Genomic DNA, 72,089 nt, shown 5'->3' with positions numbered 1-72,089 from the left:
ATACAGACGGAAAAGAAGATTCAAGGTGTTTTCATGTCTATAACGACTATTGACTGTTAGTAACAATAACAATATTGGTAATAATATTTATTCACCCTATGGTCTTGCTTGTCTTGTCTTAACCATGTCATGCGAGTCGTGGCGTGCCAACATTAAATGTTCATTACCACCATCCTATCCTATAGGCTGGGATGGTGGTCCGTACTCGGGAGGATGGTCCGTATACGGACCTTGAGCGACTAGTGTCCTTCACTAGCTGTTCCAAGTTAGATATCAGTTGAAGGTGTGTGTCCTGTGCAAACTGCTACTTGTTCTGTGCGTAGTAGTCTGGACGTTCTTGCATTCTACGTCATCCGGAGCACGAGATGTCTGGTTTGGCTTGGTTTTTTTGGGGTTTAACGTCCTACAGCAACTCAGGCTATGAGGGACGCCGTAGTGAAGGGCTCCGGCGACTTGCGCTTGCAATATATCAATGATGTCCGCCCCAGCTGACTCCGCGATCCTTTTTATTTATTTTATTTATAGATACTGCGGTCTTGAAGATAAGACCATTGCAGGTGGGTTGTACACATAATTGCACAACAACACAAAGAGGACAAAATCAGAGAAAAAATATACAGCAGGCAAGGCGTCAGCAACAACAAAATTATTGCACCATACTACCGTGGTACATAAATATTGCAAAAACGACATCACAGAGGTGCCATCCCGCACAAGCGCCTTATAGTCACTGCAATGGACGGAGTTGCCTCAGCCTTGGCCACATTTCCGTGCGGTTCTGTGCCAAGCAGAAATGGATTCTTCAGCACTTTACCATTATAGGCAGTGAGACTGCACAAGGCTGCTTAACGAGCTTTAACTATTAATGTTCTCGCCGTCTCCACGCTTGCTGTGCTGTAGCTACGGTCGCCACAATAGCCCCGCAGCGACCCTCAATTCAAACACGAACAGCCTACAATGCGAATCAGAAGGAGTCAGTGAGAGGGTGTGCGCTCAGATGGAGAGGGCGTGACTGACAGAGACGAGTTAGTCTCTGACAAGTCGAAAACCGGAAAGAGCCAGAACAACATATGTCCGTGCACTCCATCCATAACAGTATAACCGCTGTATTCTCCCATTCAGAATTATCCTGCGACCCGAAAGACCTGGCGGGACGAAGAGAGGGAGGGGGGAGAAACGGGAGAGGAGGTGCTTACATACCGTTGAGGCGCTCGGATGAAGCCTGAGGCGCACACGTATACGCATTCACATAGCGAGACGAAGAAAGACTTTCACGTCGCTTCGCGCATGGGTACTGAATTCCCATTGTGATCCAGATGCCCGGGAAGTCATTGATATAAGGCCACGGATTGCGCTCAGGCTCAACGCGCAGCGGTGACTCTCGGCCAGCGTCGCCGCGGAAAACCATTGTGTCGCAATCCTCGCTTGACTGCTCGCGCCGGCCGCGTGCTAGAGACAGCGCCCGTGCTGTTTTCTTTTCTTTCTCTTTCCTTTTACTTTCCTTTATTTCCTTTTTTATGAGACAAAGAAGAAAAAAGAAGGTGGCGTTCCGTCGTCCTGGTCGTCCTCTCTCGGGATCCCAGAGAGCGACCGGGCTGGGAAGGCAAGGGGCGTTATAACTAACCCACGGGGCACGGCCGAGGATTCCCCCCTTGCTCCGGGCGCTGTCCCGCGGTGATCCCTACGGGGAAGCCATCTCGCCTGACCGATCAAAGCGCGCCGCCGGCGGCCGACGCGGCAACAATGTGACGCCGGGAGGCTCCACGGGGGAGTGAGCGATTTGAAGAGGGTGGATCTGTCAACCGCGCCATTATAATCGCCCCGCCGCCGGTGCTTGAGTGGCCGTGTGACGTTTCGTTGGCGGCGAACGCCGTCAAAACGCGAGCGCCTGCGATCATTCGCGCGGGTGTGCGGAGCCGACTCTTTCTGTTCGATTTGGTTCGGGTCGCAGTTTGAAGCGTTGATTCTGGCGAAGGTTGGAGCGTATTAAATGAACGCGCATAACATGACTTGGGCAGCGTGTTTTGTTTGTTGGTAGCAGTACCTGTCAACACCGCTTCCTCAAAGTGTTCTTTGTTTTGCTTTTCTCTCGTCTAAGAGACGTTACAAGTATGAAAGGGCTGCTTTCAGCGCAGTAATACTCTTCTCCCTAAGAACACTCACTTCTGCCCCAGAACTCCTTCAGAACACTCAGAAAGGAGAGCGCCTGCGGGCATCTCTCTCGGGATACGTGTTAGTTGCACGTAGTTGCCCCTTGTGTGGCTGCCATGAGAAAGGGAAGAAACAAATGCAAGGAGATACAGCGGTTGAGGAATGGAGGTACAGGGAAAAAAAATCACAGAGAAAAGGAGAACGTGAGAGGCAGGGCGGTCAGCCATGATTGCGACGGTCCTGGGCTATTTATTATATAATGATAGGGAGGGAATAAAGGAGTGGCATTGCACCATGCTGTCACTGGCGGTCGCTCATACGAGCTGACTGTGACAAAGAGCGGTGGAGCTCAAGCTAGCGGCAACACTACATCCAAGTTCCCCCTTAAACGACGTCCCGGGATGAACAATTAAGTCTTTTGGCATAGGCTCATTTCAGCTTAGATTGCCCGCGAGTTTGCATATGCATATGTATTCGGATTAGTGACCCGCCTTGTTTCCTGCCAGCGCCGTTAATGATAATAGCTAAGGGCGCACAGCCCCTGGGACTTTTTAATGCGGCCATAAGATATCCTGCCGTAGTCATCGGCCATACTTGCCGTTTCAGTGCAAGCATGCTAACCCGTAGCAGACTCAAGTGGTGACCCTAGTGAACTATCCAGCTTAGAAACAAAAACATAGTTTCGTATACACACACGTCATTCTGAATTCTGGAACGTTGCTAAATGTCGTATTAATTATAGAAAACAGATGCAAAATTCACCTTGACCACCACCATCAATCAGCTCTTACCAGATCGCATAGACATTACCAGAATATCTGACAAATAGTTGCGGGATTTATTTATTTTGATATACGTGGTTTACTTTCTTTGCATTTGAATCTTTGATTTGAACGCATGCTTGTTTTGTTTCATTACGGGAAAAACATGGTGTAAAGGTGTTTTTTTTATTTTACAAAGACCCGATGTTTTTCCGACCATTCTGTGACAATTTCCACTATACCATGACGACTTCCGGTGGATGTGACGTCACAACGCTCCCATGGCTATATCGACGCCCACGCTGTTTCTGCGCAATTTCGACATTCTTGCCTATAATTAATTAACTAATTGATCTGCAGTCGCCAAACCTAGCTTCAAGGCTTATTTTTTCCTCCTCTGTCTGAAGCAACCGTTGGTTTTCTTCTATCTTTTTTAGTTCCCGAGTTAAACGCGTGTGACACGCTTTGTTAACGGACGGACGACAGTAGGAGCCATTAAAGGGTTTCGCTTTAATACGCCTTGCAAAACACCCACGCCTCTGTGGCGTGCTGTGCGCGGCGACTGAAAACATCGCAAGGGCCCGGTGGCTCCTTCCGGAAACACTTAACCGAATGAAAATAAAAGGCCCACACGAGCCGCACGGTGTTGACGGCCGGCCTGTGAGAGTGCGACCCGTTAACGTCAACTCTCGTTTCATTTTTTCCCTTTCCCCTTCATCCTGGAATCGCATGTAAATTGAATATCGGCGGAGCTCGTAAGCCTCGTTCTTTGCGTCCTCATCCACCTAGGAAGCTGCAGCTGCAACTGCAACTGCACCAATAGTATCCCATCACTCAGAGCCCTGCTCGTGTCATCTCATTCAAACTACGGCACGCGTCCAAGAGGGGAACCAGAATGCAGGCATTGTCGATAAACGCAAACACACACCCACGCCATGGAGGGCTTCAACGTGGGAGACAGGCTTGCTATGCAGATACAAGACGCATGCAGAAGGTTTCAAGAGAGCGCGGCACAAATGGTATACACATCAGAAACACACCGTGGCTCCAATTGCTAAGAGTGGCAAGCGTATCCCCGTCCACGATGAAGTGAGAAAATGTCTGCTATACGCTGAACAGAAACGAAGAATAAAAGAAATAACTCAAGGAAAGAGGAAAATGCAAGGAGTAGCGGGCGCCCGGAAAGGTCACAAAGGAATACATCGGCTGGATCGAGAAAGGAAATAGAAATGAAAATAGAAAGAAACATATCGAGAGCCTGTGTGGGTGCGTGTCGGAGGGTTGTGCAACCATGTGTCGGTTTCAGACCCCGCCGAGAGCGCGTGGTTGAGGTGAAACCGACGGACACACGGAGGGCCACTCACGGCCAGACGAAGAATATAATGCTCCCCGAAAGTGGCTCCCCCTAGAGCGGCTGACAGGAAAACCTGCTCCCGCCTTCTCGCCCTCTTCTCTTTGCGAGGGGCGTTATGCAAGGGGGATCCGGCGATGCCACGTGCTAGGTACCCGCACACGCCGACCATGCATCCCGTGCCGGTGGCCGTGGCTTCATCGTGCGAGCACACGCGGGACTGTGGAGGATTTTCTTCTCGTTCTTGCCTTGCATACGTTGCCGCACGGTCAGGAAAGGTATTATATATATACATATATAGGCTAAGCCTGTCACTTACGGCAAGGAACGGATGAGTGCCGTTTATAAAGCGTGAGGTAGGTGTGCAGGCTTTAAATCCAAAGCTTTCGCTGTATGCTGCAAGCCCTAGCTAACCTAACCTAGCCTCCTAACCTAACCTATCCTGACCTAACCTAACTTCTTAACCTAACCTAACCTAATCCATCCTAACCTCCTAACCTAACCTAAACACTATAATCGCATAGCGTTCGCTGACCTAACCTAACCTAATCCATCCTAACCTCCTAACCTAACCTAAACACTATAATCGCATAGCGTTCGCTGACGTCTGGTTTCTACAACCTTACATAGATATTATACTGTCCATTCAATATTAGTGCGTCAAGAAGAACTCTAGTTTGGGCTAGTTGGTTCATGATTCAACAGGAAAATGGCGCAAAAGACGTGGACAAAAGAGACAAACACGACAGGACCAGCGCCAACTTACAACTGAATTTTATTTCGCACCAAATTTTGGTTTGGTGCGAAATAAAATTCAGTTGTAAGTTGGCGCTGGTCCTGTCGTGTTTGTCTCTTTTGTCCACGTCTTTTGCGCCATTTTCCTGTTGAATTAGTGCATCATTTTGCAAGAAAATGCAGTGTAGGTAAAGAGACACAAGACGCAGTGTTACTGGCAGGTCAACTGAGTAGTTTTGATGCCAGCGGTATGCTTGGATAAACGCTGAGGATTTTAACAAAACGCTCGTTTAAAAATACCAGCACTCTCGAAACAAACAAGGCCTCACGCCGCATGTTTAGAGCCTTAATTAGGCCCTCCACATATGGCTGACGCCGGAACTCAGTTTACCTGCGTTGGCCGACTGTTTTTAGGGGCTTTTAGCATAGCGGAGACATAATAACGGAGACGTATACCGGTTTACCGGACGTCTGGTGCGCACACGCACTGGCCCTTACACGCACCGGTACACCGGTGTATATCTCCGCTATGCTACAAGCCTCTTTTGTCGCTTGTTTTTTGAATGCTCAGTGTGCAGTACGCTTCTGAACGCCGTGATGAAAGCCATCCCGAAAAGGGGACCGAATCAGGGAAAGAAGGCTTCGCCACTGGGAATCCAAGGGAACGGTGATACAAAGCACGTGAACTCAAAGCAGAACCCCCACTGACTGGCAACCGTCTCTATATGCAGTGGAGATCACTTAACCCAACGAGCACTTGTAAGAAGGACCCATCTAACAAAAGGACGAGGGGCTTCATAAAAAAAGTGGATCTGGTATTCAGACGCACACCGGGAAAAGTGGCTGAACGAGAAAGCATAGAAGGAAAAAGTGACATGAAAGACGGGGTCCGCGATGCAAGACGCCGCGACGATTGCATACACAGGGTAGTTTCCGCGTGCGCCATACAGCCGCTCCCGAGGCGAGTCAACCGACCGAATCGATTATCACGCAGCGTCACACGTGGATGAGCCGGCATCTATTACATGGTAAAAAAAAAGAACAAGAACAACAGACTTGCACATCTGTTCCCAGCTTTCATATACGCCCTTCGTGTGACCTACGATGTCCGTACCGTTGAATATATATACCGAGTGTCGAGGAAGGGACAGTGTGACGAGTTTAAACAGGTTTTCCTGCGCAATTCTTCAACGAGAAGTTGTTTATGAACACATTTTTTTTTTTTTGGGGGGGGGGGGGGGGGGGGATATTGTAAGGTCGCACCACGACAATCAATATAGTGTCTGCAGATCCCCCCCTCAGGACACTTGCACTTTTCTTCTACGTATTGCCAAAAACACACCCCAGTGGTTGTCTATGACAGTCTAAACTATTCAATGCGAGTTCAGGACAAACCTTAAGAGCAGTATCTTGCAATACATTGGAATATTAGCCCATTCAAATAAATATGTTCATAGCAGTATCTCAAGATATTTCGCAGTTGTACCACAAATAAAAGTTGTATCCTAGAAAGCTGGGCATGTGGCCTAGCAATCGCACTGCCCTCTGATTATTATACTGCTCAGTACAACACACTTTCACATAAAGCTTTCACGTTGTTGCATGCTGCAGTTAAAACTGCATTAAAATTCTCAACGGCACCTAATTTCAATATGTGTTGGCAATGCGACAGCATTAGTAGCTGTTAATGCCTGTACCGCAGGTGACGTCACTTCAACGCAGCCAATGGGAATACTCCGGTCGGGCGACGTCATTTCTCTCCAGCCAGTGAGAATGCTCCGTTCGGACGACGTCATTTCCCTCCAGCCAATGGGTGAATCTTATGACCGACGACGCATTTTGGCTCCATATAGGTGCTATCACATTAAAATAGAGTTACCTGCCGTGTCAAGAGAGCATAAACTTTGACAGTAACCATAGCTGTACAACGCGACATACAATGAGATACAAGAACCGCGGATATCAAGAATTTGCCCAAGCAGCACAAGTAATTGGTCCTATATCGGAAATGGATAGTTTTACTGTGGTCCTTTGTAGGAGCGGCCGTTGCCAATGCGTTTCCAATATTGGGCCGATTAGCTGTGTTGATGGGGATACCTTCCCATGTGCTGCCAGAACGCTAGCAATAAAGGTATGAACACACGCAGATCGCTGTCCTGCAGACAGTGAATCCGGCAGTAACAACACGAAAAAAACTGCTCGAGGCTTTGTTGGAGGAGAAAATTTATTGGCACGTTTCATTTTGTTTGCGTCCCCCATCCCCCATGTGTTCTCCTATGGCTGCATTTCACATGAACATGCATGCACAATATCTTGTCGCGAAGTGTTCGCGTGGTAAACGTTCGTGCGGCTACCGGGGCTAAGACTTCGCCGCCGGTAGCCTTTCGTTACGCGGAGACTAGACCGGGATAGTGTGTCGTCCGCGGGCCGCGCTACGAGTCCTGCCTCTGTTACAACCGAGGCCTTCAATCCCGTGACTGGAGATTCTCTCTATAAAATGTGGCCGCGCCGTGCGAATAGTTTTCTAGAGATAGCAGGCTTCGATGCTCCTTATAAAAAAACTATTGCCACACATTCAAAAAAGAAGAAAAAGTTTGCACGCAGGTGACACGAGAACCTGCACACTTCCATTGTTTGACCTCCAAGGGCAAGTCAGCGCATCGACTGGATATTCTCTCTATAAAATGTGGCCGCTCTCTGCGAATAGTTTTCTGGACTAGCAGACTTCGATGCTCCTGATAAAAAAAAAAACTATTGCCACGTATTCAAAAAGAAGAAAAAGTTTGCGCGCAGGTGACACGAGAACCTGCACACTTCCATTGTTTGACCTCCAAAAACAAGTCAGCGCACCGGCTATTGAAACACTAGAGTGACATAGTACTCCTGGTACCCTATTAAGACTGATGGCTGGCACCCTGTAGGACTGCTGGTACCTTATAGGGTTGTTTCCTTGTAAGCTTGGTTATATAAGTAATTGTGTTGCATTGACTGCCCCAGCAGCACAAGTAAGCGACCCAGTACTGGAAATGTATTGGAAATATTGGATCCTACAAAGGACCAGAGTTAAACCAACCATTTCAACACTGGACCGATTACCTGCTCTGTTTAGGGATAGACATGGAGACCAGAAAAGCGCGCCTGCTTATATGTCTTGTCTCTGTGTGCAACTTAAGTGCAGCTCAGTGCCTACATAATAATTAATCAACTAGATCAAGCCAAAGCATTATTAAGTAGGCCTCAATTTCCAAGCACCGTGACTGGCTTCTGGGACTTCCCATCCGCTAGGACCAAATTTCAGGCCCGTTCCCATGCATTTCAGGACAGGATGCATTCGACAGGGCCCCCAGAAGAAACTCTGGGATTTTCTCGCCCTCATCAAGAATGACGAACGTTCTCTAAATGGCGAGGCAAGTTCAGCTGTGCTATGAGCCACTACATGAAGTGGACTAACACCGCTAGACTCGTTCCAGACCAAACACATTTCGATTAACGCTTATTGTATGCGTTACGCAGTTCGTTTTCGGGCCTAGAGATAGTTTCATCATTATTAGCTCGACTAAAACACGAAAGACTCTGGGCTAACGACCTATATTGCTCTACAAGAAAGCTCCCTAGTAGAATGTTTCGCAATCAGGTAGCTCAAGCCTTCTCGTACCACAAGGGAGTTCTAGACGCATCGACTCGTTGGTCTCCTCTTAAAACCTTTAAGCGCGCTCTGCGTTGCAAACGTGGAAACCAGGTTCGAGAGGCAGGAAGTTATTGGAGAGCCTGGAAGTCGTTGTTGTATGTTTCCTGTCCACAGAGGCACTATTTCTTTTTATTTAAGCACCAACAGGAAAGTCCGCGCGATGCCGCCCGTAATGATTACGAAAGTAAATCGGAGCAAGCGTGGTTAAATCCAGACGCATAGCAAGCACTTAGTTGGGAAGGATGTGGAGCGCACGAAATAAAAGTATATCGTTTCTTCTGGACGGATGACTGCGTAAGATAGGCCAGGAAATCAACAGGTAGCAGGTTATTTTGACACAAAAGGACTTTTATATGAAGGCCTTTAGAGAGATTGAGATGGGCGAGTGTCTATTTTCTTCTGTTCTCGCCTGTCCTCAACACGGTCTAATATATAACAGATTAACTTCCCTTTTATTAACTGCCCTTTTTACAGCTGTCATGGATGATATATATGGGTATTTTGCTGGTTACTTCAAAATTCACGGCTCTTGTTAAACTGAAAGATTAAGTTCCATTTAGTAAACAATTTCTTGAACAAGACATCAAACAAGGCTGTAGCAAATACCACCCGTAATAAAGCGGCCCTTCGTAGCCTATTCGTAGTTGGCAGTACCTTCGAATACTTGTTTTTTTTTTTTTGCACTTTCTCTGGTGCGTTCGCATACCTCCCGTTAATCTCACCTCTCACCTCGCACAGGCTTTCTGGTTTAACACATTAATCTACTGATTCCTTAACATTGCGCGCTTCAACAATAAAATATCGGCCCGGTTAAAAAAGCGTAATCGCATTACAAAGCTAAGGGCAGCAGTGTTCAAGACCGATGATGGTACCAACTCTTAGAACCGTGTCTTTTTTCTCCAGAAACAACGAGCTATGCTTTGTTGACGATGGTGTTTCACCACTTGACAAGGCTTCACTTTACGCAGTTGTGGACTTAGCTGTAAAGCGTTAAACTTCTAAAAGATATTCGGAGCTTGATAACGCGGTTACTTGATGTTGATGACTCGCGATCGTCCACTGTAGTCTATTATCGGCTGGTAATACTGAGAACTTTACGCCTTGAGCGAACACGGAGTTGCCACTCTCGAACACGCTCACATAGAGCAGTCAGTCAGTTCTGGGCAACTAATTTCACCTTGCAGGCTTTGCGGGACGCTCTTATTCAGAAAGGCTGAGCCATGGATTGGACGGCACAGCCGCATTCAAGTAGTCTCGGCTCTTACAAGCCTTCATAAAGTTTGGAAAGGAAGTCAATGTTTTTCACTGTGGATACGACTCAGCGATAAATTAAAGCGTGCTATTGCCACACCTATCCATGACCTTCGGTGATCACATGAGAAACGCGGTGAACATTTGGGCAAACCGGAGAACTAAACAGAGCCAGGTCCGATAGTTGTGCGTCAGACAGGCTAAATAATTCTCACGAGTTTTCTTTTTAAGCTCAATGCTTTGCAATAAACACTGCTTTCCTGCCAGCATCAAGACTACGCGATCATAATCATGCCGAACAGGTATGCAGTCTAAATGGTCTCGCAAAGGACCTCTCAAGATCGAGCAGAGGTCCTAGACCTTAAATATAGCAGCATGGACAAGAAAAACGTTGCTGAGCTGCTTTTAATCGATGTGTTTGATACTGCCAACATGCACAGTCCGCGGACGACACACTGTCGATCTCGAGGCAGGCTCAGAACATGGCAGGAATTAGGGAAGGAATACTGAAACGGTTGATGTTAAAGTCGTCAGAGAGGCTTAGTGGAGAAGCAGAGAGCGGCATCGAAGTCAGCTGCTAAATTCCTTGCAACGCGTGGTCCACGGACAACACACTATCCTCTGAATGATCAAGGCCGGAGAGCTGTGCGGCTCCGACGTCACGGTGCTTGATAACACTTCCTTGACAACGTTCTTCAACGCATGCAGTAGCCACGTTTACGGCACCGAAATCGCCTTTTGTTTCCCGCTAAGACTGATAGCACATTCACACGCTACTGGGGCTCTGCGTGGCCTCCTTACTGTGACGTCACGACCGAAACCTTCAAGTCTTGCCGCGTCTACGCGCTCCGTTTCGGCTCGAGTAAGCACAAGTGTCGTTCGGTGGTGCCTCTGCTGCGCGTGTGTTCGTGCCCTGGAAGCCACCGTAATAAATGCCTCGATGCGTTCAACGTTTCTGCCGAGTATTGCCTTACCCGAACCGAAACAGGGATTGTGTTTCCATAGGTGCCCTTCGAAGGCTGCTGGTTTCTCTGCATTGTACGCCCAGCGTTCCGATCACTGCTAGCATCGCTCTCAACACAAGGAACCCCTTTAAACGTGGCAAAAACACTCGGTGGCGAAATGTTTAGGGCAATTTGCGTATACACTGAAAAAAAATATCATGGACACCTAATTCCATTAATGTTGGCAATGCGGCAGCATTAACAGTTGGTGATGCCTGCCGGAAGTGACATTATTTCCGGTGCGGTGTCGTAACTTCCCTCCAGCAAATAGGAATTCTCTGGTCTCATGACGTCACTTGCATCCAGCCAATCAGCCAGTGAGAATGTTCCGACCTGCTGACGTCACTTCCATCCAGCCAATAAGCGAATTTAGCTTCCGCAGCCACATTTTCTTCCCAATGTGGCCTCTAATGCTAAATATTTAGGTTCAAGGTGACGTTTGCCAGGTAACAAGTTGAATCATCATTACCAGGCTGTTGCCCTGGGAACAGCGATATGTATTCATGACGTTAATCCCCTTTTGGGAATGCATATGTTTAAGGGAGAACATCTCCGTTAACTTCGGTTTCAATAACAGATGACGACGGTGTAACCAATACTGGAGGAAGTGCTCAGCTATCGAGAGTGTGCCCTACGCTCGCAAGATAGTGTCCGACACTGGACGCGCGCCTCCGATCGCAACTACCAAAACGCACGACGAGCATTGCTGAGAAACCAGGCAGCCAAAAAAAAAGAAGTAAGCGGCCACGGGTTCCGGCAGCTCTGCCCAGCGAAGCGTGCCCGGGGACAAGAGGTGTGGCAATACTGGAGCGGTGGAAGAAGGCCAGTGAGGGCGGGAGGAGTGCTCAGTCTCCGCTCTTGTGGTCGGCCTGCTGCGGCGCCCAGATGCTGGCCAGTCGCTTGGCGTGCTCGGCGGCAGCGGCCGCCGCAGTAGGCGGGGGCGGCGGGAACAGGCCCGGGTAAGCGGGCACGGCACCCAGCAGGGAGGCCGCCGCGGCCGCCGCCGGCGGAGGCAGAGGCGGATGCCGCCGGTAGTCCAGTGGCGGCGGAGGCTCCTGCAGCAGCAGCTGGTCCAGGGCTTGGAGTACGTCGCCACCGCAGCGGTCCAGCACAGCCGCCAGGGACGACTGAGGCTGTGGGAGAGCGGCGAATCAGCGGGCGAAATTAGACACCTTTAGCACGGCCGCTCGATGCAAAGCGCAAAGCGAGGTGCGGCCAGCCACGTCGCGCCGCCGACAATGGGTGAGCATGTCCTGGCGGAGTTTACAGTCGCGGCCGCTGTTTTCGGTGGGGGCGCCACTGTTCGGGGACAGGTCCCGGGAGTGGACTCCCGAAGCGCTCCTTGCTTCGTCGTGTTCGAGCGCGTTTCCCTTATAAAAATGGTCTATAGACTTTCTATAGACTTTTTATAGACTCTATAGCCATCCTATAGACTTTTCCTTTTGTCTATAGACAGTCTATAGAAAATCTATAGACTAAAGTCTATAGCTGCTTCAATTTCCTTTTGTCTATAGACGGTCTATAGACTCTCTATAGACTAAGGTCTATAGCCGCCTCAACTTCCTTTCGTCTATAGACTGTCTATAGACCCTCTATAGACTAAGGTCTATAGCCGCCTCAATGTCCTTTCGTCTATAGACTGTCTATAGACCCTCTATAGACTAAGGTCTATAGCTGCCTGAATTTCCGTTCGTCTATAGACTGTCTATAGACTCTCTATAGACTAAGGTCTATAGCTGCCTCAATTTCCTTTCGTCTATAGACTGTCTATAGACAATTTATAGACTAAAGTCTATAGCTGACTCAATTTCCTTTTGTCTATAGACGGTCTATAGACTCTCTATAGACTGAAGTCTATAACTACCTCTATTTCCTTTGTCTATAGGCGGTCTATAGACTCGCTATAGCCTAGGGTCTATAGCTGCCTCAATTTCCTTTTGTCTATAGACTGTCTACAGACTAAAGTCTATAACTGCTTCAATTTCCTTTCGTCTATAGGCGGTCTATAGACTCGCTATAGCCTAGGGTCTATAGCTGCCTCAATTTCCTTTTGTCTATAGACTGTCTATAGACTAAAGTCTATAACTGCTTCAATTTCCTTTCGTCTATAGACGGTCTATAGACTAAGGTCTATAGCTGTCACAATTTACTTTCGTCTATAGACGTCCTATAGACTCTCTATAGAATACGGTCTATAGCTGCTTCAATTTCCTTTCGTCTATAGACGGTCTATAGACTCTCTATAGACTACGGTCTATAGCGGCTTCAATTTCCTTTCGTCTATAGACGGTCTATAGACTCTCTACAGACTACAGTCTACAACTGCCTCAATTTCCTTTCGTCTATAGACTGTACACTATAGATAGTGAACTGCCTATAGACCAGTCTATAACAATCGTAATTTTATCTAACAATGTTCGATACTCTGAACTTCGACTAAGTCCAGAACAATGTCAATTTCTTTTTGCACTGTATGTTGAGGGGACCTGCATCTAGTGACCGCAACTATGTCGGGATTCCCCCACCTCCTTCGCTATTACGGAAATTAAAATGTATTGCGTAAGGCCATTACAACACCCTCCTGTATATTGTTTTCAGGAGCCTTGACAAGCTCCTTTTCGTTATACCGTGACGTATATTGTCAATACAATTAAATATTTAATGCTAACAAGTAAGCCAAGGAAAAGCAGCCGTTCTTGAAGTAAGGGCGCCCGCAAACAGTACTACATCGAACGAATACGCTGTCCCTTAAAGGAATCTGCTCGACAAAATTTCATTCCATCTTTCAATCGTTACTGTCCAACGTGCTGAAATCAGAAACATTTTATCAACGGATCTACATTTCTCTTTAAAACGTCCTGAAAATAAAGGGGGAAATAGGGGTGTGAGCATTCAAGGAAGCGCCCATCCCTTAGAAACATCTTAGATTAATCTCAAAGAGCCTGGTCCTCTCTGCGATTAACATCTGCCATTTCTACCTTTGCAGTTTGTATTCACGTGACTAAGTGCTGCGACGCAACAATCACAAAGCCAGTATTTTTTCGTTCGTACCCTTGCACCTGTTGCTTCGGAGCCGATGACACGCTGATGTGGCGCATATCAGTTCTCTAAACACGAACACACGCAAAAAAGACGTTATGCTACGTAACCTTATAATTATTATTTGAGAATTGTACCACATACTATTCGGTGGGAGATGCGGCGGGTATACCGACAAGAAGTTAGATTTCGGTTCTGTTTCCACGAAAACAATAAAATTTTTAGAGGGTAAGCGAAGAATTTAAGCTTATAAACCGGTTGCCTTCTGTGGTCTTGGATATCAGATCAAGCTGCGCACGGCAAGAGTGCGAGCGATAAAGATACGACCGTGAAATGGGTTTGTGTTTCACGTTTTACCCATTTTACCGCGAGACGGCGGAAAATCATTCGGGCTGCAAACAACCCTGTGCGTGGCTGCATCAATGGCGTTGGCGTGTTTTTCACGGATTACGTTTTCTTCAAAATCCAGCTTCATCGTCCACTTACGGTAAGTCTACACGTTTATATTTTATTCATTTGGTCTCCTAAACCACTCTAAGCAGAGCTATGTGTGCAGAACAGATTATGTGCGCAGTTACAAACGTCCTATCTTCGTTTCTAAGGCGGAAGCCATCGGGCTCTCGACTAGTGCCGCTTATCTCTGTGCCGCTGTCTACTAACGCGCGGAAAGGCAGTCTGTGCGATGCCCTTGATGATAAGCCGCTCCTCACGAGCTGTCTACTAGATTTTTCGTGTTTCAAGGTAGATGCGCGGCCAGAAATGTCGTTTAACCTGTGAATGACGGCCGAAATGGAACTGTGTGTTAGTTAGCGCCGTGTGAGCTCAATTTACTTTGCACCTCCGAAAACGTACTTACATACAGTCTCGTTCAGTGGTGGATTACATTTGTTTTCTTATCTTTGTGTTATCGCCTCTCTGGACCATGAAGTGCTGTTCTTTTTGAGGTGTGCATTGCTTGCTACGTATGGACGCTCGCTCGGTGCGCGTCGTGGACGCCGACGTTTCAGCAAAGGTGTCTTGTAACGCTATAGACTGGAGCGCGAGACGTTTGTCAAAGTTGTAGTCAAGCGGCGCTGGAGGAATGCTTGTAGTGTGATGGGTGAATACAATTCGTTGCCGGCGCGAATGGCCGGCGTGCTCAAACACCGCGAAGAACCCACGAGCTCCATCCCATCTCCCCTTCGTTGCACACGTATGGATTCGTCCGTGTCTGTCATCAGAGCCGTTGGCCGCCGCCGCTGGCTTGCGGGCACTTCATTTTGAAAGCTGGGTAAAGGTCGGCTCGACAAGAGGTGGCTTGCATTTCGTTCCGAGTGGTTCGTTCATGAATCCTGCTCACGCGTGCACAGATTTCTCGAATACCATTTGCGCTAGAGGCAAAGTATGTGTTTCTGATTTCAGACTGCTACGTAACGAAAGCGCCGATGTGACTCGCCGCTTATTTGCGCCTAAAATTAAATTAAGCTCTCGTGTTATTATAGCTGCGCCTGTAATTGTTTCAATGAAATACTTCCGACTTTGAGCACGTTCAATGCTTTCGCTGATTTTTCTAGCAGCGTTGGGTTAGGCTACCTCCATGCAATAAACACACCTCTTTACTGCGCTGTTGGGGCTGCACTTGAAGGAAAAACTAAGTGAATTTCAGACGGCATTTTATCGTGACAGTAATTTGCTGTCTCAACCTCGCGACTGCTTTTGAAACGGCGCAGCTGCAGCCTCTCTGTGCTGTATTAGTATTCTGAATAATGAGCACGGCATGGAAGCGCTGCAACCCGCTTGTTTCTAAGAGCGCGCGCAGATGTATGAGTATGCTGTTCCGTCTTTGTGCTTCAAGTTATAGGCGCAAATCTGTGGTGAACTGGTTGCTTCTGCCTGCTGGTTTTGTATAGCTTGTGCCTGTTTGAGTATCAGCTTAAGTACACTCGGCCAAATCTTTAACTGGCTCAGGTGTTGCATCGCTAAATGCACCTTGTAAAAAGGTGCCTTTTGGCTACACTGCTGGCATATTCATGTTGTAATTTAACGCGTGAGATGGAATTTCATAGTTTCTTTTTGTTAATATAATGTTTGAGTGGAGTACTTGCGTGTTTAGATCAAAGGTATCAAAATATTCATCGTCTGCCGCTATACGAAGAGCCGAAACAAGCGAAATACGAAGCAATGGTTCTGGTGGCGCATTTGCACTAATCTGGCTAAACGACTTGTCCGCCATGAAAGGAGTGGTACTTTGCCCAGAGAATGAGGCCATATGGACCAGATCCATTTCTGCGTATGCCGCTTGTTTCAGCTGTTCGTAGTGGCAGACGAATGTTTCTGATAATGTTGATCTAAACACGCAAGTACTGCACTCAAACATTATATGAACAAAAAGGAACCACGAAATGACATTTCACTCGTTAAATTACAGCATGAATATGCCAGCAGTGTAGCCGAAAGGCACCTTTTTTACAAGGTGCATTTAGCGATGCAACACCCGAGCCAGTTAAAAATTTGGCCGGGTGTACCAGGCTTCACGCAGGGTATTTTGAAGCGCTTCTTCTATAGCGGTTATAAGAATAAATGCTGCAATATTCTCCTTTTTGGATCTCTGTGTGAGGTGCACTGAATCTGTATTTTATGGAGGTGGCATTCTTAACAGCTCCTTGCGAGTCAATGCAGATATGTGGCACAATTGTTCGAAGTCTTCTGTTACAAATAATGTAAAAGGATTGCCATAAAGAGGTCGGTATTGGCTGTAACAGTATTGCCATACAGAAATCAGTATCAGTACTGGATTCAGAGTAGAGTGCTCCAGGGATTAGGGGTCTTTGTTACAATGTTTTATGACGACGCATATAATCTTTCGTGTATTTACTGATATGATTGAGCCGGCGTGATAGCTCAGTGGATGTCATGTTCGTATGGCGACCTGAAAGATGCAGGTTCGATTCCGGCCTAGGCGGTCGCATTTTAATAGAGGCAAAATGCTAAAGGCCTGTGTACTCTGCACAGGTGGCCGAAATTATTCCCCAGCCTTTCACTTCAGCGTCTCGTAGCCTGTGTCGCCTTGGGTTTTTGAACCCCATAAAACCAAACCAAAAGATCAAGATTGCCTTTCTAGAATGGCATAGCCAGGATATGCCTTCCATTGTAAAGCACATGTGTAGAGATGGAATGGGAATTTTTTTTGTCAGTTCCTCTTATATTATTTTTTTCCTTTGTGCTGTACAGGTAAACATGCCCGGACGATTTACTGCAGACAACAGGCCACAAGAATGCTTCTGAGGATACTAGCCGGACTGTTACTTTCAACTTTTATGTTACTGTGGTGCATTCTTATGGTGCATGTATTGCATATTCCCAGCCTGGATAGCTTGGAAATAAACTAAATTTGTAAGTATATTGATTGTTTCATGTGTGAACTCTGTCTGGTGACCTTTTTCAATTATTGTAGACAGTCTATATGCAGTCTATAGATAATGGTCTACTAATAGCTTAGTAGACAGAGGTCTATAGACTGTCTATAGACGAAGGTCTATAGCACTGCCAGGCCACACACCTATGGAATGTCTATAGACAGTCTATAGACATATGTCTACTGGACCAGTAGACTTTTGTCTGTTGACTGTCTATAGACGGTAATCTACAGGAAGTCTATGGCCATAAGTCTATAGGTCGTCTATAGTCCGTCTATAGACAAGTGTCTATAGACAGCTCTATAGGAAATGTATGACCATAAGTCTATAGATCGTCTATAGACTGTCTATAGACCTGTGTCTATAGACTTCCTATAGACCTATAGACTTTCAGTAGACATTTCTCTATAGACTGTCTATAGACAAAAGTCTACTAAAAGTGTATGGCCATAAATCTATAGACTGTCTATAGACCAGTCTAAAGGATTTGTCTATAGACAGTCTATAGACTTCATAGACTAAAGTCTATAGACAGTCTATGGACTTTCTATAGAAATTTTTATAAGGGTTGCGTCGTGTAAAACCGCGTTTGCCTTCCATATTCAATGCAAAATAAAAACCACTACTACTACTACTGACGTTCCTCATGTCTGCAGTGCTTTATTTGGATTTTCTGCTGTGCGCATGAGTGAGCACGTTTGCCTCGCGTCTGCGGTGCTGGATTTGGACTTTTCGCGTGCGCGTGAATGAATTGTTTGCCTAGTGTCTGCCGTGCACTCTTTGGGATTTTCGTGCATGCGTGTGTGGAGGTCAGGGACGTGTATGGGGCACGATGCCGCGCATCTGCCGTGTGCGCGTTTAGTGGGTATCATTAACTAATTATCATTACTGTTCGTACATCTACTGTTTCGCTCCTGTGCACCGTTAGCAAGGTAATGGAGCACTTTATTTTTAATCATATAAGCAGTTTTCTGGAAAATAATAATTTCTTTTCTGAGAGACAGCACGGTTTTCGACGTGGCCTATCCACGGTTACGCAACTACTACACACTACTAATGATCTCACGGTAGCTTTGGATCAGGGTGGGCAAATTGATATACTGTTCCTCGACTTCGAAAAGGCGTTTGACCGAGTCTGTCACAAAAGGTTATTACTTAAGCTAAAAAGTGTATTGCAAAGTGAACAAATTTTGAATTGGCTTGATTGTTACTTATCCAATCGACAACAGTATGTCTGCATTGAAAACTCACTTTCTTCATCTGCCCCTGCATTATCCGGTGTACCACAAGGTTCTGTCCTTGGACCTCTTCTTTTTCTGATCTATTTAAATGACCTGTCTTTGGATTGCTCTGTACAATGCCGGTTCTTCGCCGATGACTGCATCGTGTACCAGGTCATCGAATCTGTGCAAGATCAAATTGTGCTACGTGATTACCTCTCTGCAATTAACAGTTGGTGTCAATCCTGGCGCATGAACCTAAATGTCTCTAAATGTGCCCACATGATGGTCACAAGAAAGAAAAAACCGTTAATATATACTTACAAATTTAACAATGCTGATGTCAAGCGGGTTCACAACTTCAAATATCTTGGTGTTATAATTGACTCCAAATTAACGTGGAACGCACATGTTGAATATGTTGTGTCGGCGTCACTAAAAAAGCTGTGGTTATTAAAGCACCGCATGAGGCACTGCACTAGTGCAACAAAACTTGCAGCATTCACGACACTCTTTAGGCCAATTCTTGATTATGCTGACACTGTTTGGGACCCTCATACTAAGAAAAACATCAATCACATTGAAGGGGTACAAAAGAAAGCACTTCGATTCATTTTTAACGCTTACCATAGAAGTATCTCTGTTTCAGACCTGAGAACATGAGCTGGGCTCCCGTCGCTAGAAATGCGCTGTAAACTACACCGCCTACACATGATGTACAGTATTGTCAACCACCATGTCAAAATAAATTTTCATACTTACATGCACTTCAACGAATCCAGGAAAACGAGAGGCAAGCACATCAAAACAATTGTAATGCCGCAGGTTAAAACTAACGCCTACCGCTCATCATTCTTTCCTCGAACCACAGCCGAGTGGAACGCCTTACCCTGTGAAGTAGCTGACATGCCCTCAGTTGAATCTTTTGTTACGGCCGTGTCATCTTACCTATGATGCAGCAAGTATTTCTTTACAACGCTTCTTGCTTTGCCGTCCGCCTTTCAAAGTGTATTCCTTCTTTCTTTTTTTGTGTTTTTTGATTGTGCACATTCCTTCGTGGCTGATTGTCAATAGCATGTTTTCTTTCTTTGCCGCTGTTAAACTCACCTTAGCAATTGTTCAAGAACAATGTATCCACTCCTGCTTTGACTGCCAAGAGGCAGTTGGTAGTATTTCATAAATGAAAAATAATAAAAAAATACTACTACACCATTAACTATCATTACTGACTTTTCAAGTAACCATTATTGACAGCTGCCGCGGATGCATGGACGGACGGACACGCTGGCGAGTCATGAGCCATAAAAGGCTTACGCCTTAAAAGTAGATCGAAAGCTTCAGGCGCATTAATGCAACATCCTCAGGTACAGCCGCGCGCGCCGTCGTGCATCGTATAGGCGGCCTTTATGGACAGCGTTCAGGCATACACTTCCTGCCTGCTGCGGTGATTGTGACATAATCGGCGTACTCAATGACTACTTAAAAATACAATCTTTAATGAGCAAGTAGAAAGCGCACTGTTTACGTCTCAAACAGTGAGCAACGGGCGTACCGACGCAGCTGTCGCGGCGTTTCCCTGCGAGCAGTTGTCCCCGAGCAGTGGCGCCGCGGCGGGCGCACGGAGAACTAGGCCCAAGACACCGTTTCTGTGCGACGTGGCGGGCCGCACCTCGCTTTGCGCTTTGTATCTAGCGGCCGTGCCTTTAGCATAACGTGTACCGCGTTACCGTTACCGGTATCAGAGTACCGGGAGCCCACGCGCAGCCAATGAGCATGCGCAAATCTCCTTGAAGTCGCCAGATGGCGCCACGTACCCGGCAGCTACGCGCGCGCCTGCAGCGCTTGCTTGGACCAATCAGCGCTTGCTCACCGGCGGCGGGCGGGCTCTCGGTACTCCGGTAACGGCGACGGTAACACGATACACGGTATGCTAAAGGTGTCTGACACCTCTGGCATACCGTGTACTATGTTACCGTTACCGAAGTACCGGGAGCCCGCCCACCACCGGTGAGCAAGCGCTGTTGGGTTCCGGTGCTGCAGGCACGCGCGTAGCTGCCGGGTACGTGGCGCCATCAGTAAAATAAATTGTAAATTGGTTTTTTGAGGAATGGAAATGGCGCAGTATCTGTCTCACATATATCGGCGGACACCTGAACCGCGCCGTAAGGGAAGGGAGGAAGGTAGGAGTGAAAGAAGAAAGAGAGAAAGAGGTGCCGTAGTGGAGGTCTTCGGAATAATTTCGACCACCTGGGGATCTTTAACGTGCCCTGACATCGCACAGCACACGGGCGCCTCTTGCGTTTGGCCTACATCGAAACGCGCCTTAAATGCGATTTGCTCACGGGCATTAGCTGCGCGCGCTTCCGGCACTCCGGCACCGGTAACACGGTACACGGCAGACGGTATGTTAATGGCCTCTTTTAGGCCCCCTTCGCATACAGTGTTACCGTTACCGTTTCCTGAGCACCGGGAGCCACGCGCCGCCAGTGTGCATGCGCAGATCGCCTTGAAGGCGTCAGATGGCGCCAGGTACCCGGCAGCTGCGTGCGCGCCTTTCATATCGGGACCAATCAGAGCGTGCGGACTGGTGGTGGGCGGGTTCCCGGAACTCCAGTAACGGTAACACGGTATGCTTAAGGTGCCAGTAGTCTTGCCGGTAGCGAAGTCCCTGCCGGTCTAACCACCGGTCACGGTCCCGCGGCTGAATTCCGATATGGCCTAATGTTTCTAGTAGGCGCGCGCGGTGAATCGGGTGCACAGCCTTCGTTATAAGTATAGAGACCGAGATATTTAATCCTGGGCCATTGCTGTCTGGCTCGTTACGTGTCTCCAGCGTTCCAACTCTTTCGAAGACGAGACAAGCTCTCGTCCTTACCCTTCCGAATATTGGGACTTCCACGCATTCTACAGAAGCCACACTAGGCGGCTTGAAAGCAAACACTTTCGTCCTTTTTACTTCGGTAGCGGCTGCACAATAAGGGACAAGAAGAGGGTCTGTTCCTGGTCCTACTACGCATCTCCTCACTACTGCCGTCTCGTATAGCCTATCAGTTAGTTACTCAAATGTCATTCAGGACAACTTAGAACGCTACAAAATATTGAGGTTTATCGTTGTAGTCGCGTTAGATGTTCGTGACTTGTGAAATATAGCGATCTCTTCAACTGGTTCCGAAAACGATTTTATCTATCAGGCTACACTCCTATTAAAGCACATCTTAAGTCTATTTAGCACATCGTTAAGCACATCGTAAGTCTATTAAGACATCGTAAGTCTATTAAAGCCGCTCGTAAGTCTGCCTCTTGTAAATGAATGTTAATGCAATGGCAGGCATTGCAAATCCCTTCAGCTGCCCGGGGTGTGGCGCACATACGTCGTAACGCGGTAGGGGAAGCCCAGAGGGCTCTCATACGCACCCTGGTGGGGAACAGCCTGGCCAGGGTGTCCAGCGGCGAGCGGCGGTGCGACGCCGTGGAGCGCGCGTCCAGCGCCAGCGGCTGCTCGGGTGAAGGCGACCGGTCGCTGCTGTCGTCGCCGCAACGTGCGCCGTCCTCGGCGGCCGTCGAGGTTGGCGCCGGACTGCCACTGCTCCCGCTGGGCTCCTCGGACGACGAAGCGTCCGACGGGGGCCCGCCGCGCTTCCAGTCGGCCGCTGCGCCATTCGCCACACCCCAGTTAAGTGCACCGTTCGCCCCGAGATGTCATCGTCCGTGTGACACAAAGCTCTCTGTCCCCCTCAGTTGCAGAGCTACCCGTACCGCTTGTGTACCAAAACCTGACTCTATGATTGAGTCGAAACCTGGAAGCCAGCAGGTGGCCACGCCCTCTGCTCAGCGCTGCCAAAATCGTCTACACAATACTACCAAAACATCCCGCGGAGTTCAAAACTACCTTCCAAATGCTGCCAAAACCGAGGTACGTTCAGCGCTGCAAAAAACACATGCTCAACGCTGCCAATTGGCCTCACCTGATCATCGCTGACAAAACTCTCTGTGCAGTGCTGCTTAAACCACCTTCTCAACCTACTGAAACCAGGTTTTCGGCCAGTCCATTTCAGAACTACTAAGCGCTACCCAAAGCAACAAATTTAGTAAAGGAAGCAAGTTTTTGGGCGCTTCCCAGCTCACAGACGGCGCCACCATCTGTTGACATCCTGAAACTTATTTATGGTCATTGCCGGATTCTGATTCGGAGTTTCCTAACTGGAATGATTAAAGAATTCTGAGCACGACATTCGCGTAACATGCGCTTTCGTTCACGCCCCCTTCACTTCATAGGGAACACCACTGGACGATTAAATTGCGATATCAAGAGCCAAAAGGCGCCTTCAGTCGGATGTACAAGCAAAGAAAATTATAACTACAGTACTGTACAAAAACGCTGCTTTCTCGACGTGTGGAAGTTAATGATTCAAGGCCAAAGAATGCAGCTGACTACGAATAAAACGTCAGTAAGACAAATATGCGAACACAAGTTGCAGCGTGCTCTGGTTGAGCTGGTTTGACAAGTTTTATGAGTTAGCAACGAGGTAAAGCGGTTGCAAGACGAAAGCGGGGGAATTCGGAAAGCGCAGAGCACTTCGTATGCAGAGCACACCCGTTACCCGTTACGCCGCAGTAATGTGCAACACGTCATGTGCGCAAGAAGTTGAAAAGGCACAAAAAGAAAGCATTGGCTCAGAGAACAAAGAACGCTTGCAATCACTTCTCTCAATAAAATACTTCTGTTTCAGGATATAATGTCACTTCATGGAGAGTAAAAGGCAGGCTATTGCCCTCTGACCATAACGTCGAAGAAAAATAAAGCACGGAACTTACTGACTTGCGAAAATAAATAACTTAACAAAAGACTCTAAAACTTACACAAAAGCTAGCAACTGTATATCCTTTAAGTGACCCAGTCGTCCTCAACAAAACACCAGTTAGTCATGCAGTGCGGCATAAGCATTTGAATAAAAGTTGGAGACTACGGCTACTTTAAGCTGCAGAGACCTATCAACAGTGTGCGTATTATCGGTAGATTAAATTGCTCAACGCCATTCATAGAAGCTGAGGCAATTAACTCCTGGGCTCTCTCAGCGCAGGAAAAAAAAAGGGGGGGGGGGGGGGGGGGGATAATACAGCGAAGTCAGGATAGCTAGGACATAAAAGCCGTGAAATAGGACATCTCTATAGTCTCATCAGCCGAAGTAAACGGAACACTGCCCTAAAGCAAGCCAGAAATGTGCAAACAGCCGGATAAATATGCAACACCCTGTTGACACAAAAGACTCGTTTAAGCAAACGTATGCATACGTATCAACACTGGGTAGCATTGCTCTCGCCAAAGACCACCCGATCTCTACTTATATTGTCCTAGACTGCTTGCGAATGCACATACGTCATATCTCAAGGATTCTACAGCATCACCTTGCGCCCTTGCCACTGCAGAGACCACATTCTGCATTTGCGAAGGTGATAACGACGCAACAGTCGTCGATCCCACAACAGTTCACCCCGGCAGCACTACCTCCCTCTCCTCTGTGGTGTACGCGGCTCCCATGTGTGCGCCTTGCTATTCCGGGGATAGCGAAGAAGTCAAATTTATCGACGCCAGCCATTAAGCAACTGACACTGTCCATGCTCCACTTCGAATACTGGGACCGTACTCACGTCTATACGGATGGATCAGTAACCTCTACTAGTTCTGCTTGCGCTGTGGTCGTTCCTGCGCGACAGACTCAAATTCACCTACAAATTTCGCATCGGACTACCTCTACTGAAGCAGAGTTGGCCGCACTTCTTGCGGCGGTACAGTATATCTCACAACAATCACCTCAAAAATGGGCTGTTTTCTGTGATTCAAAAGCTGCCCTACAATGTCTTCGCTCTGCCTTGAGACATAGCGACCATGAGCAACTTATAGCGGAGATACGATATCTGCATCACCAGGCAATCGAACAAGACCATGAAATCATCTTCCAGTGGGTACCAGGCCATAGCGGCATTGTTGGTAACGCCTTAGCTGACGATGCTGCTCGATCGGCTCACGAGACAACCAACACTGTCCGCATACCACTGACAAGAGCTGACGCAGCAAGGCACCTTCAACTGCTCGCCCGAAACCTGACTGTAACGTCGTGGTCTGCCCCTGGAGGTTGGACACCCCGCTCGCATCACTTCAACCTCTTGCTCCAACATCATATACCATTCGGCCTCCCCCGCAGTGATACTACGCTGTTGTGCCGCCTGTGGCTGGGAGTGGCGTTCACAAACGCCTATTCCCATCTCATCTCAATGGCTGACTCTCCTGCGTGTGGCCAGTGTGGTTGTGACGAGACGATCAGCCACCTCCTCTGTGACTGCCCTCGTTTTGAGCGAGAGCGCGGTTGCCTAGTTGCTTCTCTGCTCCGCTTGGACTCGCGTCCTTTAACAGAGTCTAACGTTCTGGGGCTTTGGACGCAACCTTCCAGACAACGGAAAGCGGTGAAAGCGCTCCTGAATTTCCTAAGGGACTCGGGGTTGCATTCCCGCCTATAATCTAAGTTTTCTGTGCGCGCCCTCTGTCCCTGTGACATAGTGGTCGATGGACACTTGACAGACTCACTTCTTTGCCGCTCTTTTTCCTTTTTTCCCCTTTGTTCCCCTCCCCCAGTGTAGGGTAGCCAACTGGGCATCGCCTGGTTAACCTCCCTGCCTTTCCGTCCTTTTCTCTCTCTCTCTCTCTCTATTGCTATTTGATTATCTTTTCGTTCATGTATGCGCCAGTCTTCTCTTTCACGTGGAATTTTTCATTGCAATCATCACGTTTTCTTTTAGTCTCAGCTCTATATGGCGAATTTCTTGCGGACAGGGTTGTTTTTATCTCCTTTCAGTTTTTATGACATGCTAGCGCTGCTTAATTCCTTAGACCTTCTACGTTGGTGTTTGTTTGCCTTGTTTCTTCTGAAGCATTTGTCTTTTTTTTTTTAGATATTGAAGTAAATAAGCAAACTATAGTGCCCTTGAATACGCATCTGCTTCTTTATTCTTCCTGTCTTCGCTCTTCACTGATCTGCATTAACGTATTGCAACTGAATATTTTAGGCGCAGAAAATATGCTGCGATTCCTTCTTTAATTGTTTCATTCCTTCCTTTCGCGCATTGCCATTTGAATTCCACGACCAGCCTCTGGCTATAGCTCCAACCAGCGTTATAAAACTTTGCGCGCAATATGCAGCTGTACGCAATAAAAGAAAATATAAAACAGGAGGCACATACTTGCGCTTTCGATCGCTTGACATATACGCTTGCCGAATAGCAAGCAACCAGGCTTCGCATATGCCATGAGCCGCTGCTCCGATTCATGGCTACATTCCGCCGCCTCAACTTTCACCGCACACGCACTTTCCGAGCCCCTTCCAACGGAGCCAACGTCACACAGAGAGAGAGAGAGAGAGAGAGAGAGAGCGAACGTAATTGCGCCGAGGGGAATCATGCTCCATCCGCCACCTGCAGGAGCGCACAAAAGGCGATATTGGAAACGCTTTTACCTCGCTCTGCTACGCTTCCCCCGCCGTTTTGACGCCACGCAAGCACGGAGACAGCTTACGCCGCGTGCGGGACTTAATAACGAGGCGGGACAGAAATTTAATAAGCGACATAGTTATCCGAGCCCCGGGGAATGTCAATAGGTGTCGCCCGCCCCCGCTGGCCACGCTGCGCCGTATTAAAGGAGCCGGAGGAATGCGGCCGCTCTTCATAAGGAGGAGGTGAAATAAAGGGCTCGCGCGTGTTAAAGCTCTGCTGCCAGCGTCGCTGTCGCCTCCTCATATTCTCGTATAACAAACTGTCAGAAAGTTAGATGACGCAGTGGCGTAACTGCTCCGGCTGCCGCTGCAGCTGCGGATATATGAGGCGTCGCATTCCGGTCGCGCCCCCCTCCTCCACCTTGGCACCCTTCCCGCGTCCTCCTCTCAACACGCCCTCTTTCTCTCTCTTCCCTTCCTCCAGCAAGCGCTGCTTCTCTCTCTCTCTCTCTCTCTCTCTCTCTCTCTCTCTCCCCCCCCCCCCCCCCCCTGGGTTCTCTCCCCAGATGGAAAAGCCATTGTGCGGCGAGTCGCGAGATTAATGGGCTGGAGACCTGTGGGGTGGGCCCTGGAGGGAAGCCCGAAGGCCGCTTCGCCGCTCGCACCCGCGTCCTGCAGAGAAGCACGCTTTGCAGAGCGTTGCTCGTCCCAAGGAGGCTCCGTCGCCAACCGTAGTTGCCCTTGCTCTCCGCATTTCCCTTCTCCTCCTCAGTCCTTCCAGAGTGGACGGCCCGCGTCTGCTTTGCACGCCTGCAAGCCTTTTGTGTTCACCTCGTCGCTCGGTCACATCTTGTCGCCCTAGAAGAGCGACTTCTCTCCCCCCTTTCCCTGCCCGGCGCCTTTTCTACAACGGCGTGCATATTTGCCGCTGCTGCGGCACTGGTGTCGCCCGTTGTTCGCTCCTGTTGTTGTCCTCGTTGTTGTCGTCGACGGGCCTTTCTGGCCTTGTTGCCGCGAATGCTATATAAGGAGGAACTTTTTCTTCTGAGGGTCGAAGGGTGTTATGCTTTCAGTGTCCTACTTAAACGGCCTTTTGTCGAGCCACTTTCCTATAGAGTATTGCGTTTACAAGCGTGTCGTGCGCATTTCGGAAGGAATTCATATACACCTTCGGGCAAGAACAGAATGAGCTATATCATTTTTTTTTTCTGCGTTCATGACCTACCGCTGTTCCATTCGCTTCCGAATATAATTCTAAAGTGGTTGCGCCCTCTCCCTCGCGTCGTGCTGCTGATATTATTGAAGAAAAAAGCACCAGGAATGCTTCTATGATAGAAATCGCAGCTTCTTCTTTTGTTTAAACGTAACGACACTTGAAGTTGAAGCTGAAAGTTTATTGAGGAATTCAATCAAAGTTACAATTGTATACAGCGAGTAACTGCCGCACATAGTAACTGTCGCACATAGTAACTGCCGCACATAGTTCCACTTGAAGCACCAAATGAGTCATCTGAGCGGCCAAAAGTAGCATGCATCTTTACATTGTATAAGTTTTTAGGTATGGGAGCTACAGCCCACAGCGTTCTTTCCTCTTAAAGAGAATTCATGTACCAAAGCAACTGCAACTGAACAAATATTTTATTCCTTATATTTTAGAAAAGTGCCCGAAAATAAACTTACAATGCTGTAATTTAAAACTTATTTATAATTATAAGCTCTATGGAGAACTTTCGGTGGCAAGAAATAGCAAATGAAAAGCAACAGTTTGCTTTCATAAAAAAATTCCTATGAATCTCAATGAGTCTCACTTTTACGCCTTTGAAATGCACAGTTTTCTTCACATCACTCGAAAACATAGCGGACTCAGAAAGCAGGTTGAAAATGCAAAGAATTCCCTTGGCGATAAACTACAAAGCCTAATTACACGATTGACCAGGATGCCACCCTTGTGTAAGGTACTGAATTTTTTTTCTTCGCATTCATGAAAGTCACAAAGATTCTGTGTCCACCTCCTGACTCGAGAAAGAAGCTATGAGGAGAATTATCGATTGATGAAGTCACCGCTCATCCCGCTCCCTTTAGAATCGCGCCAATAAAATTTGCGAAATGAAGGCTAAAGTGATCGGTGAGCCCTTTTTTGAACATGAAATAATTACTTATACTCATCTTTACCAACGAAACACTGCTTGTCTCTCGGTTTATGACGGCACTGACCCCCTTTATACGTAACAATGTGCTCCTTGTACCAGCGCCTGGTAATGTGCTGTCTTAACTCGACGAACTTAACGATTTGAAATTGTTCGTATCTTTTAAGCGAAGACGGTAGAGGTAAGTGTTAGTTTTGAAAATTACGATAAAGGTTACTGTTTAGCAATATAGTAAAAACAGAAGATATCATCGCAAAGGGATGTTTATCTATCTGCTACCAGATCTTTTATAAGCCTGGAATGTAAGTGTTTTCATTCGGTGCAAGGTAGAAGGGGTGGGGGGGGGGGGGGGGGGGGTGGCTTACGCAAAAATTTCGCCATGCACTCAGAGTATGCGACGTTGGTGCATAGTTCTAAACATTGCGTAGATCTACAATGTATGGTTCATAGCTGTAAGCACTCTATTTAGTTATATTGCAGCAAGGTGTTCATATTTAACAGTTATCTTTCTGCCAGAAGTGGGAATGGTAGAACACAATAACAAAAATTTCTTCCATATTTGTTTAGGCAAGATCAACGCAAGAGGAAGCAGATAACGTTACAGCTTTGGTGTCGTGATTACACTGATAAATGTCACCTAGGCACTAGCACAGATAAAATATGAGCACTTTAAAAAAAATACCTTTGCGCTAACGTCTGCTACCCAATAGACGGAATTTCTTACATGGAACCGAGTTCAATAATATCTCACAGAAACGTGGAGGAAAAAAAAAACGAGATGCTAGCTATTGGAGGTTGCAGTAGCGCATAGTTGCATTTGAACTGTTAATATTTCAGTCAGTAAGTTTCCATTCTAAACTTTAAGCCGAGATCACATATACAGCTTCTTTCCACATGAATAGTAACACGACCGCCAATTTCATTTAATTAGTTTAAAGTGAAATTACAGCCGGGAAAGAGCGGCAGCTGGTTTGAGTGCGTTGTGGTACAAGGCATTTACCAGCGCAAGGGCGTGCTATATGAAAGAAAACTGTCCGAAAAAATACTTTACCACATTGCCCTTGCAGCTTACAGTACGAGCATTACTGGACAATCCATTTATTGAGATTTCGTTTAGACTAACAAAGTCTCAGTCTGACGTATGCGATTTCTCTTAAACATGCAAGAAACGAGGCAAAAAAAAATAATTTCGTGGAATCACGTCGATGCCGTAAGTGTAAAGGTCGACGTGGGGAACGTTGTCTCTCTTCCTCTTTTTTTTTTTTTTTTGCAGGCGAGTGCATAACTATCGGTCTACCTTGCATACGTTTGCCCCTTGCTTGTTGAGGCAAGTTTCACATGCACATCCTTGCTTCCTTTTTCTGATTTTTTTTTAAGGTTTAATCGAGACATGTGATTGGTGCGATTAAAGTCACTGGGAAATTTAAGTGCCGTTATTTGAAGTTCAATGGCGGAGCGTTCGTGGTCTATAATCAAATAGAATCTTTATTCGCAAGCAATTGGACGCATCGCATTGGCTGCTCGGACAGAACCGCAGAACTCGTGCAAAAGTTCTAAGAAGGGTTCGTATTGTTAATAATGAGATCAAAAGCAATCAAGCAAAAGCAAAAAAAAACTAGAATAAGATTAACGAGCTGCACTAGCAGTTAGCATGCTGTTTTAGTATGCCAAAAAATCCTTAGTAGTTATTTATTCTTGTAATGTATTGCGGTAGCGCAATCCAATGCTTAATTGCATTATACGTAAAAGAATAAGTGCCATAATTAGTTATAACTCATGCTGCCCGTAGAGCACCTTCATATGAGGGTGTAGAGCAAGTGGTATTATGTTGTGGAAGCGTAACTGCAGCTTTCCTTTGCAATAGCATGACTGCGCTCAAGTGGATTCTGGTGAGTACAAACTTCCAAACTGAAGCCTACTCCACATTGGGGAATTCCTCTAAACGAGTTAAACGAAAAACTGGAAAGTTTGCGAACCCAGGCATTTCGTAGCGTAGCTTCGCGCTTTGCTTTCAGTGCAGAGCCCTTCTACAAAAACACATTTGCAACCTACAGATGCGCAACAGGTCAGCGCGGGTCGTCTCAAGCGGGGCGTGCGTCCGAGGCTCTCGGAGGCTCTGTCCTGCCGATCGTCTCTATCGAAGTGCAACAGCACACAGGGGACGGAGACACAATGGGACGCCCCCGTCAGTCGGGGTTAATCCAGTTGGCGCGGCCATTCTTCACCGGCAGGCACCTGGAGCGCCGCCCTGGCGGCGTGAAAGGGAACACGGACACAATGAAGGCGCTATTGTGCCCCAAAGCGGCCGCTTCCTCCTTCTGTCCCCGAGGGGTTTGATCATTGTCGCCAAGACGGGGGTGTCTGGTTGCCGACACGCCTGTTGAACGAGCGAAACCCCGGCGCCCGACAGTGTCTCGCTTGGGGCCATTGACGCAGGTAGCCCGGGGCTCCAGACATCGTCGGGGGCTCGCGGGAGGTATAGCCGCGCTGTGTCTTCTTGGTCTTTGTTCGCACAAGCCCTCCCGAGCTCTAGTTGAAGTGGTATAAACGCGAGCGACAGTTACGAGCGTCGTAGAGAGAGAAAAAAAGAAAGAAATTCCCGTTCTTTCCGGTCCCTTTCACGAGCCCTTCGCTGTGTGTGCCAACCTGTCAAGACGTTAAGTGGCGAAAAATAAGCGTTAAATTCGCGTTCTTCTTCTATGGTCCTTCTTCATACTTGCCCGCTTATCAGTGATGACATCTTCCTTTTCAGCCTCCCCCTTTGGCTTCTTTTTCTCCTGATGATGTCGTTGTAGCAGGCAGAAAGAATTTTCTGCCCCCCCCCCCCCCCCCCCCCCCCTCAGTTCACAGTGTACGCGGGCGCGTTTTTCGAACAACGTTCAAAACATTCCGAGGCCACAAGCTTGTCCAATGCGCGAAACGTTCGGTAGCAAAAGCGAGCCCAGTGATGTGGTGAAAAAAATGGGGAACGCAATGTAAGATAGGAAGGCATGCCTGAACACCTATTTGAATCTTGTCACTGGCCTCAGACCTCTCTGGAGACAACCGTACATGCAAGTGCCCTACGCCTCGACCTGTGCTACGTTTCCGCAGACAGCCTCGCCGCCGACGCCTGGAGGTCACTATCGCACACTGCGGGCCTGCATTTCTCCACAGCTAGAAATACGATGATAACACTCATATGTTTTGGAACATACACCTGACTCTCCCTCCTCCATTTTAATGAAAGAAAATTCCATCCCACAACTGCAAACACAAAGGAAAATCCCGAGACTAAAATTTCTATTGAAGTTGAAAAACAACAAACTTCTCAGGAGTTCCCAACCTAACCTTGCACCGCTTAAAACTCGTCCTACGAGTCATCATCATGCACATTATTTAACTCCGTGTCAAGAAAAAACTAATGGTTTTAAGTATTCTTTCTACCCGCGTACTATTGAAGAACGGTACAAGCTGCTTTCCGATGTGATCATGTTCATTGATTCTATTGACAGATTGTTAGGGCCTGCCGTGTTCTGTAAATGAATAAATAAATAAATAAATAAAATCGTCAGCAAATAGGTGAATGGAAGAGAAAATGTTTGGAGTGGTGCCATTTCTATACGGGGTGTTTCATCTAAGATTGTACACAATTTTTAAAAATAGGCTTTATGAGTTAGAACAGCGTTTTTTTTTTTTGGCATAGCATTGTCAGCGGTATGGTACACCGGAATATGCTAAAACATGCCAATTAACAGGCTGGTTAGCTAATAATGAATAGTTAACTTTCCAACTGTTACTGTTAGGCTTCTCAACTATTGAGTGGCGTGTAGCCCACCGTAATTAATATCTGAATCAGTTTTTAGAATTTCCAAAATACGGTTACCCTCGACGCTGTGGCCCAACGAATTATGGATGCGTCGAGCCAAAATACATGCGCTTTCGAGAAGCTTGCAGGCAAAGCAACCTCTCCAGTGCACATAACTTGTCGAAGTAGCCCAAATTTGTTGGGCCACAGCGCCGAAGGTAACCGCGTTTTCAAAATTCTAAAAACTGATGTGAATATTAGTTACGATGGACAGCACGCCTCTCGATAATAAGGTGCCTAACAGTAATAGTTAAAAAGTTAAATATTCAATATCAGTTAACCATCCGGCTAGTTAGCCTGTCTCACCTATATTCTGATGTACTACACCACTGACAATGTTATGCTGTTCCAATTCAAAAAGCCTATTTTTAAAAAGCGTGTAAAGTCTTAGGTGACACACACTGTATATTAGAAAAAACTGTCGGTCGAGGACAGTGCCGTAAGGCACACCTGAAAATTGCTGTCGGCTGTTTCGGAAGTCACAAATGCACTCCTAAACCGAGGATGAAGGTTAAGTCATAAAAGTTTTGAATATAGTCGTTCTAGCTCAAAAATTCTATTTTTAAAACTCTGTGAAATGTTAGATGAAACACCCCGTGTAGAAATGGCATCACTCCAAACACTTCCTCTTCCATTCACCTATTTGATGACGATTGTGTTTATTTATTTATTTATTTATTTATTTATTTATTTATTTATTTATTTATTTATTTATTTATTTATTTATTTATTTATTTATTTATTTATTTATTTATTTATTTATTTATTTATTTATTAACAGAACACAGGAGGTCCTTAGGCGGGCCCTGGCAGGTGGGGAAAGAGTAGCAAAAGTATTGACAGAATACAGTAACTAACGTGTCAAGGGCAACAATAGCGAACTCACATTGCAAAATAGTACAACGGAATACATGAGTCATAACCGAAATCAAGAAAAGGGAGAATTTTTAACTGCAGAAACCTGGAAACATCGCTCGAAGTGTCAAAATCATTAAGCAGTTCGTCAAGAATTAATTAAATCAATCAAGTCGATGTTACTTGTTAGGTGCGAGGTGGCATGCGAAAGAAAATAATATTTAGACCAATTTAATTCTAGAATTATAAGGGGTTATTTGTTGTTCCTCCCAATGCATCGTCAGACGGGTATCAAGTGGTTTCAGGTAGGGAAGGGAGCTCATTAGCAACTTATTGTGTTTTAGCGAGAACAGAAATTTAAGTCATTGAACCTTATGTCGCGATTGTAGTGCTGGAGTATTGTGCTCCTTCAGAAGGTCAGTTGGCGAATCCGTTCTCCGATATTTTGAAACTACCTCGGCGGCGAACACGCATCTGGCGACGACGGCGACGCCACCTGGCGGAGCTCGGCTGAAACGGTTGCTAGGTTGGTTGGTCTGAACGAGCAACTTGGCAGCACGAAGTGTCGAGTTTCCTCCTGAAAAATTTGAGACCCCTCAGGATTAACGATCCTTTCCTTGTCCCAAATTCTATGTCGGTGGTGCAGTACCTGTCGCAGCAGAACCCTGGAAATTGTAATGTACTTAGCGTTGACGTTGAGGATCTTTTCTATTCCCTTCCCCATGCTACCTTAATGAAGTGCGTCCAGGAATGCATCGTCGAAGACAATGATGAGATCGCCTTCAGAAACGCCTGCAGCATGACGGTGGAGAGTTTCCTCGAGCTACTTTCAGCCTACCTAGAATCGACCTTCATCATGTGGGAAAACAAGGTGTACGTTCAACGTTCGGGAGTGTGTATCGGCTCTCGGGTTGCTCCAATTCTCAGTGATATTTTTCTATCGAAGGTAGACAGGAATCTGGAAGCTGATTTGAAGGACGTCACAAGACGAATTTTCAGGTATGTAGACGACTACCTTGTCTTCATCAAAGGGGCCAGTAGCATCCGAACGACGCCTGATATTCTCAAGATCTTCAAGGATAGAGGTCAGGGCCTCAACTTCACTTTTGAAGTGCCAAGAGAGGGTTGTATCCGGTTTTTGGACCTGGAGTTGAAGTTAACCAATCAGCATGTTTGCTGGGTGTATGCTCCAAAGGCGGGGAAGCCCCTTCTAAACTTCCAGTCCCAGCATTCAAGACTTGTCAAGGACGGCATAGCCATGTCCGGTATGACCACAGCCCTGAGGCAATCGTGTCCCCACCGACTTGAGGAAGGTTTTTTGAGGCAAGTGGCCAGACTACAAGAAGCTGGTTACCCTCAAAAGCATCTTGCCCGGCTTACGGAGCGACTATTGCTAAAACTGAAGCGCGAGGCTTTCCCCTCGGTTCAGGAACCAGCGGACCGGCCACGCCAGAAGGTTGCATGTATGCCATACATACACGGGCTGTCTCATCGACTACGGAAGATTGCAGCTAAGCATGATGTGCAGCTGGTTTTTTCAGCTGATAACAAGGTCGGGAGAGTGTGCGCGGCAGTTCGGAACAGGCTAGACAAGACACTGCCTCGAAAATCCCCGCGGGAGTGTACTGTCAGTCATGCCAGCGATTTCACCGCCTGCGAAAAGGGGGTTGTGTACAAGGTGCCATTGGCCTGCGGGAAGGTGTATTACGGCCAAACGGGCAGGTGCATCAATGTGCGGCTGCAGGAGCACAAGAATTCACTGGACTGCAGGAAACCGGTGTCTTCGAACCTTGTTTTGCACTGCCGTGAGTGCAAGGATCTCGGGACCAGCAAGTGCTCGCCGATCCTTGACAACACTACGATTGAGTACAAGAATGACAACGTGTTGTGTAGGGAAATTTACGAGGCATATAGTATCGCCAAGGCTCATAACACGTGCGTGGCCAAACCGTCCGTTACTATACGGGAAAAAGAGGTAGCTTATCTGGACAAGTGCTTTGCGTCTTGATAGCAGGAGCTGGCGGTGACTGTTGTGTTTAGTTTTCTTCTTTTGGTTTTTGACCAACGATTTTATCGCACTTTCTTCCTTTATAATTCTACGTGTTTTCGAATAAACTTCCAGTTGTTAGTCAGCGCTCGTGTCGTCTACTCTTTCGGTCCTTGTGTGTCGCGCTAAATTTTTTAAGATGTATGTTAACCAACTCGCCCAGTCTGCAGCGTTGAACTACATAAACCAAACCTAATTTACGCAGTTACTTTTTATGGTTGCTGTTCCTTTTGCTTAAACTTTTTCACGACAGTATGAGGCATTAAAGGCTTTCGCCTTATTAAGTAAACAAAACCCAGTAGGGAATTGGTCGAGTTGGGGAATCGAACCAGGGTCTCCGGAGTGGGAGACGAGCATGCTAACCCCTCCGCCATGCCAGCTCGACGGTTTGGAATGAACAAAGGCGTGTCTAGTGAATACGGTGTCTTCGGGACCCTCCCCCGCGGGACCTAGAGAACCTCAAGACCTGGGAGGACTGGGAGATCCTGCTGCGCTCGGAGGACCCGGCCGTGCAGACCATCGCCACCGGCCGGGCTGCCAGTGTTATGGACCTCAGGAACATAAACACTTGAGTGCAGTGGGGCCGTGCGGGAACCCTGGGGCGTGCCCCGAATTCCTTGTACAATAAAGTTTTTCTCTCTATCACTCACATCTGCCTCCACTCCCTTACGGCGAGGTTCAGGTGTCCACCGATATATGCGAGACAGATACATTTTCTATCCTTAAAAATCAATTTACCGACGAGCAAGGCGTGGAGCCGAACGGGGCAATGGCGTTCTGTGGACTCCCTGGCAGCGTTGCAAGACGCTGTCGCGTTCCACTCTTAGAGGCGAAGGTTAACATCTAACCACACATCAGTGGCACAAGCAGCAACACCGCTCTTAAGGCTTTCGCTTCACCGCACTTTAGGTCAACAAAACGCCCCCCTGAATATTTTGTGTGTAAATATGCGATCCATTCTCCATAAACCATAAACCAGCCAACCTTCCACCGAGATGTCAGACATAGTGCGCCATTTCCTTTCCTCAAAAAACAATTCGCAAGCATTTTACCACCACCAAACGCTCTTGCGATTTGATCACCCCGATGGCATTTAGCTTTAGCGGCCTCTTTGGGCCTGTGTAGCGCGTGTGTGTTTTGGGGGGACTATGCCTTAAACTAAGTTCATTTTATGATGGACATAAAAATCTGGCGCAACTAGGGGAGTAGTGCTCCTTAGTGGCTTGCAACCACAGTGTCCTAAAATATATGCACAAAGAAGTTGCACTAGCCTTGCAAAACAACCAGTGTGCTAAAGGTCGCCCTGTGTCAGAACATGAAAATCTTTAGCTACGGATGGTTCGGTCATCCATTTGCGTTGGTGAGAAATCACAGGAGTTCGTTGTCTCATAGCTTTTTTTGTACCGAGCGACACTAGTCGCTGCCTTGGTGTTTTTGTCTTTGTGAGGGACTATGGTCCCTTTGTATGAATAATCAGTCCAATAAACTTCTCTTGAGAGGAGTTCGTTGTCCTAATCAGGTGAAAAAAAAATGTGCTATGGATTAGTGCAGAACGGTTTGTCTTCGCGTTAACATGCACTGAATCAAAGTGCTCGGAATCCTAATGAAATATGTCTACGTGGAGCGCATATGACAGTTTATCAATTTTGCTCGGAATCCTAATGAAATATGTCTCCGTGGAGCGCATATGACAGTTTATCAATTTTCCTCAACAGAAAAGCGCACAACACCTGTATCAAATAAATGGTAAAATCGTTTTTGAGGAAAGGAAATGGGGCAGTATCTGTCACATATCTCGGCGGACACCTGAACCACGCCGCAAGGGAAGGCAGGAAGGTGGGAGTGAAAGAAGAGAGAGAGAAAGAGGTGCCGTAGTGGTGGTCTCCGGAATAATTTCGACCACTTGGGGATCTTTAACGTGCACTGACATCGCACAGCACACGGGCGCCTCTTGCGTTTCGTATCTTACGGTTTATGATTTACGGTTTATTGGGGTTCAACGTCCCAAAGCGACTCAGGCTATGAGAGACGCCGTAGTGGAGGGCTCCGGAAATTTCGACCACCTGGAGTTCTTTAACGTGCACTGACATCGCACAGTACACGGGCCTCTAGAATTTCGCCTTCATCGGAATTCAGCCGCCGCCAAAAGGCCTTGGTTCAACGGATGCGGGCGGCGTTGATTGCCAATGGGGCACCGGAATAGGGGCTCCAACTAGTATTGTAAGGGGAAAGGGCCAATAGGGGCCTACCCCAATCACCTTTCTGTAAAAAATTTAATTGCCCATAAATGTTTTTCACCGCCACCAGCCGGGTTCGATCCAGGCTGCGGCGGCTGAATTTCGATGAAGGCGAAATTCTAGAGGCCCGTGTACTGTGCGATGTCAGTGCACGTTGAAGAACCACATGTGGTCGAAATTTCCGGAGCCCTTCACTACGGCATCTCTCATAGGATAGGATAGGAAAGACTTTTATTGCTCTAGAAAGGTCTTGTGCTAGTACAGACGAGAAAGAAGAGGTCCATCGCCTCAGTCGCTTTGGGACGTCAAACCCAATAAACCATGAACCATAAACCGTAAGATAAGAAACGCAAGAGGCGCCCGTGTGCTGTGCGATGTCAGTGCACGTTTACGGTACTCACATAGGGGCAGAAACGTGGAGGCAAACGAAAAGGGTTCAGATTAACTTAAAAACAACGCAGCGAGCTAAGGAAAGAAAAATGATAGGTGTAAGGTGAAGAGACCAGAAGCGGGCAGAGTGGATAGGGAACAAACGCGGGTTAATGACATCCTAGTTGAAATCAAGAGGAAGAAATGGGCTTGGGCAGGGCATGTAACGCGAAGGCAAGATAACCGCTGGTCTTGAGGGCATCGGAGTGGATTCCAAGAGAAGGCAAGCATAGGAGTTTGCGGCAGAAAGTTAGGTGGGTGCCCGAGATTAAGAGATTTGCGGGGATAAAGGGACCACAGCTGGTAAAGGACAGGGTTAATCGGAGAGACATGGGAGATGCCTGTGCCCTGCAGTGGGCTTAGAAAGCCTGATGATGATAATGATAATGGCTCTACTTGCAATAATTTGTTTTCAGCCAGTCTTGTTTGACGGTACAAACAAACACCTTTGTGTGACCCTACCGGCAAGCTTCGATGTCCTATAAAAGCAAAAGTGCTTACCCAATCGCCCCCCCCCCCCCCCAAGAAAACAAAAATTCAGCGGGCGCTTTGGCTCTCTAAAGTGCTGCAAGGCGAAAGCTTTTCCTGGCGCACAGTTTGTTTTTTATTTTATATTTTTTCATATTTTATTTTTATTTCCTTATTTTATTGTTTTTGTTCTTTTTATTTCCATATTTCATTTTATTTTTATTCTTGTTCCTGTTCTTATTTTTCTTTTTTCTTTCCGTATTTTCAATTTTTATTCCTTTTATTTTATTTATTAAACGCATGCATGCACTAGATCCGCCTTTATTCAGCTCAAACCTTGAGTTTTGGTGGCGGAGTGGTAGCGTCTCCGCTTCAAATTCCAAAGGCGCTGGTTCGATTCCCGGCCTCGGCGCGGTTTCTTTTCAAGGCGAAAGCCTTGAAGGCCTAATACTGTCGTTAGCAGCCATGTCGGCAGCCATGTCGGCAGATGTGTCCGCGTTTTGACGGGTGTCCATCGACAATATCACCAAATCACCACAGTTTATAAATTCAGCCGCATGACACTGCCACTACCCCACAGTACCTTGTCGCCCTTATCCAGCGCCACATGGCGACAATTATAGACAGGCAGTTTTATTTCACCCCACCGTCTCTCATGCTTCCATTCCACCTTTCCTCCTGATTGTAACACCTGTGGCGTGCCCAGATCCACACTTTTCCACTACCTTTGGGAATGTCCTTCCCCAAAGGCAGTACCCCCCCCCCCCCTCCCCACTCATTCTTCTTGGGAGGCTGCTTTACGGACCGCGCAGCCCAGCGGCCAGAAATGGCTGGTGTAACGGGCTTTACGCGAAGCACAAGCCCGTGGACTCCTGGACCAGTAGGGGACCACCCTGGAATATTTTTTTTTGTAATAAAGTTGTTTCCATCCATCCATCCATCGAGATATGTGAAACAGGTACTGCTTAATTTCCTTTCCTCAAATGCAATCTTCAGTTTCTTCATTACGGCCCCTCTTTCTCTTTCTTCTTTCACTCCCACTTCCTCCCTTCCTGTAAGGTGCGGTTCGGGTGTCCACCGAGATGACAGAGGATTACTGCTCCGTTTCCTGTCCTCAAACAGGGTTGCGTTCTAAGGGCAGGGCATCGCACCGAACGGTTGGTTTGGTTTGGTTTGGTTTGGTTTATTGGGTTTAACGTCCCAAAGCGACTGAGGCTATGAGAGACGCCGTAGTGAAGGGCTCCGTGTTGTAGCGCTGCCAGGGAGTCCACGGAACGCCACCACCCGTTCGGCGCGATGCCTTGCCGTTTCAAGGCACCGGCTTTTGAGGAAAGGAAATGGCGCAGTAATTCTCTGTCATCTCGGTGGACACCTGAACCGCACCGTACACGAAGGGAGGAAGTCGAAGTGAAAGAAGAAAGAGAAAGAGGGGCCGTAATGAAGAAAATCATAATTGTTTTCGAGGAAAGAAAATTACTCAGTAACTGTCTCACATATCTCGGTGGACACCCGTCAAAAGCGCGACACCTGCTGACAAGCTTCTGCTGACAACCTTCTGTCGACAACGATGAGGCATTAAAGGCTTTCGCCTTAAAATCAGGTGCGCTTTAGACATGCTTACGTGCTGCGAAGGGTGGATGGATGGATGGAAACAACTTTATTACACCAAAAAAAAAATCTTCCAGGGTGGTCCTCTACTGGTCCGAGTCCATGGGCGTGCGCTTCACGTAAAGCCCGATCCACCAGCTCGGCTGCTGTCCCGAAAGACGCGGGTTCGATCCCGGCCGCGGCGGTTGAATTTCTTTGGAGGAGAAATTCGAGGCCCGTGTACTGTGCGATGTCAGTGCACGTAGAACCCCAGGTGGTCGAAATTTCCGGAGCCCTCCACTACGGCGTCTCTCATAGCCTTAGTCGCTTTGGGACGTTAAACCCCATAAACCAAACCAAACCAGCCATTTCTGGCCGGCGGGCTGAGCGGTCCGTAAAGCAGCCTCCCAGGAAGAATGAGTGGGATTGGGGATTGGGGATTGGGGATGGGGGGTACTGCCTTTGGGGAAGGACATTCCCAAAGGTAGTGGAAAAGTGTGTATCTGGGCACGCCACAGGTGGTACAATCAGGAGGAAAGGTGGGGTGAAAGCATGAGAGACGGTGGGGGAAATAAAACAGCCTGTCTGTAATTGTCGCCATGTGGCGCTGGATGAGGGCGACAAGGTACTGTGGGGTGGTGGCAATGTGATGCGGCTGAGTTTGTAGAATGTTGTGATTTGATGATATGTATACAGGACCAATGTAGCCTCTTTCGCAGGGTTGGGTGCCTGATCATCCGGGGTCCGGGAGGAGAGTTCTCGGGCCAGCACGAAGGGTGAAAGCATGTGTCATCGTGAGCGTTCGACATAGACGCATGCAGGTTGCGTACAGAAACGAAACGATCGAAGAAGCGCCTCCAAACGCTGATTCCACAAACGCTGAATCCACAAAGGTCCACACAGGGACACTCGGTTCATGTATGTACGTACGTGTTGCGAGCTGGCCTCAGACCACAACAGCGGTGGGTTGGCGCCGTCGCCACTGCTTTTAAAGCAGCACGCACGAGTGTTTTCGAGCTCAGAAACAACACATACTTATCAAGCCACAGAAAGGATTTATAAAGCACTTTTGGGCAGTGTTCACACTGTTAGAGCATAAGGAACATATATTGAAGCAATTTGAGCAAAACGAGATAGTCGTAAGCATATTCAGGAATTTCACAAAGGCGCCCGTGTGCTGCGCGACGTCAGTGCACGTTAAAGATACCCAGGTGGTCGAACTTATTCCGTAGACCTCCACTACGGCACCTCTTTATCTCTTTCTTCTTACACTCCCACCTTCCTCCCTTCCCTTACGGCGCGGTTCAGGTGTCCGCCGAGATATGTGATAACGATACTGCGCCATTTCCTTTCCTCGAAAACCAATTTACCAAAACTGCCAATAAAATTATTATTATTTGCACAGCTATAACATTATGCACCAGTACTGGTTTTGTAAAACCTTCAATAAGAACAAGTTACGGAAAAAGTCAAAGATAATACTTCATTCCCCAGAACTTTAATGGCCTCCTAAAATGGTATTAGTACAAACAACATGATACGGAGTAAAAAGAACTTCAATTGACGACCAGAGGCGCACCGCGGTCCGCAAGTGGAGAGCGTGGGCCGCGAGTTCGCTACCCAGCGAGGTCCGAGACTTCGAGTGGAAGCGGCGGTGGGGCGTTCTCCCGACGCGAGAGCGCCTTGCAGCGTGGGGCGTCGTTCCCAACGACAGGTGCCCACAGTGTGGTGTATCTGAGACGGCGCACCACGTGTTCTTTGAGTGCCCAGTCGCACTAGTGATGTGGCGCCTAGTGTGGCGCATGTTTTCCGTCCGCGCCGGCCCCGGAGCTCGGCGTCAGCGCGGCTTGTTTTCGCGCCTTGTTGTTGCTTGTGTTTATTTTGTGCTGTGGCGCCGCCGCTGCCTGGCGGAGGCCCGCAGGCAACCGGCGCGCGCAATGTATCCAGCGTTGCAGAATCTGCGCCTCCTCCTGTGGACATTCCTGTCTGACCGGCTGGAACAGGACGGAGAAGCGCTCTTTCTGCAGCGCTGGCATACGCGCTTCTTTGTAGTGCGGGGAGGCAGGCTGAGAGTGCCAGCCTTGCTGTACTAGCCTCCGTTTGAGTGCATTTTGATGCATTGGTTTGTTTCATTTTTTTTGTAAGGCTCCTTCGTTTTCAAGGCGCCTTTAGTGCTCTTTCCTTTTATGTGTATGTGTGTTACTACACATGGTGGCTGTTGTTATTCCATCATCGTGCACTTAATGGCTCCTTAGTTGTAGTGGGATATTCTCCCGCCCATCAGTGGAAATTGTATTGACCCGCAAGCCTCGGATATGCTGTACTAAATTGGTACCTTTTTGAATCTTTGTACGGAGCCGGCTCCCTTGTGTGTATATATGTACTCTTTATGTATCCTGGCGTTTTGTTTGTACACAAATAAATTTCTCTTTGTGTAATGCTTTGAGTAAGTGTTTTATGATGTTTTGGAGCATCGATACAGTTGCTTTGCTCACTGCGTATGTGCGCAACGGCATTTGTTTTGTTAAGTTCACTGGTTCCTTGTTATGTTATTTCCATTTAAATGGTGTTTAACGTGCATGAATCGCTTATCTGTTTAATATACTTCACAAAATACTATTCTGACATTTCTTGTAACAGTTTGTTTACAACTTTCTATTAGACTCAGCAATCACATACCATTGTTCTATCGCGACAGCGTTAAGTGCCCCGTGTCGCAGAAATGCCCGTGTCGGCGTCGGCGGTGTTGGCCGTGAGCGAGATATCCTAGAAGCATGAATAAAAAATTCAGGGGGCACTTTGTTGACCTAAAGTTCGGTGAGGCGAAAGCCTTAAACGCGGTGTTGCTACCTCTGTCACTGATGTGCGGTTAAGATGTTAATGAAGCACCCAACTGTTTGGGAAGCTTAAATGCTGGAGACAATGGAGGGCGTTTGGGAGGCATCCGTCTGATCCGACGCCTTTCTGCAAACACTCTCCAGCGTCCTAGACAAGGAGAACGACATATGTGTTCGCAGGAAGTAGCGTAGCCATTAGCAGGCTGGGCAGCGGAACGGAAGGATGGTGGTTCGAATCCTATCGTGCGCAAAGATTTTTTTCTGGTCTGATTAGAAAAAGCGTGGCACCTCTGCTGACAACTTTCTGTCGACAACGATGAGGCATTGAAGGCTTTCGTCTTAATAGTCAGAAACGTGACGGAAAGACAGCAGCAGGCAGGTTAAGGCATCACAAGGACGTAGAACATATTTCTAACACTTGTAAATGCATGTGCTCTTAAAGTACAGAGCCAAAGGCAGTTTGAAAGCAGCATTTATTCTAAAACACCAATATTCTAGATAACGATGTTATTTTCCTGATAAACTAATAGCAGCTTGTTGCGTCAATGAAACCACTGCCTCAATTAAGCCGAAAGCAGTGAATGCCTTCACCTTGCATTTTTGCGCTTGCCGCGCAAAAAAGAAAGTTGAAAAAATTGAAAGTTTGCCCGTATCCTTATACAGGCCGAACTTTTTTTCTTTGATTCTGGATAAAGTATTAGCCGGAAAAAAAAAAGGAAAATTTTCATCCGAGAAAAATAACACTCTATAGCATGTAAGAGTGAAGCCTCCCCTTTCTACAGAGGCACTACTCGCAATCATCTCCAGCAACAAACTTTCACTTCATGTTTGCGCATCAGTATCCAGCATTGGTTTACATTCCAGCCCTATCCATGTTAGTACCTGAATAGCGCAAAGATGCAAGATTATTCAAACAAAAAGCCGCTAGCCCCGCTTAAAATGCGACTAGTGCATGCCTTAGAGCGAGATGTGTAGCACACAGAACCATACTGCGGCCAACATAGCACCGTCAAGTAAAGAGCACGCGCATGCGCAGATGAAGGAGCTCGGCTGAGAACAACAGCATCAGCGCACGGCGGAAGGCGTCACCTTGCCATCAGCAGAAGCAACAGCAGCAACAGGAAGAAGGAAAACACGGCCGTATATGACCACTGTTACGTCTCGCCTTCGTCGTGGGGAAGACAACGACATGGCAGCAGCGAAACGCCGACAAACCCCGAGACGCGCGTTGGGTGGCAGGCCTGGATTGCCACGGAAGCCGCGTCCGTCTGCCCGGTGGAGCGAGCGTTTCACCTACACCGAGTGTGAACGCGCGTTCGGAATGCGCGGGAAACGCCGCTCGAGGACATTGTGGCGTCTGTGCGATGGCATCGTTCTCCCTCTCCCAGCGGGTGACGGCGGCGTGATCTCTCGGGAGTGAGTGAGTGCGTGCGTGCCTGTGATTGGTGCCTGTGAAACCCGGCCCCCATCTAGGGACCCTAGGGAAGGGAACTCTTAAAAAGCGCGGCAGCGGCACGGCCGAAGAGCTCTTTGTCATCATGGTCTTGTGTTGAGCTGTCGTGATGCAGCGTTCCTGCAGCTCACTTGTAAATATTCCTGTATAAAGTCCTCTAATTGTCTTTTCCAGCAGCCTCGTCTCAGACGTCCCTCATTCTCTCTCCGGCACACGGCCATGCTACCTCGTCCTTAAAGGGTCAGTCTACCGAATTTTATCGACCATATTTTCTTTGCGGCAACCGATAGCTCTTTATTCAAATTACCGTTTAGCCAGCTGTGGTTCCAAGGAGTGCGGTAGAACATTTTAAAATAGAATTTATTAATGTGGGCACACATCTGTATGAGATGGTAGTCTCATCTGGCAACCATGTGGATTTCCGCCGCGCGGCGACAAACATGGCGGCGCCCGTCGAAGCCGGACCTCTCGCTTCGGACTGAATTCTCGTTGTTGCTGCCTTTTTCAGTGCGTTCACTGGCTATAAATGGGGCGCCTGTCTTTCGCTTCGTCTCATCTCGCCTCTAAAAAAACACATAAGAGATAAATTTGCTTTATTTTAATAATTAGAGTGACGGTTCTGCCGCTCCTAGGCTTAAGTGGAGAGTCGGTTTGTTTACAGCAATGGTTCCCGTCCTGACGACCAGATGGCGCCACTATAGGCTGAGTTTATTTTTGCGTCTCTGCTAGCATACGCTGAACTAAAAGTGCGAATGTGCCTGCGTTTTGCGTACGTGTAACTATAAATATTCATGTGATTTACAGAAAAAGCGAGCGGTACGCCTTCTACAGTTTACTATAACAAAACGTGCGTTTTTCTGACATTGGGGCATACAAATGGTACGTAGTATATTCACTTATGCTTCTACAAAAAAAGACTACCACTTTCTTGAACAAAATGAACGTTTGGGGTCGCCACCATGCTCTTTTACGCGACTTTTAACGCCGAAATAAAATATAAATTGCTGCTTAAACCGGGCGCAGACCCCTCGTTATTGATGTTATAGGGTGCCAACTACCAGAATATGCCATTATTTATACACTCATCTCGGTGAGTAGACTGACCCTTTAACAAACTGGTGGCAGCGGTGGGATGCTGCTACCTCGTCCTTAACAAACTGGTGGCAGCGGTGGGATGCTGCTACCTCGTCCCTAACAAACTGGTGGCAGCGGTGGGGTGCTGCTACCTCATCTGTAACAAACTGGTTGGCAGCGGAGGGACGCGAAACATCGGACGCCAGCGGAGAGTTGCGGACAATGGGACGCGAAACATCGGACGCCAGCGGAGAGTTGCGGACAACGGGACGCTGAGCAGCAGGACGGCGAGTCGGGGGCAGTGCAACAGCCCTTTGTGATGACTGGTTGCCTGCAGCGGAACGACTGCGCTGGATTCTTGACTGCGAGGTTTGGTGAGTGCGGGACTTTCTTCTGCTGAGTTTTGCCAGGCTTTTGTTAGTGTCAGGAACAGAGCTGGTAATTGGGTTGTCGTTGCTGCTGGGTTAGTTGCAGCAAGACAATAGTGGGCAGTAGAGAAGGCAGCACTCGGAGCAGCCATGGATTGACGCTGCGCAAACCAAAGTTACTGGAGCTTGCGAAAGAGTTGGGTCTGGAGGTATCAGACAAACTCAGAAGACCAGAACTGCTGAAGGCTATTCTTGCGTTAGAGGCTGAAGATGACGAGCTTGCGGAATGCCTTGAGAGCATTGAGGAGAGGGAATTGGCAAAAAGAGAACAAGAGGAACTTGAACGTAAAGAAAAACAAGAGAGACAGGAACGCGAAAGAGAGCTGCGAGAACAGGAATACGAAAGAGAGATGCCGGAACTCACGCGTGAACTTAACGCGATCAGAAGTATGAGAACGCGATCTCGCTTAAGAGTTTTCAGAAAAGGGGAAAATTTCAGAACTTTTCTGGAAAATTTTGAGAGAATTTGCATGGAGGAACAGCTAGATCAGGATTATTGGCCAATTGTGTTGATGGGATTCCTCCCATGAGAACCTTGTAATGTCTGGGCGAGGTTGTCTGACGAGGATGCCCACAACTATGCGATAACCAAAAGTGCGCTCCTCCGATACTTTCGTATTCCCGCGGAGGCAGATTTGGAAGGCCACATTGACGGTGGTAAGTTACACCGCAATAGTGTCAGGGACAGAGTTAGAAGCTCTGCTCAGTCGCCGGATGACACGAGTGCTGTGCAGAAGTGGCGGCATAGGACAGGTTTGGTCCAGGAAAGAAAGGCCACTTCGGCAGCGAGGACCGAGGAGTTCGGTCGAAAAGCTAGCGAAGAGTGCAGATCCACAAGCCGTGAGGGCTCGGGGGATAATGTAGGCACTAAGGCTAGTAATGAGGAAGAGTGCAGATACGCCAGCCGTGAGGGCTCGAGCGGTAATGTAGGCACTGCTAGAAATAAGGAAAGGGGCAATGCGTTGGTTTTGAGCCCAGAGAAGCTTGCACTTTCCGGGAAGGAGGCTGATTCCTGTGGTCAAGAGGATAATACCCAGGAGAAAGACGCCGAAGGTCTCAGTGACCAGGGAAAAGTAGTCCTTGTATTATTCGAGGAAGGTCATGATGAAAGTTCTGCGAAGGCCGAGTTTAATGGGAATCAAGAGCAAGCTGTGAGTTGCAGGATTCCCATCGAAAACAAAGCCGAGCGACCTGCTTTGTTAGCGAGCACTGTCAGTGCTAAGAAAGAAGCGTCCGTCTCGAACTCTGAGGCCGAGGATATTTTGAAAAGTGAGGCTGGCGTTTTCTCTCAGGAAGAGAATAGTGAGCTCACCGGCCGGCCCAATGCGGGAATCATGGGAGACATTTCTTCGAAGCGGCCGGCGAGCAATAGCAGCCGAAGTTTGGAGACGACGCTTTGTTGTAAGGAAATTTACCGCGAGTCAACCGAGTACTCCAGACGCGACAGGCCCCGAAAAAGGGCCAGGCTAACTAGGAGCGTTCAGGCAAAGCGGAAGCCACCTGACCCATCGCGGCGACCCCGCGGTAGTTCTTGCAGGACGGGGGAACCTCACAGCGGGTCGCAGAGAAGCACGCCCAGCTACCGCATGAAAGAAAGCCGCAATACGGGCTCCAGTCGAAGAACATTGCTGAATCGAGAAAGGAGTTCTCGTGGGCGTTTCTTTCATACGCGACCGTCAACCCCTCGCATCCAAATGTTCAGACGCTGCTCGGGTGTTGTTGACGCGCGGCCGCGGCGCGGAACAAATCGTAGTTGCATGGCGTCTGAGGCTCGCAGGTGTCGAAGAGCAGTTGATTTTTGTCGATTGTCTGCTGTTAAAGCCACTGTTGGTGTGCGTCCGCGCAGGGCGCGGTTGAAGAATAGGCGACCCCTTTGAGCCGCGGCGCGGCTCGTTAGCAGCGGATTCCGAGGATGTCCCTGCTGTTTGCTTTTTCTTTTTTAAACCATTCCTGCAGACAAAAAGTTTTGCAGAAAAAAAAAATTGAGCAGGAATAGGTTTCCGACGCGTTGTTTGCATTGAAAGCGTTCCTTTTGATAAAGATTGTTTCGAAAAATGCACTAGTGGTGCCCATGTGTAGCAGCGTCCGCTAAAACGCGAAGTGCTACCCAGACTGGCTATTGTAGGCCACTAGCATAAGCGCCTGGACTTGATTTTATGGCATTGTCTGATTTTGAGCGAAGCCTTGCGGGGTTATGCAAGGTGACGGCAGGATTTTGATATGCAAAATCAAGGGAAAACAAGCGCGTTCGTAATTGTCGTGGTCATTACGAATCGGAATACATCACAAAAAGGGGAGTCTCAAAGGTAATGCCGATAGCTGAAGTTGAGGTCCCTAGCGCAAGAGTCAGCATCATAGTTGCGGTTTGCTGGTCTTTTTCTTCCTGATGTAGGATTTTGAACCGATTGGTTTTGTTTGTTTTAAAATTGAGATGCGCTTTGTGGTGTAATGTGCCGATTTGTGGGCATTTTCTCAGTGCTGCGGAACTACTCCCAGGGATTGATTGGGTTTGTAAGAGGGAAAGAGCCTGGCATTACTAAGTGGGGATTGTGTCGTGCTTGCGGACTGAGCGGTTGGGTTTTCGGCGTGGTTCTAACGCTAGCGGAGCACGAGTCACTTTGCAGTGCCCTTTGGGAACCTGCACTTGCGAAGGAAGACTTCGGGGTGCGCTGAGCTCCAGAACCGCCGAGAGACAACTGACTCCGGTTGAGACCAGCCTCAAGCGACATCCCTCCGGACAGCGGATGCTGTCCCCTGTCCATCGGGATCTCCTTCCCCCGGCGGGGCAGTCTGTTACGTCTCGCCTTCGTCGTGGGGAAGACAACGACATGGCAGCAGCGAAACGCCGACAAACCCCGAGACGCGCGTTGGGTGGCAGGCCTGGATTGCCACGGAAGCCGCGTCCGTCTGCCCGGTGGAGCGAGCGTTTCACCTACACCGAGTGTGAACGCGCGTTCGGAATGCGCGGGAAACGCCGCTCGAGGACATTGTGGCGTCTGTGCGATGGCATCGTTCTCCCTCTCCCAGCGGGTGACGGCGGCGTGATCTCTCGGGAGTGAGTGAGTGCGTGCGTGCCTGTGATTGGTGCCTGTGAAACCCGGCCCCCATCTAGGGACCCTAGGGAAGGGAACTCTTAAAAAGCGCGGCAGCGGCACGGCCGAAGAGCTCTTTGTCATCATGGTCTTGTGTTGAGCTGTCGTGATGCAGCGTTCCTGCAGCTCACTTGTAAATATTCCTGTATAAAGTCCTCTAATTGTCTTTTCCAGCAGCCTCGTCTCAGACGTCCCTCATTCTCTCTCCGGCACACGGCCATGCTACCTCGTCCTTAACAAACTGGTGGCAGCGGTGGGATGCTGCTACCTCGTCCTTAACAAACTGGTGGCAGCGGTGGGATGCTGCTACCTCGTCCCTAACACCACGCTCGTTAAGCAGCAACCAACAGCAATAAGCTAGGGACAATTCGCAACAGTTCTAGGAAACGTAATAAGCTTCATAGTTTTCCGTCCCTGAAGAGAAAATTCAGAGGGGCGCTTTGTTGACCTAAAGGGCGGTGAGGCGAAAGCCTTAAGCGCGATGTTGCTGCTTGTTTCACTGATGTGTGGTTAAGATGTTAAGCTTCGCCTCTAAGAGCGGAACGCGACAGCGTCTTGCAACGCTGCCAGTGAGTCCACAGAACGCCATCGTCCGTTCCGCTCTACGCCTTGCTCGTCGGTAAACTGGTTTTTGAGGAAAGGAAATGTATCTGTCTCAAATATCTCGGTGTACACCTGAACCTCGCAGTAAGGGAAAGGAGGAAGGTGGGAGTGAACGAAAAGACCGTATTCACTAGACACGCCTTTGTTCATTCCAAACCATCGTGCCGGCATGGCGGAGTGGTTACAATGCTCGTCTCGCACTCCAGAGGCCCTGGTTTGATTCCCCAACTCGACCGATTTCCTATTCGATTTATTTATTTGTCTGGTCTGACTAGAAACGTTAATTAGGCTAATTGGTAAATTAACTAATTAACTAAACTCACTTCCACTTACTTGGAGCGTCACTATACCATCTCTTTAATTGGTTGCATGGATACTAGCCAAAGTACAATTGGCCCCGTTTGAAATTCGCCCACTGTGACGTCACGATCACTTCGACCAATTGACAAGCGTGACATTTCTGTCGACGACTCCTGCTTACAACGATGAGGCATTCAAGGCTTCCGCCTTAATAAAACCCGAGTAGGAAGTTGGTCGAGTTGAGGAATCGAACCAGGACATCCGGAGTGCGTGACGTGACGTCGGGGCCGCCGCGGTGGCTCAGCGGTTATGGTGCTCGGCTGCTGACCCAAAAGACGCGGGTTCGATCCCGGCCGCGGCGGCTGGAATTTCTTTGGAGGAGAAATTCTAGAGGCCCGTGTACTGTGCGTTGTCAGTGCACGTTAAAGAACCCCAGGTGGTCGAAATTTCCGGAGCCCTCCACTACGGCGTCTCTCATAGCCTTAGTCGCTTTGGGACGTTAAACCCCATAAACCAACCAACTGGAGTGCGTGACGAGCACGCTAATCACTCCGCCACGCCAGCTCGATGGTTTGGAATGAACAAAGGCACGTCTAGGAATCTTCGTTCACACCCATCTTCCTTCCTTTCCTTATGGCGCGGTGCGTTCCAGGTGTCCACCGATATATATATACGAGGCAGATACATTTCCTTTCCTCGATAGGATAGGATAGGATAACTTTATTTGGCTCTAGCACAAGTGTTTTTTTTTTTTTATGTGGCTTTCAAAGGGGCTTTTGACAATGTGAGCCACGAAGCAATCCTTACGGGCCTGGACAACCTGAACTGCGGGCGCAGGATTCACAGCTTCGTCAAAACATTTCTATCCAACAGAACTGCAACCATCGGTATAGGAGAACTTCGGTCCGAGAAGTTTCGAACGCCTAATAAGAGAACACCTCAAGGTTCGGTCATTTCACCCACGCTATTCAACGTGGCCATGATCGGACTAGCGAAGCAACTAAAAGAAATTGACGACAACCACCATGCCATTTATGCCGACGACATCACAATATGGACTAACACTGCCTCACTCGGCGAGAAAGAGGATAGGCTACAAGAAGCGGCCACCTGCGTTGAAAACTGTCAAAGCAAGAGGGCTAGCATGCTCGACCGAAAAATCTGAGCTCTTACGGGTTTGCAGAGGAAAACATAACCGAACAGTCCCTACCAGTAAAGAACTTCGACTACAAGTTTACCTCGAAGGAGAACCAATACCAGAGAAGACACTCATACGGGTACTAGGGATGTGGATACAGTCAAATCAACGCTGTACTCACACCCTTGCGCTATTAAAGGCATCTACACTCCAAGTGGCCCGCATGATTACGCGCATCTCACACAGACGTCATGGCATGCGAGAAGAAGACACACTCAAGCTGGTCAGGAGCCTAGTGGTCAGCCGGGCGACATACAGTCTCCCGTACTACAATCATATCAAAAGTGAAATACAACAGGCGGACGCGATTTTACGCAAAGCGTATAAAACCGCGCTTCGACTACCCCATAACACCTCAACTGAAAAGCTCTTAGCCTTGGGACTGCACAACACGTTCGAGGAATTACGGGAAGCGCAGCATGTTGCCCAAATGCGCAGACTACAGCAGACCCCCACAGGCAGAGTTCTTTTAAAGAAACTGGGCTACACCGAACAAATTCGAGAAATATTGAGAACTAAAACGATCCCCGATGAGTACCGCAGCACGCTCAAGGTGGCACCAATACCAAGAAACATGGACCCGAACCTCCACAAAGACCGAAGAGAGGCAAGGGCCGACCGCTTACAGAAAACACACGCATCCCAGGATACAACAGTGTATGTCGACGCTGCCACATATGCCATGACTAGGGGACAAGGCACCAACAACGCAGTGGCAACTGTAGTCAACTCGGAATTACACGAGATTACCAGCGCCTCACTGCAAGACTGCACGATAGCTGAGGCTGAAGAAGCGGCCGTCGCTCTAGCGGCAGCGGAGGGCTATCGGACTGGGCGGTCACTGACAATTCTTACTGATTCACAAGTAGCCTGCCGCAACTATCTTTGCGGCAGAGTCGGTCACAGAGCGCTCCGCATACTCCGCTCTGTAGACTGCAAGACGCAACAAACACATGCAAAACCACACAAGCCGATCAAACATAAGATCATCTGGGTACCGGGGCACACGGGGGTGGCAGGAAACCAAGAGGCAGACAGGATAGCTCGAGGATATACTAACTACCGAGCATCCAACGTCAACGGCCTTGAGGAATCCCTGCCAGTACCTCAGGAATACTCGGCCATACTCAACAACTACAAAGGCAGCAGGATGCGGTACCCACCACCGCACAAATCTTTAAACAAAGAAGAGGCTGTCACATCGAGACAACTTCAAACGGGGTCATATCCAAATCTAAACATACTAAGTAAAATTCACCCCACACTTTACGCACACAATTGTCCGTGGTGCCATGGAAAACCTACACTATCACATCACATGGGCATGTCAAAAAGTCGACATCGTCCCAGTTATACAAAACCCAAGTGTGGAGCAATGGGAGGGTCTGCTCTCCAGCGACTGCCGCGATGACCAGATCGGTTTGATACGGCGAGCTCAGCTGACGGCAGCATCCAGCGGAGCCCTGGAATAGGGGCAACCGACCGTTGCGGATGGACTCCTTTCCTCGAAAACCAATTTATCGACGAGCAAGGCTTAGAGCCAAACGGGCGATGGCGTTCTGTGGACTCCCTGGCAGCGTTGCACGACGTTGTCGCGTTCCACACTCAAAAGCGAAGCATAAGCGTTCTCCAAATTTTTTAGTTCAGATTCTGCCCTGCTGTCCGGTAAGATGTCATATGTATTCAAAAGGGAGTAATAAATATCTGTTACTGATGTTTGGTTTATTGGGGTTTAACGTTCCAAAGCGACTCAGGCTATGAGGGACGGCGTAGTGAAGGGCTCCGGAAATTTCGACCACCTGGGGTTCTTTAACGTGCACTGACATCGCACAGTACACGGGCCTCTAGAATTTCGCCTTCATCGAAATCCGGCCGCCGCAGCCGGGATCGAACCCGCGTCTTTCGGGTCAGCAGCCGAGCGCCGTAACCACTGAGCCACCGCGGCGGGGATGTTGCCATTATTATTATTATAAAGTGTTCAACCATAATAAGACAGTTACTGCGCCTTTTCGTCTATTCATATCATAGGCTAACTTAATCTAACCACTTATACATGAATTGCTGCGCTATACCTTTTTAACAATTTCTTTAGATAGCCCATAGACTTTTAATCTGCATACGTTGCATAGACAAATTTTTAGATTACTTTATAGGCAATACAAATGCTGCAAACAGTCTATAGACAGTCTACAGACTATTCTTATAAGGGTCCCGTTGCGTGGACACGTGATTCCACCGTAAAGCTGGAGCTTGTCATTTCGAGATCCCACTGAATAAATTAATAGTTGTGAGAAAAGGCAACGGCGCAGTAACTGTCTCTCTTCTCGGTGGACACACCAACCGCACTGCAAGGGAAGAAACGAATAATGGAGTGAAAGAAAAAAAAAGAGAAAAAATTGGCGGGGGCTTAGCTTTGGTTAAGCCTAGTAGGTTGTTGTTGTTGTTGTGACTGAGAGAAGGATGAAGAGGAAATTGCACGGGCCTACTACTGGCTCGAGCCAAGCCACCACCGCTGCCACGTGCAGATAGAGGAGAGTTAAAAGATCAGAGGAAAGAGAAAAAGGAAAGAAAAGAAAAGACGTGCGTCGCAGCAACAACTGCGTCCGCCGGAGAGGACGCTGCTCAAAAAGAGGCGGCCGAAGCCGCGCTCGCCGAAGCGAGAACAGATACTCCTCGTTCAGCCTAGTAGGTTGCGAAAGCAGGAGTTTTAAGCATGAAATGCTTTTATACTGCATATGCAGCGCCTCTAATTTTGAAGAGCGCGGCGCGCCGGGCCAAGCGGCCGCCGTTACCCGGCGAGCCGAGTTGGTAACCCGGCTCTCCCTCCTGGCATGACGTCACGCTGTGACGTCACTAGGCATGGTATGACGTCAGGGGTCATTCTAAAGGTCAAACGTGCCAAGTGGCCGCCGCTACGCGAAAGGCCGTTCATGGGAGCAGTATTGCTTTCGCAATAAAAAGCACCTTAGTGGAGGGAATAATTTCTACCATTTGGAGACCTTTAGCGTGCCCTAATATCGCACACGGGCGCATTTGCAATCCGCCTTCATCGAAACGCCTCCGGCGCGGCCAGAATTAAAGAGAGGGTGAAAGAAAGCAAAGAGGGGGAAAGTTTCTGACACATTCACCCGGAAGGAAAAGTGGAGACGAGAAACTTCACCACGGGAATGCCGAGATGATGTTTTTTAGCATATGGCTTGGTTAGGGTCTGGCAGAAAATGTGGATTCACTCGTAAAAATGCATCAGAGAAACCTAAAAAAAAAATGTTTTGCTAATTTTCGTACGAGCCCATTAGCACACAAGCACTTACGCTAAATTTGTTAAAGAAGTTCAAAAAATGCTCCATTGAAACAATTTAAACTGCACAGAGCTGACAGCATCCAGGCTGCGGTGTACTATAGATCTGGCCATCGTATAGCGGAGAAGCCCTGACTTCGCGGCGGAATACACATTTTCAGCCCTATGTTAGCCGAGCCAAATACGAAACCACATGTTCCCGGCATTCTCACGCTGAATGACGAGCTCTTTAAGAAACGCACATAAACGGTGGCGCCACTTTTTCCCCTACGAGGACATGGGCAACATTCTTGGAGAAATATTTTGAATATTTGAAAATTGTAAGGTACTGTTATGGAAACATTGAAGGTAATGGTCCATTCTTCCAATGTGTAGCAAAATCTTGGTTTTATTTATTGGTTTATTGGGGTTTAACGTCCCGAAGCAACTCAGGCTATGAGGGACGCCGTAGTGGAGGGCTCCGGAAATTTCGACCACCTGGGGTTCTTTAACGTGCACTGACATCGCACAGTACACGGGCCTCTAGAATTTCAAGCATAGAAATTCAACCGCCGCAGCGGGGATCGAACCCGCGTCTTTCGGGTCAGCAGCCGAGCTCCATAACCACTGAGCCACCGCCCCGCTACGGCTGCATTTGACCGCACCGGTAGGTCGGTCATCACGCCAGCGTTCCTGACCCTCCAGCAACTGAAACGCAAACGATCGATGAAGCCATATTTCGCCGAAAAGCTTGGTCAAAGGCTCAATGCAAGTAAGCCATTTCCTGCGTAGCGCAATGAGGGATACAAGAAAATTTGTTGTCACAATGTACGCGAAAGAGCAACGTCGTCAACAGGAATGTGGTTCGGTGACGTCGACTTGCGCCTGAATGCCTTTAGGGGGCACTCATCGGTATACAGACTCCCTGAGGGCTTGTCCACGGTGGAAGAAAGCAAATCGCGTTGACACCAGCCGTATATGTTGGGCACGAACCGAATTCCGCGTCAGAGCGGAAATGAAGTCATTGCCGGAATGCAGTGAGATGTGAACTACCTGCGGCACACAGTCAACAAATGCGATGAGGCAGAATCCAAACCAGCCGGGGCTCTCTGCACCACCATGAGAAACGTTATTGTATATGTCTGTGTCAAGCGAACGGGCCATCTTCAGTTAATGCGAATGCAGTCGAATTTCGTTATAACGAAATAGTAGCTATAACGAAGGAATGACGGGTCCTGTTGGAAGCTCGGTGAACACGGGCTATAACGAAGCTACGGCTATAACGAAGTAATCGCCGGGTCCCTTCACCTTCGTTACACCAAGATTCAACTCTGCTGTTTTCTCAAGCAAAATGGCTGCGAACCCACTAAAACGATCAATGTTCAGATGTGTCATATAAGCACACGCTTCCGGTGTGGGCGAAACACAAAAGGCGCCCTTGTGCTGTGCGATGTCAATGCACGCTAAAGAACTCCAGGTGGTCGAAATTTCTGGAGCCCTTCACTACGGCGTCCCTCATAGGCTGGGTCACTTTGGGACGTTAAAACCCTATAAACATAGCCGCCGCGGTGGCTCAGTGGCTATGGTGCTCGGCTGCTGTCCCGAAAGACGCGGGTTCGATCCCGGCCGCGGCGGTTGAATTTCTTTGGAGGAGAAATTCGAGGCCCGTGTACTGTGCGATGTCAGTGCACGTTAAAGAACCCCAGGTGGTCGAAATTTCCGGAGCCCTCCACTACGGCGTCTCCATAGCCTTAGTCGCTTTGGAACGTTAAACCCCATAAAACCAAACCAAAACCAAACCTATAAACATAAACTTCTTTCTTCTTTAACTCCCACCTTCCTTTCTTCTCTCACACCGTGGTTGAGGTGTCCACCGAGAAGTGAGACAGTTACTTCGGGTTTCGTTTCCTCACAACCAGTTCACCCACTCAAACACCGGACCAAGAAGTATTGCAGACTCCCTAAATAGATTAAGTATATAAATATCTTGCATGATGTTTCGGCATATGCATTTTTTACATGCTAGAAAAAATAAACCTTAAAGTCGCTTGAGGAACTTCTGCTGCTGGACGAATGAGATTAAGTCGGTAGCGTTGGCTGTCATATGAGTGCTCACGCGGAAGGTCTGACAAGTTGTCGAGATAAATATGGCAAAACTAATCCAAAGCGCAAAAATTATATGCGCATTTTCAAGCTGCAAGATCGTGTTCACTGTCGCCGAAGGGCAGGGCGTGTTATTTACACTGAAGTGAGCGCAGCAGCCTTGATATTGTTTTGTACGCCACTGCGTTAACGCGATTAACAGTTATCATGTTATCTATTAAGCAGTAAAAGTTCTCAAACCTTAAAAATATCTGTCCCGCTAAAGATGGTCGTTCACAGAGAAGGGTTTTTTCTTCGATAACTACAAAAAAAAAACAAGTTGCCTTCATTTTTCCACGCTCTATACGAGGACTCTTCACAGCAGGTGAGGAAATTTTCATCAGCGCGTACACAGGCTCCTCCGGTGCGGCTTGTAAACTGTCCAAACCTGCCGAATAAAGAATGCTCGCAAAAGACGCAGCACGCTCAATCAGGGACCTGACCGAGGAGTCATATCGAAATCTGGGCGCAGGAGTGTCAGAGGATTGTTCCGTAAACTATGCAAGAACAAGCGCATATGCACCGTATAACATTATTTAAATGTTGCGGTGTTATGAGGCAGATGTCTTAGAAGGGCGTCACAGGCTAGCGCCCTGTACTTATGCTTGACGCGCTGAAAGAAATGTATGTTTTCTTGATCACAAAGGTAGTTTCTCTACAGGAAAAAGAACCCCAGGTGGTCGAAATTTCCGGAGCCCTTCGCTACGGCGTCCCTCATAGCCAGAGTTGTTTTCAGACGTTAAACCCCAATAAACCAAACCAGTTGGACACCATGCAGGTAAATCCAACATAATTTTTTTAAAAAAGCCTACATTTAAAGATTGAGAGAAGCCAACAGCCGCAGGAACCAAGGGGCACAGGGGATTTTTTTTTTAATTTATTTTTTATTTTGTGCTGTTGTTCGATTTAGAATATAACTGAATATGTTATTGCTTAAAGCTAATTGATTAGAAAAGCAGAAGAAAAAACAACCACATGCCGCCGGTGGGATCCGAACCCCCGACCTCCGAATTACGCGTCCGGTGCTTTACCGCTGAGCTACGGCGACGGCTGTCAATTCTTCTGCTTTGGGGGGTATTTATATTTACAAATAACCTAACCTTGAGAGTGTTCATCAGCGCCACCCACGTTCTTAAGCGGCGGACGTAGCACGTCCTGAGTTACCGCTGATGTGTCGTAGAACGTCATCGAACGGCGAGGCTGGAAGCTGTGTGAGAACCCTCTTATGCTTCCTATGGCGTCAAGGCTGCCAGAACTGAGGCCCTCGCTAAGCAATTAAGCAAACAAGGGAAGGGGAATGAGGGGCTCGTTATATATATGAGAGAAGCCAACAGCCGCAGAAACCAAGGGGCACAGGGGATTTTTTTAATTTATTTTTTATTTTGTGCTGTTGTTCGATTTAGAATATTACTGAATATGTTATGGCTTAAAGCTAATTGATTAGATTCACTCTGCAGGAAATGGGACACCATGCAGATAAATCCAACATGATCTTTAAAAAAATACTGATCAAATGACTCCATTGTTCCAGATTAAAAAACGCAACGAGTAATAAGCGGTTTTAGAACTCGAAAAAAATTTCCGTCGTATAAAAGATAAGCACTTTGCATGGAAGCATGTTTGCTACGAGACAAATGCCCAACTGATATTGCAGTTCCTGCAGCATGTCGAGAACATCGTGCGTAGCCAGCGAAACCTCCCTGGTTTCCCTCAAACCTTGCATGTTACCCGCGTATATAATTGCGCAGAGTGCATTTTAGCTTCTTACGATAAGGTTGCTGCAAACACGTGCAAAGGTTTGACACGCACGAGAAACTATTATTCTCAAACTTTCTTTAGTCACCGCATACGAGGAATTCCCGACCATGAAGCTTAACACGTAATTCCATATACTATCAGCATTCTGTCCATGAAACATTTCATGCGACCACAATGTACTTCAGCTAATATACATCGCAGCGTTAAACAACGAAGACAACCGAGTAGAGGACAAGTCAGTCGTTATGTCTTGTGCTTTTAGCGCCTGTCTTGTCTTCGTTGCTTAGCGTTATGATGTGTAGTTGGTTTTGTTTGGTTTATGGGGTTTAACGTCCCATAGCGACTCTGGCTACGAGGGACGCCGTAGTGGATGGCTCCGGAAATTTCGACCATCTGGGGTTCTTGAACGTGCACTGACATCGCACAGTACACGGGCCTGATGATGTGTAGTTCAATCCAACTAGCCCAACTTTCAGTTATACTTCAGCTAATGCTATAGCAGGATAGCTGCTTTGAAATAACGTAATAGCTTGCATAATAGTGAGCCGCATTTATACTAAAGAGGTCGGTGCTCTTCCACGAATCTTCTTAGCTCCGAAAGCGTCTTCGCACACACGAATGTATAGTCATGAGCAATTAAGTGAGGGGACAAAGTTAGGGCTTTCATCTATAATCCATAATTATGTGTGACAAACGTAGTCTCTCCGTTTTCAAAATATTTTGGCTCCTAGTACAACATCCAAAACTCATTCTCGAATTTAGTAATAAATGGGCAGGAAATTCGCTATTCTTAAAAAACTATGCCCCCTTTCAATCACGACTCTACATATATGTGGTTGGCCAAGTGCTGATCATGCTTGAAAGATGAATACGTGTAAGAAGAAGCCACTAATTAACGGCCATCCCCTCACCTTACATTCCAAAAAGCCTTTCACCGTAATACATGCGGTTTGTTTGTGCCTGTGCGAATCAAGCATGCGGTTTGTTTGTGCCTGTGCGAATCAAGCTTCGGCCCCGAAGTGGAGGTAGGTCGGAAGCCAGGTATTCATTGGACACGCAATGAATAAGGTAGAGTTTGTACTGTCATGTGTGTGTTTGAACACGTTCGCGATTTCAACAAAACAAATGTCTTTGGCCATGATACGCATGACAGTGTACAACATGCTTATGACAGCTCGGCAGATGTGGCGCAACACAGTTTTGTGTTTACTTTAGGCATACGTCAGTTCTGGAAATCTACCTGAAAAGTTATTTTCATTGGCACGCCTTAAAACGTGGCTGTTGTCAGGAAATGACAGATGCAATTTCCTTCCAGAATTTTAAATGAAGCGGAGCTCTTTTATTGCAGTTGACAGGATGGAACCATTTTTCCGAATAATCCGAATGTTCGAGTTAAGCGAGTTCGATTTAACGCGACTCCACTAACGAGGCGAGCTTTCTCTACACATGAGGGATTGGTTTTTCAACACTCTGCCTCGGCCTACATGCTGCGCTTTTTAATCGAGCAAACTACCAAATTTGTTCAAAGCTCTCTTTAATCCTCTAGCCGGTCGCCATTGGAAATGGGCAAGATCATATAAATCATCACGTCCAGCGAGCCCTTGCTGCAGGAGCATCTCACAAGTCCCAAGCTTTTTTCACCTCCAAAGAGGCTGATAAGTGGAAATGAACTGCACCGCAATCATCCCTCCCATCCTTCGCAGCGCGCGCATGCGAATGCCGCCTTCATCAATGTGCAACTGTATAGGTATCTACTTCCCCCAGCGTGCCTCATATCCCTAATCCTTTAAGCCAACGCAACGGGAGGGGTACTGACATTTTCCAAAGAGGATCAACAAACATTTCCTCTGTTCATGTCATTAACATCCCCCTTGAGAATTACAAAGGAACTGAACAAACATTTCCATAGGAAATTTAACTCCAGGGGGAGCGTTAATTACTAAACGGAATCGACGCCTTCCTTTGGCCAACACATGAACGCGAGTTTCAGGATACGACATTTACGCCAACGCCGCTTAACCCAGAGAAAGTTCCTCAAACCGCTGTCTCTGGAGGGAAGAAGATGTCAACGGCTGCACGCCTCATTACTCGTAATCAGGGTTTCACACAAGTGAACTACTAGTAAAATCGGCAGCCCTTCAACACACACGGCAACGGAGAGGACTGTGAACTGTTCAACGTGAACTCTGGAGTTGGTGACCAGACAGTTTTACGACTACCTGCAGCACATTTGTATGGCACTGTTCTCACATTGCTCCAGTGTTCTACAGGTAAAACGTTGCCAGGTGGTGTATACAGACCGCATGCAGCGGAACAGGCGCATCCACGGCATTGCTGGAACAAAGCAATGAAGAGCGTGTCGTCGCACAGACCTGTGGCGGCGGGCGGAGCGGCAGCCACGCGTCCACCGGGGGGCGACGTGGGAGCGGCGGCCACCGCGTCCCTGGCCAGCAGCTGAGCCATGGCGGCCGAGAAAGTGTATCCGGCGCGGTGCATGGCCAGCAGACCGTCGTGGCAGCCGTAGAGCAGGCTCAGCTCGCGGGCCTCGTTCTCCTCCTGCGCTTGCTGTCTCCGGAGGGCCACCTGTGCCGCCATCACCCGCTGTCTCTCGGCGATCAGGGTGCACTTCGCACAGGCGCAGTCCCGCCAGCGGCAGTAGCGCTTGTGCCCCTTCAGCGCCGACACGACCCCGTGGTTGCGACAACGGGCGCACTTGGGCGTCCTCTGGTACCGCTCCGCAATGGGCACCGCCGCCGAGCCTACGCGCAGGCCGAGCAGGCCCGCAGGACCCGCAGGCGAGCACGACCCGCCGCTGTTGCTGCTCATGACACCACCGCAGCCGGCACCGCCGCCGGCGCCCCGGAACTTGTGTCGCGCAAGGCCCTCCCGGCGCCGCCGGGGGAGGGAGGTGCCTCAAGCCCCGCCCCCCCGTGCGCGTCCGCCAATGAGGCGCCTCCTCCCTTTGAGTCCCGAGCGAGGCGACCTTCCCGGGTGCGACACGGCGACGACACTATACATACGACGGCAACGAAATACCGCACGGGAAGAGAAACTCCTTTTTTTACTCCCCTTCCCGGGGGGAGCGGGGATCGCGCCGGCGCTCTTCCGAGGAAAGGGGGAAGCGCGTTGTGGGCGCTCGCTCTCTTCATGGGCGGAAACTTTGGCGCCGCACTTGTTGGAGTCGCGAGGAGCGCGGGTAGCGTTGTTTTCGCTCTCTTTTGTTCTGGCCCGCCATTGTGCTCCGGTATTACGGCGTGCTCAAAGGTTATAAGTGAGGCTTAGATTAAGGGGACAGCCAAATCTGTGGAGAGCCCATCGCGGCGGCGCGGAATTCTTTTCATCGAGGGGTTAGAGCGGGGGAGAGTATCGTCTCTCCCCACCACCCGCCAGCCGTGCTTTGGTATATACTGTCCGTTTTGCATTTTTTTTGCTGTTGTTTTTTTCGTTCAGACTTCCCGGCGCTAGTAAGTGTGCAGGCGTTCCGCTGCTTTCGTGCGATCCGGGTTCGTCTGCGGCACGGTGGCCGTAATTTTCCCGTTCGGAAAATCGTATAGTGAACCGCCCGCGCGGCTACGTCGCAGTGCTGAAACTGGCATCTTTCTTTCCTTACCTTTATTTCCATCTTTCTTTCGTTTCGCCATGTTTTCCATTCACATCCCTTTCTTTCTGTCTGTGCGACGCCTCTTCCTTTGTTTCCTTTATACTTTTTTTTTAATTTCTCTCGTTTTACTCAACTTTCATCACCTCTTCTTCTTGCCTTGCTTCAAAGGAACACGAGGCGAACTTCATCGGTTGTTTGTTCCGAATGAAATCTGGTTGCTAGGCCTTTATTTAGTCAGTTGACATTTGTTCCTATTGGGTGCGAGCTCCACCGCTTGAGCGAGTGGCGCTAGCGTCGATCTTGCGCAGCAGGTGGAATCACGTGTCTCCTCTTGCAGCGAAAACGCAGGATTCCCAGAAGAATTTCGGAGCTCAAAAAGACACAGCTCGCTTTATTCTCTTAATATTTCTCTACTTTTTTTGTAGCATTTAACTGCGTTTCTTGTTCTTAGTTGAGTATTTTAACCACTCCCCTCTGTAATGCCTCTGGCCCTGATGGTAAATAAATAAATAAATTTATCTATACCCGAGTTCAATGTGTTTCACTTATTTATCATGCGTCGTCGCGGTAACAGCTTCACATTATGTTTGTGCCATGGTGGTTGACAGTGCCTCAATACTGGAGGAACAAGATTTTTGCGATGTAGTTGGCGCATAACTATTTAATAATTAACAGCAGGCAACAAAGGCGATGGCTGAAACACACCTCGACAGTCTAAGCATTGAAAGACTGGTCTGTATCGTCCAGGAATGGTATCGTCCGCATTATTCATTTGCCCATTGCGCAATAAACTTCTAGGAAGCAGTCGAACAGCGCCGCATCTGCCGGCACAGACCGAAACCAACTGGCCGACATATCAGTTTTAGTTTATTTTTATTTTACAAAGAAGGAGCCAGGACTAAAAGCTGTAGAAACGGCTTTACAAGGGACTTACGCAAACGGGGCAATACAGCGGATCTGGAAGCAACGGCAGCGTCTCCAAATGTATCAATAGATTGAAACGCACTGCACAGAGCAAGAAACCAATACATTGTTTTGCGCGTGAAATGAAGAGTAACATATTTCATATCACATAACAAGAAAGGGCAATATAACTAAACATTCAGACAGGAATATATCTTCGGGGCAGAACCGACTAATACATGTTTTAGATTGCTAAGATGGGTCAAGACATTCTCTGGTCAACATATTTAAAACATAAGTCAAAATAATATAGAGACGTTATTGTAGTGCGCCCTGGGTGTAGGGTTGTGCCATTTTTTTTCTCAAAACGTCATGTCATTCGAACTGAAAAGCTTTCCTGTATACTATAGCTTCGCAAAATAGATAATGACATTGTTGTTGGTTTTCAAAAAGGTTCTGTAGTGAAAGATCAAACTGTAATTATAGAACTCAGAGAATATCATATTTCAAAAGCAGGACACTAGTGGGATGAGAATAAGTTAATTTAGGTATGAATCGCACTGCACTCTTTCTTAGTAGATGTAGTTTGGACTAGTTTGTCACACAAGTGGCGCATGCGAATACGCAACTATACATTGTATACGTTCGTCCCCACACCCGTCTAGAGCGCCCGAGCGACATCCATTGTTGCGCATTTATGACAGTCTAGAGAACTAGAGCATTAAAAGAAGCCTACCTCATTCACAAGAATTCTGATACGTGCGTAAGCACCCCTTCGGTCATCATTCATACCCGTGAAATCGCGTATCTGGACAAAGCTGCCTGATGTAAGTGATCTTAACTGCGAACATGCGCACGTGGTCGTCAGATTGTTATTTTGTACATATGCGTGTTACTCTAATAAATAATTCAGTTTAAAGTCAGCGCTCGTGCCTTGTCGCTTCTTTTCTGTGTCCTCGTCCTGTGTGCGCTGTTCAATCCTTCCATGCACCAACTAGCTCAACTCTCCGTACTTTTACGCCACTGCCTGGCGGGCCCCATAAGCTGTACAGATATGAGGAGTTAAGCACGATCCCGGATATACAAAACAGCCTTTTATTTCTTTGAATTTATTCTTAAATGATTGGCTTTTGTCCAAATACTTTACAAACGGCTGAGTGCACAATTCGCCTTTCGTGCAGTCAAGAGAAAAGTATACAACAGCTGTATCTTACCGGTACTCAGCTACGGGGCAGAAACGTGGAGGCTAACAAAAAGGGTGCAGCTTAAGCTAAGGACAACGCAGAGAGCTATGGAAAGAAAAATGATATGATAGGTGTAACGTTAAGAGATCGGAAAAGGGCAGAGTGGGTGAGGGAACAAACGCGGGTTAATGACATTCTAGCTGAAATCAAGAGGATGAAATGTGCTTTGGCAGGGCATGTAATGCGAAGGCAAGCTAACCGCTGGTCCTTAAGGGTAACGGAGTGGATTCCAAGAGAAGGCAAACGTAGCAGGGGACGGCAGAAAGTTAGGTGGGCGGATGAGATTAAGAAGTTTGCGGAGATACAGTGGCCGCAACTGGCAAAGGACAGGGTTAACTGGAGAGACATGGGAGAGGCCTTTGCCCTGCGGTGGGTGTAGTCAGGCTGATGATGATGATGATGATAATGGGCTCATTATCGCCCGTTGCAAAAAAATGTAGTGTCATAAACGTGTGAAATCCACTGCGCATTTTGATCGTAATGTACGATATCGGTGACGTGAATGAAGAATAAGAGGGGCCCAAGAGCGCTCCCTTCTGCAACACACTCTAATCAAGAATTCCCCTATATGGGAATAAAAAGGGAGTACGCTGTCCTCTATAGTCACTCCTTTTTATGCAAGAGAGTGCTCTAGAGGACAGCTGACTTCTTTTTTTCGCTCCTTTCTGTTTACAGTGATGCATGGTGACGGCAGCTTGTTCTGAAGGCCTAGTACCACCAATATCGACATGCTGTATTCTATTGCCTATTGGTACTATTTACATAGGGCTATAAGGCTGCTTCACGTTCGCCGTATTTCTGCAACTGGGAAAGAACAATTTTATGGTCAGCAAGACCGAATGCTTTTGAAAAACCTGTATATATATTGCCATCACCATTTTCTTCTGGCTGAAGGCTTCTAATATATCTCTTTGTGTTGCAAGGACGGTCTCGGTTTGCAATACGCGTAAACGCCACATTTACACCCGAAGAAATGGTCGAAAAGGTGGCGTAAATGCGATGTTTACGGCCCCTAACAAATTGAAAAGCAGTTTGGAAACAGAGGTGCACGATAAAGCACGAAAGCCCCTTTGTGGAACCCACAGAAGACCTGGTGTATTCGCTGCCACTGACTTGTGGGAAAGAATACATTGGGCAGACTGGCAGAAGCATAAACGAAAGACTATTACAACACAAAGCGAATTTTAAGCAAGCATGCAGAAATCAAGGGATTCATTGCAGAGACTACCTTAAAAAATTGGCTGAAGGCTTATCTTGGTTAAGCCTGGCTGATTGCGAAAGCAATAACACCTGGCTGCGCTTGGTTCTGCTGGTAGTTGGACATGGTTTCCCGTATAGTGCAACTCTGGTCACGACTTGGTTCTGCTAATATGGTTACCGGCCGTATGGATTCGCTCTGGACACAACATGGGTCTACTGTAAATGTGCTTTATTTATTCCGATGAACACGCTCTGGTGATCCGTAAAGAAATGGCTTTTGACTCTGAACTTGTAGATGCACCCGCAGCAAGCCGGCGTGCTCGCCATTCTGCAGCATACGCACGTTGCTTCGCCAACCGTTGTTCCCTTTCTTCGTCTGTTTCTTCGGCACGGCGCCGTCGCTTGGCCGCGGCACACCGTTCCAGCCTCGCCTTGTACGCATCCTCCGACATAGCACAGCACTGCGAGCAGCACAGCCGCAGCCCCGTTTTATCCCAGTCTAGCGAGCGCCCTCACTAGGCAGCTGCATGCGCCGGAGCGAAGGATGAGCCTCCATCGATGAGACGAGTTGGGCCCCCAGCTCTCCTCTTGTCGTGACGTCACGTGGTCACGTGGTAGCGCGCCGCACCTGCGCCGGAGCGAAGGATGAGCCTCCATCGATGAGGAGAGCTGGGGCAGTTGGAATGAAGAAGATGGCTCATCACCGCCACCAACGACGACGAAGCGCTAGCGCCGCCCGTGAAAGGCTCGTGCTGGCGAACTGCCGCTTGTGTGCCGGTCTCTCGCCTCGCTGGTTCCTAGACGACTTGCGCCCGGGTCTTCGTTGCCAGCGCTTCAAGCTCTCCTCTTGTCGTGACGTGACGCGGTCACATGGTAGGGCGCCGCAGCTGCGCCGGAGCAAAGGATGAACCTCCATCGATGGCAGAAAAGTGCAAGCAGTATTGCTTTCGCAATAAAATTGGCAGTGGTTTAGCTCAACGTTTTTAGATCCCTTTCAGTTTGCAAGCTCCCCCGCGCCGCGCCCGAGAAAGCGGCCCCCGTCCGCTTCCACTCACCACGCGGCGCTGCTGTCGCTGTCGGCCCGAAGGCGCCGGAGCGCTCGCGCTTGGCAGTTGCTGTGACAGCCTGTTCTCATCCGCGATAACATTGGGAGCGAACACGTCGAACTCAAATTTGCTGTACTTTTGGAGCTGTCACGTTGAAACTTCAGCCTCATGGTTAAAGAAATGTTTCACCTGGCTAGTAAGGGTGAGATAAAGAGCAGAATGATGCCAGTTCGCAAAAAAACTATCGTTTGCATTGCGCTTTATCGCATCACGTTTGCGACGATTAGCGCTGATGATATGCGTATGTTGCAGTAGAGCTATCAATATTTCTTCGGGAGAATGCACGAAACATTAATGAAAGGATAAAACTAGCGATGTTCCGCTTCTAGATCAGTCACGAAATTCCGCGCTATATTATCAACGAAGCACCGCACATGCGAGCAGCATTTTGCACGTTCTTTAGAATTCCAATTTCAGAGAACACAACTATAAATGCAGACACACTTAGCTGGATGCAGGGAGGGAATAACTATAGAAGAGCTTTTTATTTGCAATGATAGCACAGACAGGAGCAGCGTACTGCACTTTCATTTTTAGAATGTTAATTTCATTGAACACAGACAAGCATTAAATGCAGACACACTAAGTCGGAAGCACGGAGGGAATGGCTACTTGAAGGCGAGCTTTTTTATTTGCAATGACAATATTTCTCTGTTCTCTAGCCGACGATTCACGTCTCTCGCCTAGAAGTGAATGCGTGTCACTATGACAAAACGCAGCACTTGGCATGTAAAAGTGGCCATATGCTCTGCACATCCAAGCCGAACAAGGTTTTGCAATTCAAGCTCGTCTAGCAGCTCCCAAGAAACGTCCCTTTCAAAAACGGGACCTTCCTTCAAAGAAATCGGGATTGCTTTGTTTACAATGTTGGTAAACTCTAGCATCTTTTTGGTGGGATGCTTTAAGCACCCTTGCTTGAAGCTTTTGTATACTGTAAGATAAGCGTCACTGCCAACAACTGGCACAGGACAGCTGATATCTTCCATGCTGATATCTGCTGGCTGCTCCAAATCAGGCGGCGGTGATCATGGCGCAGACGCGAAGGGCCACGCTGGTCGGGCAAACAGCGTGGCGAGCGCCACCGCACGGAAGGAAACGGAAAGGCGACAATCCGCGCACCGCAGCTTTCAAACTGAAAGGGATCTAAAAACGTTGGTTTAGCTCTGGTTAAACCTGGAGGACTGCGAAAGCAACGAGGAGAGAGAGAGAGAGGCGATGGAGAGCGCGCGGCAGCGGCGGCGGCCCTGGCACGCTAGCTATGCGCCGCTACTGCGCATGCGCAACTGGCTAGCGCGGCGGCGGCACCTCTGAGTCACCCGCGCAGCGACGGCGGCGACGCGCCAGCTGTTTCCGCCGTGTGACGTCACTGCTCCTCGCGCATGCGCAGTATGGCCGTTTCTCGTCTCCGTGAAATGGCTCGGCGACTAGCGTAGTGTTGCTTTCGCAACAAACCCTGTGCGCCTGGACTCAGAAAATGCAAAGTATACTTGCGAAACACAAAGCTCAGCTGGTCCACGAAATCATCGAGGCAGCTTCGATAGCGAGGCTGCGCGACCATTGTATCAGTACGCCGTCCAAAGAAGGAACTTGACATGCTAAACATCGATTCACCTCTTTGATTACAAAACTTCTTTTGTCAGTTTTAGAGTGTGTGACGACCCCCCATAGTGCGCGGGTCCCCACAGAACGGAGACAAACAGACACCGCTAGACTCAATTGGAACAAAACTGATATATTCGAGAATTACATATGAGCGAGTTCATAGTGCAGAGCAACACCTACTGAAATACAGACCTGCACACACGGCGGGGTCCTATGGAGCAGCATGCGCCAACTTTCGTTAGCTTTTTGGCCGCTGAGGACGCTCGGTTGATCCGTTCGTCTGCTATGATCGTCATCATCGTCTGCCATTTTGTGCACGCTATTTAATACATTTGTTTTGTCTTTCTCTGCTATCTTAACATCAGCAATGAAAATAGCCATATAATAACTACTTTTTTCGCTTTGGAAGAGTATAAAAAACGTCTTCCTTTTTGTCCGCTTTCTTTTCGTCGGCACCACCGTGCGTAGCATAGATAAACGGATGATAATGATTACGTGGACAAACGACAAGACTGCGTTGTTTGAATTAAAATGATGGAGGAGGCCATTTTTTCAACAGGTATATATTAGCGCCACGCCACCCGTAACGTTTCTATCCTAACGGCAAAATGCATGAACTAGAACATGCGCGCTGGAGCAGGGCCACTTGTGCAGGTCTGTATAGCTCTGTAGGTCTTGTTGCAGAGACTGGGGTGTCCAAGCTTACATGCTGCTGCATTGGCGTCGAAGTCTTCGTCACGAAGGAACGGAGGTACTGCGGAGTTGACCTTGTTCGTTCGCTGATGCTCAGCTTCTCTTCGGCGCTTGGGGCGCTGAAGGACCGACTGCCAGTAGGGTGCCTCGATGCCAGAGCCGCCGTTCAGGGTGGTGCCATCCTTTGACCGCTCCAACGCCGCCTCTCACTCCCTGCGGCGCCATTTTGAATCACAGCGGTCGGTCGGGCTGGTCTCAGTTGCTTGGTGCAAGCAGCTGAGCTTCCGTTTTTCGAGGCCCAGTGGCTGCGGACGATCGCTGGTGGCTTTATTTGTTTGACAGTGCTTTACCGCATGACTGAGGAGCTTGTCAAGTCCACCGAGGCAGCATGACGGGTTGTTGTGTGCCAATGTGCGCCGGGAAGGCCTACGCTGTTTTTCGCTTCCCCGGAGACTCCGAGCGAAGGAAAAAATGGGAAGCTCAAGTAAAGCGGGATCAGCCCCAGAGTACATTGCTTTAAATGTTACACCTCACTGTGCTTTTTACCAATGTGTCTCGTTCTGCTATTTCGTGGTTTGCATCTTTTTTTTCATACTTTGTTTTCACGTTTGCGGCGAAGATTGCACCACACTGCACAACAACATTTTTCCCCTAAATCTTGTTGATTTATTTCATGGTTTGAACCTTTTTTCATGTTTTGCTTTTATGTTTTCCTTTAAGGTTACAGCCCACGGTACATGCCGCACTTTTCTGTCCCAATGTCTTGCTTGCTTGTATTATAGTTCGTGTTTTTTTCATGGCCGGCAATTACAGTTGGCATTAAATGAATAATTTGCATTATCTTTTGTTTTGTTCTCTGCACCCTCTGTAAGAGGGTAGGCTGAAAAGCTATGTTACATATTTGTCTTCCTCAGTAATAAAGATCAACTTTTAGGTAGGAGTTATTTTTCGAACAGCCTAACCCATCAGCACACAATTTTGTAGACAGAATAGGAAACACACGGATAGCCAACGTAAAAAACCGCGTTGTTTTTTTTAACAAAACCCTCTATGGTCGATTTTTTCGAGAAGCGTGACTTTTCAATGTCGATTAATTCGATTTCAAATTTAAAATTTCCAGAATTACTGCAGTTTTTTAATGACTAAAATCCACCCTTATTGAGCAGGTTTATAGGCATGGTTTATTAATGAATACCGATTGGCTTGAATAAAATGAATATGAAAAATATGTGTAGAATTATGTTTCACAAACTGAGGAATCGCGGGAGAGCAACCGGTGCGTATGTCCATGGCGCAAGCGAAGTGTGCATGCGAGCGCACGCAAGAACGTTCGATGGTTGTGCGCCCCTCATAAAAATGAAACGAGTGAGAAACTTCCAGTAATCCTTTATGCTATCGCCAACGAGGGGTGATTCGTTTTCTTTGGCCTAGGGAAAGAAAACGCAGGAGCAGTGGCAACGTCGGTATGCGGCGGCATCATTTGTACATACCAGCGCCCACCCCATAAGCAGATGTAATTGCGCGCTTGTGAGCAATAAACGGGCGAGCAACTCGCAGTTAACCTTTGAAAGATTAGAAAGCAAACAGACACCAATTTTTGCGAGCAGGAAAACCGGAAATAGCCCGCGCGACGATAGCGAAACCAGCCGCAGCGCTCGAGCGGCTGACGACACGCGGGCGTTAACAGAACGTGGGAATTAAAATCCAAAATATCGTGGAAAAAAAAGAGGCAGCAATTTCTTCTATCCGCATGGGGCAGCAGCACCTACCCGGCAACAGATCTTTAAAATATTAGCGCGTTTTTCAAACCAACAGACGGAACAGTAAATGTTCAACCTCGACCACCTGGGGCTGTAAAATTAAGTCATGCAATTACGTCTTCGACCCTCGGATGTTAAAATGGCTATTATGAGTGAAAAGATACGCAGTGCGATGTTGATGAAAAAGACTGTTCCAGTCAAAAGCACTCTCACGCCCGCCGAAAGTAAGAGCGGCGCCGTTACACACGCTAGCGCAGCTGATCCCGTGTGATTCAATATGGCGGCGCCCGCGATGTTGTCTCCACCCTGTACGGCGGCGCTGGCATCGAGGCACCCTAGACTGCCAGCGGTGGCGTCTCTGGCCTTGCTCGTCACCCCACTAACTACTTTGACTCGTTTCTCTTGCCGTCCATTTGGGCAATAAGCAAGGCGGAAATTTGGGCGAGTTGATAAGTATTCATCATTTTGCTCACAGCGCAACAAGAACGGGACACGATAGGAAGAACTAACACAAACAAGCTCTATCAACTGGTTTGATTGAAGAACGAAAGGCGTATATACCAGGTGTCCCAGTTAAATGTAACCAAGCTTTTAAAAAATACGGGATGTCCTAGCCGTCTGAAACCATCTGAGGGTTGTTTAGAGTCGCGTGACCTAGTCTGCAGTATTTTTGTCGCTCTTCAAAGTTGACTGATTAGTTATGCTTAATTAACCAACTTTTTAATTATTGACTTGAGGAAAAAAGTGTCAATGGAAAAGCTGTAGATCGCTTTGAGAAACAGCTTACTGAGACATTTGCAGCAAAGTAATATTTACGTAAAGTAGTTTTTTACCGGCCTTTAACCATAACCCGCACAATACGAAAAAGCTTCCACATGACAACTGTGCCACTTCAACGTCCCAAGACGTGCCTTAAAGAATAAAGTCCATTTTTTCTGAAGTCCTCTCCTCGATTAGACTTTGGGTGCACATTGGGGCAGAGAAGTGAGCGAGCAGCTGGTCACGTGACAACTTTCTTTTAAGGCCAATAAATGAAGCTACGTAAATTGTAACTTGACGTAAACAGCACTACTAGCGGTTTTGCGAGGCGATCTAAAACTTTTTTCATTGACACTTTCTTCCTGAAGTCAATAATTAAAAAAGTTAGATAATTAAGCTTAAATAATTAATTAACTTCGGAGAGCGAAAAAATACTCAAGACTAGGCCACGCGACTATGAACAACCCTCAGTATGAACAACACCCAGTATACAGACATTGAAAGACTTGTAACGACAACAAAAGTTATCTGGAAGGCACGTGGGAGGTCCGATAACTCAATTCCCTCGCTGATGATGCAATGGAAGGGCTGCTGACACACATCGTGCCCTTGTGGTGAATATAAAATACCGCAATTACCTCACGTGTTAGTTTACCTCGCGTGTGTGGCAACAGGATGCCCGTGTTGTAATCAGGAACGCATTTGCACTCCTTGCATCGAAAAGTAAACTTGGCAAGGGGGTCACCTTTTGCTCTCCTTTCTGCGTGTTATTTCTCATGCTTGCATTGGCATTTCCTGCAGTGGGCGCCTCTGTGGGAAAGGACGTCATTTTTTCTTGTGTTCTCATGCTCCATTAGACGTTCTTGATACAAAAATACGGAATACTCACGGTTGGCAACTAGAACAAATTCCTCTTCAAAACATGCGGAGTTATAGCAGTACATCATCATCATCACCAGCCTGACTACGCCCACTGCAGGGCAAAGGCCTCTCCCATGTCTCTCCAATTAACCCTGTCCTTCGCCAGTTGCGGCCACCGTATACCCCAAATTTTTTAATCACATCCGGCCACCTAACTTTCTGCCGCCCCCTGCTATGCTTGCCTTCTCTCGGAATCCACTCCGTTGCCCTTAAGGACCAGCGGTTATCTTGCCTTCGTATTACATGCCCTGCCCAAGTCCACCTCTTCCTCTTGATTTCAACCAGGATGTCATTAACCCGCGTTTGTTCCCTCACCCACTCCGCCCGCTTACGATCTCTTAACGTTACACCTAACATTTTTCTTTCCATAGCTCACTGCGTTGTCCTTAACGTAAGCTGAACCCTCTTTCTTAGCCTCCACGTTTTTGCCGCATAGGTGAGT

The 72,089-nt window shown here is 47.9% G+C and overlaps 1 protein-coding gene across 1 annotated transcript; it reads right to left on the bottom strand.

The window, feature by feature from the left end:
* Positions 1-11,514: 11,514 nt before the first annotated feature.
* LOC149366056 (doublesex- and mab-3-related transcription factor A2-like) lies at positions 11,515-60,750 on the bottom strand. Its single transcript, XM_089548028.1, has 3 exons — positions 60,231-60,750; positions 22,010-22,245; positions 11,515-12,074 (listed from the first exon to the last, which is right to left on the bottom strand). The coding sequence occupies exons 1-3, from the start codon at positions 60,682-60,684 to the stop codon at positions 11,787-11,789; spliced, it is 978 nt and encodes a 325-aa protein (XP_089404154.1). The 5' UTR covers positions 60,685-60,750; the 3' UTR covers positions 11,515-11,786.
* Between the last annotated feature and the right edge of the window lie 11,339 nt (positions 60,751-72,089).

The sequence above is a fragment of the Amblyomma mixtum genome, chromosome 1 (assembly GCF_055824585.1).
Source record: "Amblyomma mixtum isolate Tamu chromosome 1, ASM5582458v1, whole genome shotgun sequence".
Lineage (NCBI taxonomy): Eukaryota > Metazoa > Arthropoda > Arachnida > Ixodida > Ixodidae > Amblyomma > Amblyomma mixtum.
Note: the sequence above shows the minus strand (reverse complement) of the source record. Positions and strands in the feature narration are given on the sequence as shown.

Coding starts and splice junctions, on each gene's coding strand:
- LOC149366056 (XM_089548028.1), bottom strand. CDS start 60,684: ATGAGCAGCAACAGCGGCGGGTCGTGCTCGCCTGCGGGTCCTGCGGGC. Junction 22,246..60,230: donor CGCTCCGCCCGCCGCCACAG/GTCTGTGCGACG, acceptor CGAATGGCGCAG/CGGCCGACTGGAAGCGCGGC. Junction 12,075..22,009: donor CCAGGCTGTTCCCCACCAGG/GTGCGTATGAGA, acceptor GCTCTCCCACAG/CCTCAGTCGTCCCTGGCGGC.